This window comes from Macaca mulatta, chromosome 16 (genome assembly GCF_049350105.2).
Source record: "Macaca mulatta isolate MMU2019108-1 chromosome 16, T2T-MMU8v2.0, whole genome shotgun sequence".
NCBI lineage: Eukaryota > Metazoa > Chordata > Mammalia > Primates > Cercopithecidae > Macaca > Macaca mulatta.
In genome coordinates this window covers 65668869-65739013 of record NC_133421.1, presented here as the reverse complement: position 1 = coordinate 65739013, position 70145 = coordinate 65668869, and the positions used below count along the sequence as shown (strand labels likewise).

General features: G+C 45.1%; 4 protein-coding genes across 5 annotated transcripts in view; all 4 read left to right on the top strand.

The window, feature by feature from the left end:
• The window catches only part of LOC706173 (keratin, type I cuticular Ha1), a 3830-nt gene extending 1944 nt beyond the window's left edge, over positions 1-1886 (top strand). The window contains exons 4-7 of one of the 2 annotated variants that reach the window (XM_001105558.4): positions 1-153; positions 247-372; positions 549-769; positions 1441-1886. The exon at positions 1-153 is cut by the window's left edge and continues 9 nt beyond it. In XM_001105558.4, the coding sequence (XP_001105558.3) occupies positions 1-153; positions 247-372; positions 549-769; positions 1441-1594 (654 nt within the window). In that variant the 3' untranslated portion in view covers positions 1595-1886. Of the gene's footprint in view, positions 154-246; positions 377-548; positions 770-1440 lie in introns of both variants that reach the window. The other variant, XM_015119645.3, reaches the window with a different exon arrangement.
• An 11683-nt stretch (positions 1887-13569) lies between these two features.
• Positions 13570-17752, top strand: LOC706063 (keratin, type I cuticular Ha4). The gene is made up of 7 exons (XM_001105340.5): positions 13570-13978; positions 14082-14164; positions 14657-14813; positions 15691-15852; positions 15944-16069; positions 16246-16466; positions 17277-17752. Exons 1-7 carry the CDS (start codon positions 13631-13633, stop codon positions 17362-17364), a joined length of 1185 nt encoding a protein of 394 aa, XP_001105340.4. The 5' UTR covers positions 13570-13630; the 3' UTR covers positions 17365-17752.
• Positions 17753-25512: 7760 nt separating this feature from the next.
• On the top strand, positions 25513-31921 carry LOC705939 (keratin, type I cuticular Ha3-II). The gene is made up of 7 exons (XM_001105203.4): positions 25513-25982; positions 27415-27497; positions 28795-28951; positions 29864-30025; positions 30119-30244; positions 30421-30641; positions 31466-31921. The coding sequence occupies exons 1-7, from the start codon at positions 25635-25637 to the stop codon at positions 31581-31583; spliced, it is 1215 nt and encodes a 404-aa protein (XP_001105203.2). The 5' UTR covers positions 25513-25634; the 3' UTR covers positions 31584-31921.
• A 13472-nt stretch (positions 31922-45393) lies between these two features.
• KRT33A (keratin 33A) lies at positions 45394-50696 on the top strand. The gene is made up of 7 exons (XM_001105133.4): positions 45394-45947; positions 46956-47038; positions 47756-47912; positions 49166-49327; positions 49418-49543; positions 49722-49942; positions 50153-50696. The coding sequence occupies exons 1-7, from the start codon at positions 45600-45602 to the stop codon at positions 50268-50270; spliced, it is 1215 nt and encodes a 404-aa protein (XP_001105133.4). The 5' UTR covers positions 45394-45599; the 3' UTR covers positions 50271-50696.
• Positions 50697-70145: the final 19449 nt, after the last annotated feature.

Below are 70145 nucleotides of genomic sequence, written 5' to 3'. Positions count from 1 at the left end.
ACCCTGCGCTGCCAGCTTGGAGACCGTCTCAACGTGGAGGTAGATGCTGCCCCCACTGTGGACCTGAACCGGGTGCTAAATGAGACCAGGAGTCAGTATGAGGCCCTGGTGGAAACCAACCGCAGGGAAGTGGAGCAATGGTTCACCACGCAGGTGGGCATCTAAGCACGTGGCCACTCAGGACCCAAGGCCCACCCTATGGCCCCAGAGGCAGGGTCTGATCCTTTCTCCCCTTGGGTGTTTCAGACCGAGGAGCTGAACAAGCAGGTGGTATCCAGCTCGGAGCAGCTGCAGTCCTACCAGGCAGAGATCATCGAGCTGAGACGAACGGTCAATGCCCTGGAGATTGAGCTGCAGGCCCAGCATAACCTGGTGTGTATTGTTCTGACCTGCTGGTGAGCAATGGGAAATTGGGAGGCAGAGTCCTGGGGATGCCCTTGGGGCCACACACTCTCCTTAGCTCTTGGAGCTTGTGACTTCCTTGGAATCCTATGAAGAAACCCTTTGAAGGAGCAGCTCTCTGACATTCTGGATCTTCCCCACCACAGCGAGACTCTCTTGAAAACACACTGACGGAGAGCGAGGCCCGCTACAGCTCCCAGCTGTCCCAGGTGCAGAGCCTGATCACCAATGTGGAGTCGCAGCTGGCGGAGATCCGCTGTGACCTGGAGCGGCAGAACCAGGAGTACCAGGTGCTGCTGGATGTGCGTGCCCGGCTAGAGTGTGAGATCAACACGTACCGGAGCCTCCTGGAGAGCGAGGACTGCAAGTGAGTACATGGGCAGATGTATTTGATGAAGCGGTGCACGTGTGAGTGTAATACTCAGACACAATGCAAAGATTGCATACCTTGGAAAGGAAATTATGCCTTCACACTAGACATGCTCAAACAGAACTCAGACAATATAATATGGCCATCATTTAAAACATAAATGGTTTGGTAGCAAGAGTTGTTTGATGTACAAACTGAAATTGCACTGCCAAGTCTTTGCATTCTACTGTGATAATATGCATGACTGCATGATATGTGATCAATGCCTTACTTTTTACAATACCGTATTGTCTAGTGGGTACATTTCCATAGACTACCTGATTTGATCTTATAATTACCACCAGGTGGGCTGGATCAGTATTTCCTCCAATCTATAGGAAAGTAAACTGGGGCTTGGAGAAGGTAAATGACTCAACCCCATGTCATCAGTTTGGCATGAACGGATTTGAGAGTAGACATCAGAGTTTCAGAGTTTCTGTCTACCTTGGTGCTCTATGGCAGGGAGACCATGAACAATGTGAGCTATCTTTGTAGCAGGGGAGCCTGTGCCTTCTCTGTTCTAGGCTAGGCCAAGTCCTGACAGGCATTCTTACCCTTGGGGATATCTCTGGCATATGATTTTAAAATTTTCCTTAACTCACCTTTCCACATCATTCTTTTGTCTCCAGTCTGCCCAGCAATCCCTGTGCCACGACCAACGCGTGCAGCAAGTCCATCGGACCCTGTGTCTCCAATCCCTGCACACCTTGCGTTCCTCCTGCCCCCTGCACACCCTGTGCCCCACGCCCCCGCTGTGGGCCCTGCAATTCCTTCGTGCGCTAGAACCTAGGAAATGCCGGAGGAGCAAGGATGCAGGGCCCAGGACTGCAGAGCTGTGACCTGGCTCTGGTTTAACAAAAGGGGCCTGAAAACATCATTTGCATGGCTGGAGTGGCCCCCGTAAGGCAGCCAAGAAACTTACCCAAAGCCTGCAGCCTCCCCAACTACTCTAGACTGTCCTGCTCACCCTTTCCTTCCTGGGGGTCTGTTCCTTCCTATGCTCACCCAGAGAACTCTCTGATGTCCCCGTGGCCCTCCCTTTTAACCTCCTAATAAATATCATTTCCTTGGCAAAGCAGATGCCTTTTTCATTTGTATTCATTTGTTTCAACGTGCTCATCACCTGAGTAAGCTGTAAAAAGCCACTTGAAAGACAGGCCATATAATGGCCTGACTCTTGGATCCCAGAGCAGTTTCATGCCTCGGGGGCAGATGGCGAATCTGGTGCCCTGGACCCAGGAGCGAGGCAGGCAGGCCTGTGGGAAGGAGGGTGGAGGGGCTGAGTGCTGCAGTCCCTATCTCCCCCTGGTCGTTCTTGGATTTTTCCTTCTGACTTGGACATCTCCCAGAGCTGCTTGTATCCAAATCTGAATGGAGGAGGCATGAGCTGTGGGCTGGAAAGAAGCTCTGGAAAACTCATCTTCTTCCAGTGGGAGTTTCGGGTTCAGTGCTGTATTATTCTGGGTTATTGGTGGTCCAGGAATTTCCCAGTGAAGAGACCCTCTGACCTGCCCTCCTGTGCCCAAGAATTCCTCCTTTCCCTTGTGTGGGTCAATCATTATCAGCCTGGGCTTCCAGCTCCTCTCTTCCCTCCTCGACTCCAGGTCTTAGAGACCCCATCAACTCTTTATTTGATCCTTTGGCCTTTCTCAATTCAATCCAACCAGTATCTGTTGAATAGCTACTCTGTGCAGACGCTGGGTGGTGGATTGGGGAGAGACACATGAAGAAAGACGCAGTTCCTGACCGCAACTTATTTATAATTTTTTAAAAGGGATAAAACTAGTCCCCGAGTGGTGCTATTGTAAGGCCCAGTTCCCTGGCACTGTGAACAGCTGGTGGGTGCTACAAGGAACTCTGAGTACTGAAAGGGACAATGCTGGCGCCCGATGGCATCAGTGTATATCAAGAAAGGGCATCTTTCTTTGACTCTCATGAAGACCCATGAAAGTGCTTAACTATAGACTTCCTGAAACCTCAGAGGGCCATTATGATCTGAAGGGATCAGAGGTCTCTGACTTTTCCCAGCACACCAGGCTTTCCTAGCAGGAATCAGACTCCACTTGGGTGAAACATAGTCCTGTGTCCTAAAATGATCAAGTGAATTGAAATTGTATATATATTTGATAAAGCAATGATTCTCTCCACCATAATTTCTCCCTTGATTCTTCTTTTTAAAACTCAAGTTCCAGGATGGATTTGGATTCGTGCTTTGCTGCGTGGCTTGTGAGAAGCCTCTGACCTGGAATTCTGTCTCTACTATGATTCACCCAGTGTCTGTGATTTCCTCCAAACCCAAGGTCAAGCTCAGTCCAGACGGTCTCTCTCATGTTGCTTGTTTCCTTTTTCCACATCCTGCTTAAGTATATTATTTTACAATAATACAAAAGTACTGCTAATAGCTCCTGTGGTAGACAGAATAATTGTCCCCTCCATCTCTCACCAAAATGTTCATGTTCTAATTCCTGAAACCTGGGAATATGTTAGATTACCTATAAAAGGAAATCGAAGTTGCAGAGGGAATTAAAAGTTGCTAATCAACTGACTTTATGATAGGGAGATTATCTCGGATTATCAGGTGGACTCAGGGCTCTTAAAAGTGGAAGAGGGAGGCAGAAGAGAGTGAGAGGGAGAGGAAACTATGGACATAGGTCAGAGTGACGCGATGTGAGAAGAACTTGCCTTGTCCTTGCGATTTGAAGATGGAGGAAGTGCGTCATGAGCCAAAGAATGTAGGTCGTCTCTAGACCCTGGAAAGAGCAAGGATTCTCCTCGGGATCCTTTAGAGAGGAACACAACCCTGCCAGCCCTCTGATTTTTTCTTATTATGGTAAAATATGCACAACATAAAATTTACCATTTTAGCAATTTTTAAGGTACAATTCAGGGGCATTAAGTACATCCACATTGTTGTACCCTATGCACAGATTCCCACTAATTTTTGGCAAGTCTCTTCAGGAACTGCCTTTAGATTCAATTATGTGTCACAATCCTATGAAGGTGGTTTTAAAAATGATCCAACTTGATTGTCTACATCACTCACAAGGTTTCTCTTTGGACAGCTTTAAAAAAGTCAAACCTATCCTCAAAGACCAAAGGTTTGCTATCAGCAAACTGGATATTAAAAGGATACGGACATTAACAAAACAGAAATTTCTAAACATGCTTTGACTAGAGACGGCATCCTGGAATAAAGGAAAATTCTGGCCGGAGGCAACATTTATAGGATCTGTAAATTCTGCCATGTTTTTTAAACCATAAAAATCTCAATTGTTGTAGCTATACCTCCCCTTAAACATTTCCAGGTGGCTTTCAAATTATTTCCAGGTGCTCTGTCATCATCATCAGACACATGGCAGGACGGTGGTTCTCAGCCTTGGCTGTGTTTGAAGTCACCCAGGGAACTTAAAAAATTGTTGAGGCTTGAATCTGCCCTCAGGGAGTCTGATTTAATTGGTCTGGGATTCAACCCTGCCACTGGGAGTTTTAGAAGCTCTACAGGTGATGAGCCTCCAAAAGCCAGGTTGAGACTCACTTACCAAAACCTGGATTCTAGTTCTGACATTGACACCCTTAATAGCTCTGTGTCTTCGGATAAGACATGTGGCTTCTCCTAGCTGTAGTTTCCCCAAAGGCAAAGTGGAGGTAACCATGTCTTCTCTACTTACTTTATAAACTTGCCAAAGGAAGCATGGAAAACTGTCTATGGAAACACTTTGTAGACCACATATTTTTATTAGGATTATTGACAATTTTTATTATTGCTGGTATAGCTAAACTTCTTAAGAGTAAAAAAAGTATCATCGTTTTCTTTTTCTTTTTGGCTTTAGGTTCAACAGCAGGATTTGCTTATTGTCCTATTGTCTTTCACACCATAAATTCTTTCTTCTTTAAACCCAGCTCTGCACCAGGAGTGTATGGTCAGCTCAGCATTATTTGATTCCTTTTGGCCCTAGGCCCTTCTTGTGATGGGTGGGAGGGCAGCTCCTTTTTCAGTTGTCTGGGCTATTTGGCATGTCTGATGCTCTTTGGTGACCTGTTTTATTGCCTCCTGAACTATCTTGGTCTAAACTCTTAGCTGGCAGGATATACCACTCTCCGACCTTTGACTTTTCCCTATGCTTATCGCCTGGATATTTTTGCTGTTTCTTTTCCTTTCTGTTTCCCTGCAAATTTTATGTTTACTTTGGGATAGAGCTAAGGCACTTTTTTTTTTTTTCATCCTTACATCTGGAGTTAAAGCCATCATATGAGTTTTTTGAGGCCTAAGGCTGCTGTTAGCATCTGCAGGCAGAACAGCAGGCTATCCAGGAGTGCTCAGCATTTTCCTCTATGCAAGCACATCCCATTACTTCCAGGAGCCAAGCCATGCCATGATAAGTTTGTGGGATTTATTACTCTTTTTTTTTTTTTTTTTTTTTTGAGATGGAGTCTCACTCTGTCATCAGGTTGGAGTGCAATGGTGCAATCTCGGCTCACTACAACCTCTGCCTCCCAGGTTCAAGCAATTCTCTTGCTTCAGCCTCCCGAATAGCTGGGACTACAGGCGCCTGCCGCTACACCCAGCTAATTTTTGTATTTTAGTAGAGACGGGGTTTCACCATGTTGGCCAGGATGATCTCCATCTCTTGACCTCGTGATCTGCCTGCCTCGACCTCCCAAAGTGATGGGATTACAGGCGTGAGCCACTGTGTCCAGATGGGATTTGTTACTTTTTAAACTCCCAGTTTGCTGAGGAGTAAAGCGATGAGTAGGAAGCCTAGGTGTGTCTTGTCTGTGTGCTCATAGCTGGTATTGGAATCTATGATCTCTCTTCTGCATTTTCTCCCAGCTGTTATGTTTTGTCACAGCCTGGCCTAGGTCAGTGTCTCGTGTCTGTAACTCACAATAAATGTGACGGGTCAGGCCGACTGGAGCCTGCTTACTTGTGTCATTTTGAATGAGTTAAATTTCCTCCCAACATTTCAGATTCTTCATCTCTGCTACATGGTGACAAAAATGGAATCTGAACACTCAGGTTCTGGGGTGAGGATGAAATACTATATGCAAAGGTACCTAGTAGACTATCTGACTAGAAAGTGATAGATTGATATTCATTTCCTTACTACCTTATTGTCTGGGCACTAGTTTTCTCCTCCATAAATTCAGGTCCTTCTAGCTTTAGAATTATTTGATTCTAGGAAACTGAATTTACTTCTGAGATGAACTTTTACAGGGTTAAAAGCTCATGGTTAGAAGGGTAGTCTTTCTTCCAAGTTCTAAATCACTTAGGTCATGTGATTGTGCATTTTCATTTGCTTAGATGTTCAGAAAAGACAATCTAGTTTCCAGATTGGATCAATTATGCAAAAGGATGATTATTTCCCTGTGGAGAAAAGTAAATGAGTAAGACTTGGCCTTAGTTCAGGGAAGTACCATAGAGATTAGCTGGGTGTCCAAAGGCTTGGGCAGAGAAGCCTTTGGAGGAATGATGGAGTATGAAGGAGTGGGGAACAGGGCCCTAGAGGGGACCAGAAAGAAAAACTACAAAGTAAGGGGTGATGGGAAGCAATGAATATTTCCCTCACAAATCAGAGAAACCTCTGTGCCAAATATAAAGGTTTTGTATTATGTTTAGGTGTTCATGATCAGGAGTCATAGACCTGAATTGTTCAAATCTCTGCTCCACCATTTATTGCCTGTATCTAGGGCAAATTTGGAGCCTTTCCCCATTTGTTTCTTTATCTGTAACAATGGGAATAATAGGCCAACCTTATACAGTTGTTGGGAGAATCAAATGAGACATGTGCCAAAGTGCTTAGTGCCTTGTTTGGCATCTAATAAGCCTTGATGAAATGGCAGAATCATCATCAACAACAACACTGCCATTATTATCCTTATTACAAATGCTTGCACAGAGCTATAAGGCTGGAAGATTCCAAGAGGATAACTAGAGCCCATTTCAATTCCAGTACCAGAAGAGAGGCTTCGGTGGTATTACAGTTTCATGTGGAGAACTTATCCGCCTCAAGAACTACCCCAAATAAGATAACCAAACCCACAAGATCAGGAACCTAGTAGAGAAGATAGAGGTAATGGTTATCTGCCAAATTCCTATTTCAGCCACTAAGTTAAGGTTAACATTTGCATTTTGATGGTTAATTTATGAATAGAGTTCTGTGCCCCTAGTACTTACAAGGTAAGTGGGTGAAGTTTGAGCACCACCGGGTTGTGATGGGCAATGGGCAATTTGTCTGTTTAACAAAGTAGAATTTTCACAAAATTCTTCATCTGAGCCACTTAGGTCAACAATAGGAACAATAAAGTTTATGGAAATAAACATCATCACTCCCTCCCCCAAACATATTCACACACAATACCTTACCTTTTGAAAAACAAAACAAAACAATAACTATGAGGTAGGCAGCATTATTATTATTTCAATTCAAGAGATGAGATAAACAAGACTCAAAAAAGGGAACGAACTTTTCTGAGCTCATATCATATGTAAGGATGTAAATCCCGGTCATTTAATTTCAAATTTGTGTTTTTTGGAGAGTGACATCAGCAAGATGAGGGAATAAGCAGCCCTGGACCCTCCTCACCATCATGGACACACTGATTCAACAATAATACTCAGATAAATTTTATCTGTGAGAATTTTTTTTTTTTTTTTTGAGACGGAGTCTCGCTCTGTCACCCAGGCTGGAGTGCAGTGGCCGGATCTCAGCTCACTGCAAGCTCCACCTCCCAGGTTTACACCATTCTCCTGCCTCAGCCTCCCGAGTAGCTGGGACTACAGGCGCCCGCCACGTCGCCCGGCTAGTTTTTTGTATTTTTTTTAGTAGAGACGGGGTTTCACCGTGTTAGCCAGGATGGTCTCGATCTCCTGACCTCGTGATCCACCCGTCTCGGCCTCCCAAAGTGCTGGGATTACAGGCTTGAGCCACCGCGCCCGGCCATCTGTGAGAAATTTAGTAAGAATTTGAGAGGCTTTTGCATCCTGGATGAATGTAAAACCAGTCAAATCAAAGTTGGTAGAAAGATGTTAAGATACTCTATCACAAGAATCCCTGTTTTCTCAGCATAGTGTCATATGGTTAGGAAGAAAGCCTCAGCTCCCAACTTCTTTGCAGGGAGAGAAGGAAATAACTGGACCATACATCGAGCATTCAGATTTTTCTGAGGGCTGCCAATGCACTAGCTTCTGTCTTGACTGTCTTAGAATGCAGATGGAATCCAGCATACTCCAGACATCTAGGAGCCATCGAGAACAAAGAGGGCAATTTGAACTAGCACATGAATATTCACCACAGCCCTCTCCCTTGGCCAAGTTCAGAGCGAGTCAGTGAAAAACCCTGGGTCCCAGGCTCTCCCTGGAGAGAGAAAGAGTTAGACCTTGTGTCCAATATTCTGACTTTTCTGTGGACAATATCAGGGTTGGGCTTCTGTCTCACCTGTGCTAGAGTGCTGATGGAAACTAGCCATACTCAACATACCTGGAGGCTGCAAAGATGGTGGTTTGGACTAGCACAAAAATTTGAGAGGTCCCCAGAATCTCTGGCTGGGCTGATTGGTGAAGGTCTTCTCCATACAAGACCAGTCCATGAAGATTGGGAGCAGTGGCTGTTTTATCTAATGAACAGACACCAGCACAAAGATCCAAGGATAATGAAGAAACAGGGACACATGTCCTAAACAAAGGTACAAGATAGACCTCCTGAAGTTGACCCCAATGAAAGAGATACACAATTCACCTGAAAGAGAATTTGAAATAAACATATATTCAAAATAGAGAATTCAAAATAACCATATAATCATAGGCTGGGCATAGTGGCTCAAGCTTGTAATGCCAGCACTTTGGGAGGCCAAGGTGGGTAGATCACTTGAGGTCAGGAGTTTAAGACCAGCCTGGCCAACATGGCAAAACCCCATCTCTTCTAAAAATACAAAAGTTAGCTGGGTGCAGTGGTGCGCAACTGTAATCCCGGCTTCTCAGGAGGCTGAGGCATGATAAATGCTTGAACCCAGGAGGTGGAGGTTGCAGTGAGCCAAAATCATGCCACTGCACTCCAGCCTGGGAAACGCAGCGAGACTCTGTCTCAACAAAACAAAACAAAACAAAAACAAAATAACCATAATAAAGATGCTCTGCAAGGCCAGGAGAACAATACACAAAGTGGGAATTTTCAACAAAAAGGCAGAAAATACAAAAAGTACCAAACAGAAATCATGCTGCTGAAAAATACAATAACTGAATTGAAAAATTCAATAGAGGAATTCAATAACACATTAAATCAAGCAGGAGATAGGAGCAGTGAACTCAAAGACAGGCCATTGGAAATTATCCAGAGGAGCAAAAAGAAAAAAGAATAAAAAAGAGTGAAGATGAGATGTATGGGACATCATCAAGCAGACCAACATTCACATTAGGAAGATCCAGAAGGAGAAGAGAGAGAGAAAGTTTAGAAAACTTATTAAAAGAAATCATGGCTCAAAACTCCTGAAACCAGAGAAAGAACATTGTCAGCCAAATCCAGGAAGCCCAGGGTATCCCAAATAAGATGCCCAAAGAAATCAAAGTGATACACATTATAACTGAATTGTCAGAAGTCAAAGACAAAGAGGGAATTTTGAAAGCAGCAAGAGAAAAGTGACATCATGTACAAGGGAACCTCCATAAGGCAATTGTAAATTTCTTAGCAGAAACTTTGCAGGCCAGAAGGACATGGGATAATATATTTAAAATGCTGAAAACCAACCAACCAACCAACCAACCAACCAACCAACCAACTGCCAACCAAGAATATCATTCCCAGCGCAATTATCCTTCAAAACTGAAGGAGAGATAAAGACTTTTATAGATAAACAAAAGCTGAGGTCGTTCATCATCACTGAACCTGCCTTACAAAAAATGTTAAAGGAAGTTGTTTAATTTTTACACAAAAGGATGTTAAACAGTAATATAAATGCATGTGAAAGTATAAAACTTGCTGGTAAACGTAAATATATTGATAAATATAGAATACTATAATACTATAATGGTGGTAGGTAAATCACTCTTTTAATTCTACTATAAAATTTATTTATTTATTTATTTATTTATTTATTTATTTATTTATTGAGACAGAGTTTCACTCTTGTTACCCAGGCTGGTATGCAGTGGTGTGATCTCGGCTCACTGCAACCTCTGCCTCCCAGGTTCAAGCCATTCCCCTGTCTCAGCCTCCTGAGTAGCTGGGATTATAGGCACCTGCCACCACGCCCAGCTAATATTTGTATTTTTAGTACAGACGGGGTTTCTCCATGTTGGCCAGGCTGGTCTCAAACTCCTGATCTCAGGTGATCTGCCCTCCTTGGCCTTCCAAAGTGCTGGGATTACAGGCATGAGCCACCACACTTGGCCCTCTACTATAAAATTTAGAAGATAAAAGTATTAAAAATAACTATAACTATAAAAATAGGTTAATGGATACACAATATAACAAGATGTAAATCATGACACCAATACATAAAATATGTGTGTGGGAGAAGCAAAAGAGTAGTTTTTGTATGCAGTGAAAGTTATCAGCTAAAAATAGACAGTTATAACTATAAGTTGTTTCATATAAGCCCTATGATGACCACAAAAAAAAAACCTACAGTAGATACACAAAAGAAAAAAAAAAGAATAAAAACATAGAATACAAGAATCCATGAAACACAAAGGAAGTCAGCAAGAGAGGAAAAGGAGACAAAAGAACTCTGAGAAAGACAAAAGAATTAACAAAATGGCAATGTTAGGTCTTTCCCTATCAATACTTTATTGAAATGTAATGAATAAAGCTCTCCAATCCAAAGACATGGAGTAGCTGAATGGATTTTCAAAAAACCGACAAGCTCTATCTACATGCTATCTAGAAGAGACTGACTTTAGATTTAAAGACAATGTATAGGCAGAAAAGTGAAGGAATGGGGAAAAAAATATTCCATACAAATGGTGACCAAAAGACAGCAGGATGGCTGTACCTCTATATTAGACAAAATAGTCCTTAAGGCAAAAACTGTCACAAAAGGCAAAGAAGAACATTACATAATAATGAAAAAATTCACCAGGAAGACATAACAATATATGAACCCAACATCAGAGCACCTAACATATATAAAGCAAACACTGACAGAACCAAAGGGAGAAATAGACAATGCAATAATAGAAGAATTTAGTAACTCACTTTTGATAATGAATGGAACATTCAGATAGAAAATCAACAAGGAAACAACAGACTTGAACAATACTATAGAACAAATGGACCTAACAAACAAAATGTTCTATCCAGTGGTAGCAGAATACATAATCTCCAGTGCACACAGAACATTCTCCAGGATAGAGAATGTTCTCACATGTTGGGTCACAAAACAAATCTTAACGAATTTAAGAGGATTGAAATCATACTAAGTGTCTTTTCCTACAACAATGGAATGAAACTAGAAAACTAGAATGGAAATAAGAAAAAACTGAAAAATACACAAATATGTAGAAATTAAAAAACACATTTAAATAATCAATGAGTCAAAGAAAAAATCAAAAAAGAAATTAGAAAATATCTTGAGACAATTGAAAATGAGAACACAGCACATCAAAATTTATGGGATGCAGCAAAAGCAGTACTAAGAGGAAAGTTTTTATATAATATATATGTATATAAACTTATATGTAAACATACACACACGCCTACTATGTACCTACAAAACTTAAAATTTAAAAAATTAAAAAAGATAAAGAACAAACTAAGCTCAAAGTTAGCAGCAAGAAGGATATAATAACACTTTTTGCTCTAAGTGTTATTATGATACTTATGATAAAACTTAGAGCATAAATAAATAAAAATAGAGACTAGAAAAACAATAGCAAAAAATCAATGAAACTAAGAGATTTTTTGAAAGATAAAGAAAATTTACAAACCTCTAGATAGACTAAAAGAGGAAACAAATACATAAAATCAAAGATGTACTTTTCTGCTCCTCTCATGCTGCCTTTGAAATTCAGATGCATTCTTCTTTAAATGATTTGTATTGTGTTCCACAAATAATCTTTTGGGACTTCTTTCTGAAACATGACTTTGTTTCCATGCAGAACAAAGGAAAGGTAGAGTGACAGGGAAAAGAAGTGAGGTAGGGAAGGCTATTCTGTTAAGAGTGATTACTGGGCAATAGAGAGGCTCCCTACGTTATGGAAGAGTCAAAGGGTAACTGGATCCCAGAGGTGATAGAGAGAAGCACACTTATCAGAGACAGTGTCTACTTGTAGGGACAACAGAGTAAAGCTGCATTCTCATGGGCACTGTGGTTTGTCCTGGAAGCATCTTAGGCTGGCAGAGTCATACCTCTAGGAGAGTTAATACTCTAGAAAGAGGAGCAAGTCTAGAAATAAGATGATAGAAATTTCCAGAGAACTTGAGAAAAAGCCACTATGGATACAAAGATATCTCTGAGCACCTTGTTCCAATTTTCATTTCCTGGTGAGTCTGCGGTATTATGCTTCCTATTCATGCTTCAGTGCTGCCATCTGAACTCTCACTGTTCCAGACTGTTTCCAGCATATTTTTTCTTCTAGATATTTCTACTCTTGCTCATCTTTAGAGAGGCTGTTGCTTCAGTACAAGTTGGCAAACTTTTTAATTTTAGGGCTTTGTGGACCCTATAGTCTGTCACAACTACACAACTCTGCCACTGTAGCACAAAAGCAGCCCACATACAATAGCTAAACAAATGGGCATGGCTGTGTTCCATTAAAACTGTATTTACTGCTGAGCGGGGTGGCTCACGCCTGTAATCCCAGCACTTTAGGAGGCCGAGGTGGGTGGATCATGAAGTCAGGAGTTCAAGACCAGCCTGGCCAACATGGTGAAATCCCGTTTCTACTAATTCAAAAATTAGCCAGGCGTGGTGGTGGGCGCCTGTAATCCCAGCTACTCAGGGAGCTGAGGCAGATAATTGCTTGAACCCGGGAGGTGGAGGTTGCAGTGAGCTGAGATTGTGCCACTGCACTCTAGCCTGGGCAACAGAGTGAGACTCTGTCTCAAAAAAACAGAAAACAAACAAAAACTTTATTTACAAAAATGCAGCAGGGTAAACTTGACCTGTGGGCTGCCGTTTGCAGATGCCCCCTTTTAGGTATATTTCCATCCATTCAGTTGGTTTCCATTTTACTTTCTCATTTCTCAACCATGAACATGCCGTTGTTTTCAGTCTCTCCATGTGCTGGCAAGTTCCCTAAACCCCAACCAATAGTAAGGCTCAGGATCCTTTCAGCGAACACAGGTTGAGTTTCTGCTATAAAAACAAATTGAATGCTGAAACATGATGAATGTGGGAGGAAAGAGTTACCTGGAAGAGTAACTCTCAAAGCTCTCTCTCAGAGCTCTCTCTCTGGGGAGAAAGAACAGTGGCGGAACCTCCTGGGTGAGGAATCCCTGATTCCCAAACAACTCCACCCCATGTCCCTGGATGTCCTCCCCTCTGAGTAATGCGGACAGCCTTTTGGGGCTGTGATGATTCTATCTCCTATGAAGCCATCTGATGAAACTCTGATTTCACCAACCACTAGCACCCAGGAAGAGCCTGGTGTGACATAAGCTGAATGGAATAATTTTATGGGTTGAGGGGGGACTCTTTAGAAGCATCTAACTAGCATATTTTGGAGAAAAATTAACTGAAGCATTAGGAAAGGAAACTATGCCGTATGCCAAGCCCCCACCCACCGTTAATAGTATAAAAGGACCGCAGAGGAAGGAGAGACTCAAACCTGCCCACATCCACCTCCAGCAGCTTACCTGCTTTTCCATTACCTGTCCCAGCACCATGTCTTACAGTTGTTGCCTGCCCAGCCTGGGCTGCCGCACCAGCTGCTCCTCCCGGCCCTGTGTGCCCCCCAGCTGCCACAGCCACACGCTGCCTGGGGCCTGCAACATCCCTGCCAATGTGGGCAACTGCAACTGGTTCTGCGAGGGCTCCTTCAATGGCAGTGAGAAGGAGACCATGCAGTTCCTGAACGACCGCCTGGCCAGCTACCTGGAGAAGGTGCGTCAGCTGGAGCGGGACAACGCGGAGCTGGAGAACCTCATCCGGGAGCGGTCCCAGCAGCAGGAGCCCTTGCTGTGCCCCAGCTACCAGTCCTACTTCACGATCATCGAGGAGCTCCAGCAGAAGGTGAGGGGGTTGGCCACGTGGGGGGCCAGCAGCAGCTGGCTCTCTTTGAACAGTAAGACATTCTCAAGTTCAAGTGTACCTCATGAGATAAATTTCTTTTCAGATTCTGTGTGCCAAGGCTGAGAATGCCAGGCTGGTGGTGAACATTGACAATGCCAAGCTGGCCTCTGATGACTTCAGAAGCAAGTATGTTGAACTTCAAGGTCCCTATGGTTCTTTCATGGCCCTAGGGACCTACTATTGCCTGGAAGAGAGGAGAAAGCCATTTCTCCTCCTAGGGCTGGTTATGTAAAATCAGTTTCAAACAGAGACCTAGACTCATGAGCTGCCTGCTCTTTGGTCTATACTGGTCTTTTTGGAAGTGTTTCTTAAACCACAAAATTCAGAGATTGAAATGAATTGTTCTTTGGGAATTGATTTGATGGTATATTAGCTAACAAAACTGAGAGCACAGTGAGACACTTCATCTCATGCGTGCCTGTGGGCTCCTCGTGGTGTTAGGGTGAGTCAGGGAACCTCTCCAGCCTCTCCATGGACAGCTTGACTGAAACATATGGAAGAGAAGAGGCAGAAAGCTGTGTAAGTTCAAGAAGATTCAGGCCAATTCTACCCAAACAACACATGAGAGGGGAAGGTGGTTTTCTTTTCTGACTTATCCTCCCACTCTGATGCATGCAGGTACCAGACAGAGCAGTCCCTGAGGCGGCTGGTGGAGTCGGACATCAATAGCATACGCAGGATCCTGGATGAGCTGACCCTCTGCAAGTCCGACCTGGAGTCCCAGGTGGAGTCCCTGAGGGAGGAGCTGATCTGCCTGAAGAAGAACCATGAGGAGGTATGAAACAAATTCACAAAAGCAGGCCTCAGAGCTAAGCTACTAGCACTGGGAATCAGGAGATGATTACTGTCTGGATCCCTGTTCTGGGACCCTTCTCTGAGGAACTCAAGGTATTCTCAGAGAGTGATGGTGCTACATCCATATCAAGGAGTGGAGTGAGCTGCTCATTCTCCAGTGGCTGGGTGAGGGTTAGGCAGGTGTTGGAATTACTGAGGGGGGGCATCATTCATTGAGCCCTGCTCTCTGCTCATCACTTCTAGGTCCTGAATTTGGTGGTGGAGATGGAGGGACAAAAAAGAAATAAGACATGGCCCTTTTCTTCAAAGAGCTCACAGTCTAGTATAGAAAGACAGTCATATAAACACAGTGATGTAAACAAGACAGAGTGAAACAAGTACCATTTGAGATGTACAAGCAGTATCCTCTAGAAATAATCCAGGCTGCCCAAGAGGAGATAGGGAACTCTTCTCAGATGCAAAGAGGAGGATTTCAGTACTTGGGTGTTTCAGTCTGAGGGAAGAGGTTGAACAAAGACACAGAAGTGGCAGGGCAGGGTGTATCTGGGTATGGCTGGGCATGCAGTACCTCCAAGGGTGTGGTGAAAGTGAAGACGTGACGGGAAGCGAGGAAGGACTTGCATATGCCAAGGAGTTTAGACTTAGTCTTGTAGAAGGTGTAAGGTTTCAGTTTCTATGGGACAACAATTGATGTGATCCCTGTTGGTGTTTATTGCTATAAAATGTGTGTGTCACTCTTTGGAAATGATCAGAATATTCCTTTCAGTGCTTTTTGGGCAGTATTGTGCTCAGTTTCCTGGAGCAGGAAAATGGCAGATCCATTGCCGTAGGTTCATTGTTTCCCTTTTCTCTATCAGGAGGTCAACACCCTGCGCTCCCAGCTTGGAGACCGCCTCAACGTGGAGGTGGACGCTGCCCCTGCTGTGGACCTGAACCAGGTCCTGAATGAGACCAGGAGTCAGTATGAGGCCCTGGTGGAAACCAACCGCAGGGAAGTGGAGCAATGGTTCGCCACGCAGGTGGGCATCTAAGCACATGGCCACTCAGGACCCGAGGTGCCCCAAGGCCCCGGAGGCAGGGTCTGATCCTTTCCCCACTTGGGTGTTTCAGACCGAGGAGCTGAACAAGCAGGTGGTATCCAGCGCAGAGCAGCTGCAGTCCTACCAGGCAGAGATCATCGAGCTGAGACGCACGGTCAACGCCCTGGAGATTGAGCTGCAGGCCCAGCACAACCTGGTGTGTATTGTTCAGCCCTGCTGGTGAGCGATGAGAAGTTGGGAGACAGAGTCCCAGGGATGTGTTTGGGGCCACACACTTTCCTTAGCTCTTGGAGCTTGTGACTTCCTTGGAATCCTATGAAGAAACCCTTTGAAGGAGCAGCTCTCTGACATTCCTGATCTTCCCCACCACAGCGAGACTCTCTTGAAAACACACTGACGGAGAGCGAGGCCCGCTACAGCTCCCAGCTGTCCCAGGTGCAGAGCCTGATCACCAACGTGGAGTCGCAGCTGGCGGAGATCCGCTGTGACCTGGAGCGGCAGAACCAGGAGTACCAGGTGCTGCTGGACGTGCGTGCCCGGCTAGAGTGTGAGATCAACACGTACCGGAGCCTCCTGGAGAGCGAGGACTGCAAGTGAGTATGGGGCAAAGAATGTCTGGGAAGAATGTGTACAGTGGGATATGGTAGGCACACAAATGGTGGCCATATTTTCAACTAGTCAGACAACACACATTAACTGTGTAGTGTGTGTCCAGTGATCTGTGATAGCTAAGCAAAGGGAGGCCAAAGGGAAGAGAAGAGCCCCTGCCTCAGGGGGCTAACAATGGAGGAGTGGTGGTAGGAGCTGGCCAGTCTTAGGAATAACATTTGTGGAAGGCACATTAAGTTCCAGGAGACCTCAAGTGTATGAGATAATATATTTGAAAAGGACAGTTTTTCCACCTCTGCACATGGCATTCTGGGAGAGAGAGAAGCATTTGGTAGTAATCAGAACTTGATTCTGGCCGGGTGCAATGGCTCATGCCTATAATCCCATCACTTTGGGAGGTTGAGGCGGGTGGATCGCTTGAGGTCAGGAGTTCAAGACCATCCTGGCCAACATGGTGAAACCCCATCTCTATCAAAAATACAAAACATTAGCTAGGCATGGTGACGCATGCCTGTGATCCTAACTGCTTGGGAGGCTGAGGCAAGAGAATCACTTGACACTGGGAGGTGAAGTGAGCCTTGGCTCCCACTTGCAGTGAGCCAAGATTGCGCCACTGCACTCCAGCTGTCTCAGAGCAAGACCCTGTCTCAAAAACAAAACAAAACAAAACAAAAAGAACTTGATTCCAACTAACTCCAACCACTGAGAATTCATACGTTGTGTCATTAAGCCCAAGGTAGTATGTACATTAAAACTTCCTCCTAAAGCCATTCTAAACCTCCTTGTCCTTCTAGGCTCCCCTGCAACCCATGCGCCACCACCAATGCTAGTGGCAACTCCTGTGGACCCTGTGGCACCTCTCAAAAGTGTTGCTGTAATTGAAAAGCTTGTATCCTCTTTGAAGGCATCTACAGAGCCATTTAGATCAACCACAGGAAAGATCTTCAAGTCCTGACTTTTCTGGAGCTCAGCTGACATCAAGAAACCTCATCTTGCCTACTATGTTATTTCTAGAATGCTGAAAAGCTTTCCCCACCCAAGCAAAGACACACATCATCAACTTCCAATGTCTGGACAACTCCTTCCTGTTGAGGGTCGAGCCTCTTTGTTTCTAAAGACGTTCAACTCCCTGTAATCTGAGCTCCAGTTACTACTTTAGGGTGTTTCCTGAACGTACTGCATTTCCTGTTTTCCTTTCTTCTTTGGCATTCTCTGGAATGCAAGGAGAAGACTTCATTTACTTCCCAATAAACTTCATTTCTGTGGCATAGTAAATGTTTCTCATTCATATTCATGCATTGTAAATTACTCATCATGGCTGTTTCATAAAAATACCCCTTCATTAGGAGAATAGAATGAATTAGATGACTGAGCCAAGCCTTTATGCTTCACCAGAAACACTGATGTAGACAGGGAAGGACATTCTTTTGGGAGACTCCCACCCAGGGTAGGCCATGCAGGAAACCTGGCCTTCAATACCCATGCTTGCCTTGCCTTGACTACAGGGCCCTTGGCAATTTTGCAAATCCTCCCCAAACTTCACTGCTATCTCTGGCTCTCACCCTCATCAGAACAGAATGTTCTGCTTCTCTTTCTCCTAAATTGCCTGAAGAACCTACAGAAACTGCTTCTACAGAAACTGTTCAAAGAGCAGTGATTCTCTCCTCTCAACCTCTCTGCTACTCCTGCCTTGCTAATATAGATACCGGCTCCTCCCTTGAAACGCACCTTCATTGATTTCCACAACCCTGCACACTCTGGGTCTTCTTGAAATATCGCTAATTACCTGTTCTCTGTTGTCTTGTTAGCTGTCTTCCCCTTTTTGTCCCAAATGAAGGAAACACCTATATTCTCAGCCCTCCGTCTTGCTCTTTCTATGTCCCTGTTCATGTAGAACTAGCCCCTCTATGCTGATGACTCCCACATCTCTCTCTCTTCTCAGCTTGGTTTCCAGGTTTTCTGTTGCACATACGACAGTTTCACTTGGTATCAGGTCATTACATCATGTTTAATTGGACTAAAACGTATTTTTCCCAAACTGGTTCATCTTGCCGCCCACTTGTTATACCTGACATGTTGTCCTCCAAATAGGCCCTTTAAATGCAGTCCTTATCTTTCCCCTCTTCAAGTTTATTCTTTCCCCTAGATCTTTGCTCTTATCCATAATGTTCTTCCATAGCCTCTTTATCATTTCATTTTCTGTAATTCCAAGAAAGGCCAATGTTCATTAAGTATCTCCCCCAAAACATTAATCTTACTCCACACCCCACTTGCCTCATCTCTGAATTTTTAAAGCTTTCAATTTTATAGGCCACCATCTCAATTATCCATTTAATTTAATCCTATCTGATTGAGGCAACTACAATCAGTCATCTACTGTTTGTGCTGGATACTGTGGGCGGTACTGAGAAACACAAATAAGTGAATCCCAGTCTCGGCCCACAGCATGTCTTACAGTTTAGAGTGCATGAGACAAAGCTACAGTCATCATAGACAAATATCAGTGTGGCTCAAGAAACGAATAGATAAAGAATTATGAATTTCAGAGGTGTGAGAGAATGTCTTGTTGACTGCAGGCCCTTCAGAAGAGGCAATATCGTCACCTAATTAAAGCCTATGTAAACCATGGAATACTGTAAGTGGAATAAATAAGGAAGAGTAAAACTAATGAAAATTCACGAGGTTATTAAAACTTTATATACTTCCCATAGTTTCAACTTCAATCAACGATTACTGTATGATATTAGCATAATTCTGAAATAAAGTTTGCTGGGAAATGCCTGGTCAGATGGGTGTGTGTAGGCCATAGAAGAGGGAAAGTTTTGGCCAGGCACAGTGGCTCACACCTGTAATCCCAGCACTTTGGGAGGCTGAGGCGGGTGGATCACGAGGTCAGGAGATCAAGACCATCCTGGCTAACACGGTGAAACCCCATCTCTAGTAAAAATACAAAAAAAAAGAAAAAAAAAAAATTAGCCAGGCGTGGTGGCACGCACCTGTAGTCCCAGCTACTCAGGAGGTTGAGGCAGGGGAATTGCTTGAACCCAGGAGGCAGAGGTTGCAGTGAGCCAAGATCGCGCCACTACACTCCAGCCTGGGTGATAGAGTGAGACTCCATCTTAAAAAACAACAACAACAACAACAACAACAACAACAACAAAACGGAGAAGAGGAAACTTCCTGAGCATGAACTTTGCCTGGAGGAGTTATAAGGTTTGTTTAGAAACTGACAACCCAATTCCCAGCCTAGAACAGAGGGTAAGTGTGGTAATAGGAGATGAAACTGCAAGGTAATCAGGTAGGAGCATGTTTGGCAGTGCTCTGAATGATTATGCATGAGATTTTCTTGTAAGGGAGTTTGCCATATGATGTGTCTGGCTGCTGTGTACGGGTTGGGTTGTGAGGAGTCCTAGAAGCTGGATGAAATAGAAGGAAGATCAATTAGTAGGTGAGAGACAATAAAGACTGAGATAAGTGGAGGTGAGTGAGGCAGAAGAGGGGTAGATTTTAGAGGCATGGCTTAAATATGGAAGCTGAGTAGAGGTAGAGGAACAATGGAAAGAGAAGGAAGGAAACTAGTACTGATCACACACTGTATTAGTCAGGGTTGTCCAGAGAAATAGAAACAGTAGGCTATATATAGATACACAGAAAAAGATTTATTATGAGGAATTAGCTCATGTGATTATGGAGGCTGAGAAGTCCCACAATCTGCTGTCTTCAAGGTGGAGGCCCAGGAAAGCCAGTGGTATAGTTCCAATCCAAACCCAAAGGACTGAGAATCAGGAAGGCTGATGGTGTGAGTCCTGGTTTGAGACTGAAGCCTCAAGAACTGGGAGCATTGATGTTAGAGGGCAGGAGAAGATGGATGTCCCAGCTCAGCTCCATTCTCATTGGGAGTGCAGGACTGAGTGTAAGAGAAACAATGACGGCTCTGGAGAGGGTTTGTGGAACTAGCCCCTGAGTTCCATTTTGAGGTGCCTGTATCTGTTTTTTCTCAGCATAGCTTACTACTGACCTGGCCTATTCTCCAGACCCTCTCCTGCTTCTCCCTTAAGGGTCAATAAGAGATAAATAATTTGCCTTTCTTTTGCCTTTTAGTTCTATTTGACTACCCACATTAGAGGACACCTGCCCACATTGGTGAGGGTGATCTTTACTCACTCTTCTGATTCAAATGCTGATCTCTTTTAGAAACAGCTTCACAGACATAACCAGAAATAATGTTTTACCAGCTATCTGGGCATCCCTTGGCCCAGTCAAGTTGATACATTAAATTAACCATCACAAACACCTACTATGGGTCTGAAGATTTTCAGCCTGAGAAAATGAAACAACAATGAGTCTCCATTGGAGAGACCTGGAGAAGAATGACTAGATATGAGGGAGATGTCAGAGAGCTGGGTAAATAAAGATGATAATTAGAGCTATATCAATTGTTAAGACTGTCCAATGGAGGCTAGCAGGGCATAGAAGAACCTTGAGGACCAGTGATAGAAACCGTAGAGTTGACCTGGGGCTCTCCAAAGTCCTTGATGTGAGGTTCAGCCTTGCTTTTGCCAGATCTTGAGGACAGAGATGACATCTGTTTATAAGCAGTTTGAGAGAGAAGTGGAGAAGCACCTTAAATGACACAGAAGTCAAAAGAATTTGGAGCTTTAATGAAAGAGTTATCAGTAGCATCCAGGACAAGGACGGTGAGAATAAGACAAACCTACTGTTAAAGCAGCGGGGAGACTCCTGGTGACTAAAAAGAGAACAGGGTCTATGGGATGCTGAGAGAAGAAGCTATATTTCCATGTTTTTTCATGTCTGTCTCAAATCACCAACGTGGTAGTGAGCGTAATGCAAAAGTTCAACACAACACATTTGTATTCAGCTGACTTTGCTTTATCTTCTGTGTACTGTCAAAAGGTCTTAGCATCTGCCCTCTCCCCTGATCTGCAGAGCAGGATACATATATAGGTTTTCATTCCGTCTCTGAGTGGGCCCTGGATCTAACTTTCTCAGGAAGACTAGCACCATTAAATTACATCGTCCTGGATTGTGTCATGCTCTTGTCTATTCTAGACTGAGTTGATAGTCTAGAGTAGTCAAAAACATAGCACAGATCTTGTGGGAGCTGAATTATGAGAACACATGGACACAGAGAGGGGAACAACACACACTGGGGCCTTTTGAAGGGCAGAAGGTGGGAGGAGGGAGAGGATAAGGAAAAATAACTAACGGATACTAGGCTTAATACCTGGGTAATGAAGTAATCTGTAGAACAAACTCTCATGACACAAGTTTATCTATGTAACAAACCTGCACTTGTATCCCTGAACTTAAAATAAAAGTTAAAAAAACACATAGCATCGATGAACTTTACATTTTTCTGACTTGGCTTGGTCCCTGAAGACTGCAAGATTCCATTCCCATTGGGAGTCCAGGACTGAGTGTAAGAGAAACAACAGTGGCTCTGGAGAGGGTTTGTAGAACTAGCTCCTGAGTTCCATTTTGAGGTGTTTGTATCTGTTTTTGATCAGCCTAACTTACTGCTGACCTGGCTCATTCTTCAGCCCCTCTCCTGCTTGTCTCTTATTAGAAGCCCCGTTGAACAGGGCCAAACCTGTTGGCTTAGCTCCTGAATTACCCCTTCAATTTCTCCTCTCAGTGTCCTGAGGCTGGAGGATTGATAAATTGGCAACAGTTGCCTTTATGGAACAGGTTGTGGAAGCCCTATCTTCTGCTCTTCTAGGAAACTCTAACGGACTGGCCCAAAACCATGGGCTGGGGTTGGTATTGGACAGTGTTTCTGTTTTTCTAATTCCCCTCTGGGATCCCTCTTTGGCAAGAAGTCCGTCTTCTTGCTCTGTGTGCATGCAGTGATACAGCTCCTGGCCTTTCCTTCTCATTTGTACACATTAAAACATAATTAATTTTCAAGTAGCCCAGCGTTACTTTGTATTTCTAAAATAATGCATTTTACATTTCTCATGGTGAGAATTTCAAGCACCAGAGCCTGGACATTGGAGAAGATAGCTTTGGGAAGAAGGAGGGAGGCCTCCTAATGCCTTTGAAGTTCCACAACAAGGAAGGTGGCCTCAGCAGAAGACCTGTCCTATGTCCACTCCATGGTTAAGCATCGCTGGTAGGTTTACATGTACTCTCTTCTATGGAAATAGCCTGGGCTTCCATAATAAATAGCATCCTTAAACCTCAACTGCAATTTGCTCATATCTTAAGACCAGAAGCCTCAACCACATCATCTGCCGCAATTACGTGGGCATAAAACCTTTCGGTTTGTTAGGATTTGATTTGCTCATCATGTTTAATGAAGGGCCATTGAACAGAGACAATTGCATCACCCACGTAAAGGTAAGAATTCGCAGTACACAGCAAGTGGAGTAAGTAAAAAGCAATTGCCTTCCAGACTTTGTGAGAAGCTAATTGAAACTTGGCTGTTTTCTCAAAAGACCCAAGTTCTTCCAACTATTAGTATACAATGGCCAAGTAGCTGTGCAGAAATCATAGTTACTTTTACTTAAGATGTGGGAATAGTTGTGTTTTCCAAACTCTAACCTCCACTTTTAAAGACACAAGGATACTTATCTCTGGATTATTCCACTGTGACTGAGGTAGAAGCTATAGCAATGGTTATAGGGATCCCCATGGACACATTTACTAGTCTGTGACACACTATTCCTTTCCTTTTCTTTAAAAAGTGCCGTTGTCAGATTTTTCTCTTTTGAAGCTTGGGGCATAGAAGAAGGAGAGAAGAACACAAGGTAATTAGAGAAAAGCTAATGAATTCAGCTGTTTGCTTTATGTTATTTGATCTCATCCAATAGGACTTTAATCGGCTTGGTACTGATTTTAAACGAATATGCCCATGCCACATCTCACTGATGGTGGAATCATTTTAAAGGTAGAGATTCAGACAAGGCACGGTGGCTCACTCCTGTAATCCCAACACTTTGGGGGGCCGAGGCGGATGGATCACCTGAGATCAGGAGATTGAGACCAGCCTGGGCAACATTGGGAAACCTGTCTCTACTAAAAATACAAAAATTAGCCAGGCACATTACAGGTGGTACGCACCTGTAATCCCAGCTATTAGGGAGGGTGAGACAGGAGAATCGCTTGAACCTGGGAGGTGGAGATTGCAGTGAGCCGAGATTGCACAACTGCACTGTAGCCTGGGCAATAGAGCAGCAGAGCGAGACTCCGTCTCCAAAAAAAAAAAAAAAAAAAAAAAAAAGAAATAAAATAAAAATAAAAATAAAAAAGTAGAGATTCAGGCAGGAGGGGCAGAAAGTTGTGGATTGTGATTGTAGAGGAAGATATCAGTACCTTCAATGCATTCACCCTGGAAGACCACATGTTTGCCCCAAAGCTGCTGTCCTAAGCATGTTTGAAGCTTCTCCTTGGAAATGACTTCCAGAGTCACCCAAGAAAATGCACATTATTATTTTGCAGTCACAACGTGTTTCTGACCCATTAAAGATGCTATGCAGCTTGGTTATTCACCCTACGCACTAGGTGTGGTTTCAAATGACATCTGGCTGGTTCCAAAAATAAACACACCCTTAGAAGATGAAGACTGGCCTTCAATGAGGATAACCAAAAGAATGTGTCCCAGGCTGTGAGGGCAAGTTTGAAGGAAGGGTGATCTGAGAAATGGCAGATCTCCTGTAGGAAAAGAATTCTTGTATGGCAAGACTTAATATGTAGCTTCCAAAAGGAACAACTTGGAGTAGTATCTTCCAGAATTTGAGCACTGATAGATTAAACATAAAATCCTCATATTTCCTACCTCCATCTGGAACGCATGAGAGCAGAGCATCTGCTTGCCAAAATGTGCCAATGGTCATAAAATGCCACTTCACACACATGACATAGTGGTGGCTTTGCAGGGCCATATACTTTGGAGAATTAGGCTTGGATATTTCTCCATCAGATTAACCAAGGGTTTCCTTTTTTTTTTTTTTTCAAGCTTCTAGTGGGTACAATGCATTTTCACTTAGTAAACTTCCTTCTATCAGCATAGAAGTGACTTTTGGTTCTTTAATAAGTAAAAAACAGGCTTGTTATTTTGTGGCCCATTCTAATTTAGGATATTGTCAGCACTGATTGAATTCAGTGGAGCTCAATCTGTATTTCTGCATTATTGCATCTCAGTACTGAAAAGATTGGAAGAGAGAGACACGTAATATGAAAGAGTGTGGACATTAGAATTACAGACATCTGTTTTGAATCCGGGCTCCATCACGTAGGAGCTCTGTGACCTTGGGAGACCTCTCAGAGGCTTGGTGTCCTTATCTACAAACCCTTGCAGCATTTTGAGAGGACTGAAGGAGCTGGTGCATATGAGGTGTCTGGCACAGTGCCTGGTGCACAGTGGAGACTCAGCAAGCAGGACCAATCACCAGTGACAGAGTCACACTGTGCACGGGCATGCAGCACAGTGCTTCATGCAGAGTAGGTGCTCCCAAAATTTTAGTTTTCTTAATGTTCTTGTGAACACTGAATACTAGTAGAAACAGAGGTGGGTGGCTTCCTGCAGCCCCATAAGAAGAGGGTAGAGTTGCCTCCATCTGCCTGGATGGAACTGCAAAGGGATCCTGAGCCAATGGCCTTATAAGTCCTTTCTGAGGTCGGCTTCCAGGATTCCCTATCACATAGTCTAGTTTCTAGATGGGTTTCCTCACATGGCGTTTCTCACAGAGTCTTAATTGAGTACGAACTGGATGAGACACAAGCCTTTCCTCATTTAGGAGAAAGAGGCACTGACGTGCCCCCTACTCTGGGGACAGGGCCCAGCTGTCACTCTAGCTCAACGTCCCATGGATGAGCGCTGCTGTGGGCAAGGTTGGTCACTTTGAAGCCAAACCATGAAGCTCTTACTTAACCAATCAGCATGTTTTGTGAGGAGTCCTGACTTAGCAAGAAGCCAGAGTAAAACATTTTATGAGGTATAGGACTCAGGTGAATTGGCTAAATAACAAATGGAAAAATCAGCAAAGGAGGTAAAAAGGGGGAATGCTTGACACGGTTGCCACACCCACTGCTGACAGAATATAAAGCCCTGGAGAGGACCAGGGCTTATCCCAGGGAAAAGGAATCAGGTTTTGAAACTGACTTCCAGAGCTCCACTTCCTCCCTGCACCATGCCCTACAACTTCTGCCTGCCCAGCCTGAGCTGCCGCACCAGCTGCTCCTCCCGGCCCTGCGTGCCCCCCAGCTGCCATGGACGCACCCTACCCGGGGCCTGCAACATCCCTGCCAATGTGAGCAACTGCAACTGGTTCTGCGAGGGCTCCTTCAATGGCAGCGAGAAGGAGACCATGCAGTTCCTGAACGACCGTCTGGCCAGCTACCTGGAGAAGGTGCGTCAGCTGGAGCGGGACAACGCGGAGCTGGAGAACCTCATCCGGGAGCGGTCCCAGCAGCAGGAGCCCTTGCTGTGCCCCAGCTACCAGTCCTACTTCAAGACCATTGAGGAGCTTCAGCAGAAGGTGAGGAGGTGGGCCCCACACTGCCAGCTTAATGAACTACTTATCTATATTTAACATACTAACCTGTGAATGGATCTAAGTCTGTTCACAGTAATGCTGAGAATGGTAAAGACATGGATTCACTGGCTTAGGTATGACATCAAGTAGTCTTAGAAAATCTGTTGTAGAACCACAAGGGAAGGATGCAGGCTGGTGTTAGAGTGAAGCATTAGACCAAAATCAGTCATAACAATCTTATATGACTTCTTACTCCAAACTGGAATATCTGATTTTTTGGTTTGATTATGATATCCTGGTTTTGTTTTCAGAGCATTATAGCATTTTTAAAAAGTATGCACCTGATTTATTTTCTATGCTAAGAATTTCCTAAGTAAATCTCCAAATATTTAAAGCCTTTCAAAGCTTCAGCAAAAGATAGCATTTATGGCAACACAAGAGAGTCGTTGACTCCAGCAGTATCTACAGACATATGGACCATCCTCTAGAGCAGCCATGTATACAGATGACAATATGGGTCCATCCATTCTGGAGGAGAAGTGGATATAAGTAAAGAGTCCACAGAGAATTGGGACTGGATACCTGGTGTAGGTTAGGGAGGGATCCCAGAAGAGGCAATATCTGAGTAGGGTTTGAAGGATGAGTGGGAGTTTATATCCAATTGTACAAGCCCTTGATTCTTGGAGGGAATTGACTGTCCACTGTTCTGTAGATCTGGAAAAGCAGATGCCAGGAAAGGGTTGTGCTATTTGAATATCATTCATTTATTTACCCAGAGTTGGAGAGTATTAGGCACAGTGCTGGGATGGGGGATAATATACTGAGTAAAATGGTCTCTTTCCTTCAGGAGCTCACAGTCTAACAGGGCAGATAGATGTGGAAACAAAATGATCACACAAAGGTCATAAGAAGTGTTATCGATTAAGTATGTGGGTTACACAAGGGGTCCTGCTAGTGGGTGAGGGCATTCTGGGTAGAGCAAGAAGCTTTTTGCCAACGCATGAACAAGGGCAATATGAGGGGAGAGTGGAGAGAAGTCAGCAGGTGGAACAAAGTTGGTATGTGTGTGGGATAACCAACTTGTTCTGGCTTGCCTGGGACTTTTCCCATTTTAGCATCCCAGGAAACCCTCAGTCCTGAGTAAACTGGGATGATTGGTCACCCAACCCTTGGGTGACCCTTGGATGCCCAGTAACCTCAATTATTGCAGGAAGTCAGAAGCAGATAAGAATAGAATTCATGATGAATTCACATTGGTTGTCCTGGTTTTGAAATGGTCAGTTTTATGATCAAATCCTCCTTTTATCCCAGAGCTGAAAATCTGGAAGGACTCAAAGCTATTTGGGAGGAATGTGGCTGAAAGAAAATAGCATTTCACTTTAAGGCACAAGGCATTTCTTGGTATAACCCATTTCATGATTAATCCTATCCCCAGATCCTGTGCAGCAAGTCTGAGAATGCCAGGCTGGTGGTGCAGATCGACAATGCCAAGCTGGCTGCAGATGACTTCAGAACCAAGTAAGATTTTCCTAACCATCACAGTGGTCTCATAATGGACAGGCTGAATTGCAAAGTGATGAGCTCCCTATCCTGGAAGGGTGGAAGAAGAAATTTCTGGATGATATTGGGAGGATTCTTGTATTGGGTTAGGATTAGGTTAAATGTCAAAGCCTCTTCAATAGGTGCTCAGATTCTGTGTTTTAAGGTTTTTTTTTTTTTTTTTTTTTGAGATGGAGTCTTCCTTTCTCATCCAGGCTGGAGTGCAGTGATGCGATCTTGGCTCACTGCAACCTCCGCATCCCGGGTTCAAGTGATTCTCCTGCCTCAGCCTTCCTAGTAGCTGGGATTACAGGCATGTGCCACCAGGCCCCGCCAATTTTTGTATTTTTAGTGGAGACGGGGTTTTACCATGTTAGCCAGGCTGGTCTTGAACTCCTGACCTCAAGTGATCCACCCACCTCAGCATCCCAAAGTGCTGGGATTACAGGCATGAGCCACTGTGCGCAGCCCTGTGCTTTAAGTTTGATTGTAAGACAACATCCGTTCTTCTTCCTTTTCAACCCAATGTCTGGACTAAGTTTAAAAGTGATTTTCACATTGATCTCTTTGTATACGTTAGTCACTGTCAACCCACCAAAAAGAAGTTATTAAACCACAAAAACAGAAGGCAAAATCCATTTCCTTTCAGAGAATCAATCAATACTTTTAGGTATGACCATTATTACAATCATGAGAATCCTTTGCATTTTCCTGGAATCTTACAGTTTACAATATAATTTTACCTATATCATCTTCAGTCCAACCCTGTGAGGTGTTAGTTTTGTCTTCATTTTACAGTTGAGGAAATCAAGGCTCAGAGAGATTAAAGTATCTATCTACAGTCATTCAATGACAAGACTGGCTCTAACTGACTCTGAATTCAGTGTTTCTTCCACAACACTAAATTGTTTCTTGGCAAGGCTGGAAAGGATGGCAGGACAACCTGGAGCAGGCTTACGAAGGGCGCTGATTCACTTGAGATGGCAAAAACAGCAGGGCTTAGTTGACAGCAACTTGTAAACAAGATTTTTAGAACAAATGCAGTTCATGTTAGACTAAACTATCCACAGGCATCCCACCAATACCTTTTATGTGTGTCTCAGTGACAAAATAGGCCTTCTCACTCAGTACAGGAGTATTTTCTCCCTTAATATTTTTAAAATTCAAAATATTTCAAAATATAATAAAATTGACTAAGTCAGCCAAGTAAAGCCTAGGAAACAAAGACTTTTTTTTTTTTTTTTTGACCTCTTTTGACCTCTGGCTGTGTGTGCAGGTACCAGACGGAGCTGTCCCTGAGGCAGCTGGTGGAGTCTGACATCAACAGTCTGCGCAGGATTCTGGATGAGCTGACCCTGTGCAGGTCTGACCTGGAGGCCCAGGTGGAGTCCCTGAAGGAGGAACTGCTGTCCCTCAAGCAGAACCATGAGCAGGTAAGAGTCCTAGCCCCCAATATCCCAATACTGAGAGCTCTGTGATCCCCCTGAATAGGATAAGGTAGGTCTTGATTTGCTAAGCACCCTAGACCTAACAACATTTTGCTGGTTGCTCAAAACGTACTTTGGGACTTGTTGGGGAATGAGTGACAGCTTCCCTTTTTTACATAAAGGAGTGTGGTAAGCTGACCTATTTCCCCTTGGGACCCAGACATGTAAGGCTGAAAGATCACACAAATATCTTTAAACTACTGTCTACTGTTTGATGCTATCTATTAGCTTCTGAAGAAGTGCCGTGTTAAAGACCGAGACTGGAAGGAGATAGAAAATATTCTTATACTCTGTTTCATCTAGATAACTAGAACTCAAGCTGGATGAATGGATGGATGGATGAATGGATGGATGGATGAACTGAGCGATGGGAAAAACAGAAGAAATGAAATAACTCAAATAATGGTTGACTCAGATCTCATGGCTGAATGCAATACAGGAAATCAGATGCATGTCTCAAACATTAGATGTTTTCATGATGAAAACATGTGTCATACTCTAGTAGTATCCCATGAAATAAATAGGAGGAACGAAACCTGGTTTCTCTATATTTAAGTAGCAACAATTGTAAGCCAATTATCATGCCAGGCTCATCACTGAGCAAAGGGGAAATAAAAAAGAAATGATAGAATCTTAGATTGGGTAGAAATACTAGCAATCATTTAATGAAGCAGCCTCATCATACAGATGAGGGAAGGGATTCAGAGAAGAGGCCAGAATCTCCAGAGGTGGCAGCTGGGCTTCAACTCATGTTTCCTAAGTTGCAATGCAATCCTCTTCCCATTATATTGAACTGCCTCAAAGAGGTTATTGATAGACTTCTTTCTGTGGGTTTATTTCTTCCCTTTTCTCCATTAGGAGGTCAACACCTTGCGCTGCCAGCTTGGAGACCGCCTCAATGTGGAGGTGGATGCTGCCCCTGCTGTGGACCTGAACCAGGTCCTGAACGAGACCAGGAGTCAGTATGAGGCCCTGGTGGAAACCAACCGCAGGGAAGTGGAGCAATGGTTCGCCACGCAGGTGGGCATCTAAGCACATGGCCACTCAGGAACTGAGGCCCACCCTACCGCCCTGGAGGCAGGGTCTGATCCTTTCTCCCCTTGGGTGTTTCAGACCGAGGAGCTGAACAAGCAGGTGGTATCCAGCGCAGAGCAGCTGCAGTCCTACCAGGCGGAGATCATTGAACTGAGACGCACGGTCAACGCCCTGGAGATTGAGCTGCAGGCCCAGCACAACCTGGTGTGTATTGTTCAGCCCTGCTGGTGAATGATGGGAAGTTGGGAGGCAGAGTCCTGGGGACATCCTTGGGGCCACACACTCTCCTTAGCTCCTTGGAACTTGTGAGTTTTTTGGAACTCCATGGAGGAACCCTACAAGGAGCAGCTCTCTGACATTCCTGATCTTCCCCACCACAGCGAAACTCTCTGGAAAACACGCTGACGGAGAGCGAGGCCCGCTACAGCTCCCAGCTGTCCCAGGTGCAGAGCCTGATCACCAACGTGGAGTCGCAGCTGGCGGAGATCCGCTGTGACCTGGAGCGGCAGAACCAGGAGTACCAGGTGCTGCTGGACGTGCGTGCCCGGCTAGAGTGTGAGATCAACACGTACCGGAGCCTCCTGGAGAGCGAGGACTGCAAGTGAGTACCTGGTGGGCGGCACCCCTGCAAGGCACAGTCACTATTCTACTGTAGGATAAAACAGGGACTTTGAAGATAAAGTTTCAGATGCCAACCTGTCTGTAGAGGCCAGAGTTTTATATTACAGCTGTGGGAAGTATTGGATATTTATTGCTAACATTACCCGGGCTAAATATATTTTCTTTTACAAAAGATAGACATGGGACTTGACTGCTTCCTCCAGCAGAGATTTTTTGGATGCTGATGGGCAAATAAATCTTTCTATCTTCAAGACTGTCTTGTCACCACAAAAAGGAAAACAAAACTGTAACAATGATCACTTTTTCTGATTTAAATGGAACTTTCAAATCCTCCATTTCATTAATTCTTGTTAGAATCATCTGAGGCAGCAGAATGGGACTCATTATCACCATCTTATAGATGAGCATTTGAGTGTCAATAGGGATGATGATCAATCACTATCAATACGGCAATTGCCAGCGAACATAATATTTTTACGAACACAATCTTGTGGAATTTTCATAATCCTGTGTGGTTGGTACTACCAGTCCTACCTTACAGGTGGGAAAGCTGAGGCTTAGAAGGAGGAAGTGACTTTCTTGTGTGTCCAGGGTCATAGAAGGAAGGCTGGCATTCCACCTTACATGTTCTTTGCTCATTTCTGCCATTGTATCAGAACTCTGTAGAAGAAGTGATCCAAACAAGGCATGGCTTCCTAGGACATCAGAGAACGATTTCTGCTTGTTTCTATGTTTCTTTGGGTTGAGCCTCCCTTGTTTGAATCACCCTTCTCATGCTGACAGTATAATGCTTCTGCATCCCAGGTTGCCCTCCAACCCCTGCGCCACCACCAATGCATATGAAAAGTCCATTGGATCCTGTGTCACCAATGCTTGTGGTCCTCGTTCCCGCTGTGGGCCCTGCAACACCTTTGGGTGCTAGATACTCTGGGGCCAGCAGGAGTATAGCATGAAGACAGAACTACCATCGATGGGCCAGTTCCACATCTCCGACAACCATCAGCCACCAGACCCCACCCCAAGGCATCACCACAAATTATGGTCTGGAAGGAGAACAAATGCTCAGCGTTTGGGTCTGACTCTGAACCTAGGCCCACTTGATCCTCCTCACCCCAAGCCCTTCTCCTGTACTCAGTTTGGGTTCTGATGGTCAGAGGTTGGAGCTGTGACAGTGGCATACGAGGTGTTTTGTTCTCTCTGCTGCTTCTACCTTTATTGCAGTTCCCCAAATCGCCTAATAAACTTTCCTCTTGCAAAGCAGACATGATTCTCATTTGTATTCATTATTTTCAAAGTGTTGACTCTCTGTGTGCTTCTTATAAAGCCACTTGAAAGCAGAAGGTGGACTTTATAGGTTAATCATCTCCTAAAAGGTCTTCATCACCTTCATTAACATTCATTAAGCACAGTGAGTCCCAGCATCCACTTAGGCCAGCATAAAACAAGTGGGATCACTAGGACAAGAGGCCTCATCTGAATATGATAAACATATTTCTCATGGGACCTTACTCAGTAAAATGCAACGGATAGCATCTCTAGACAGTTCCACTCTTTCTTTTAAGTCCCTACCAGAGGATGACAGAAGTTAATATTTATTGAACACCTACCAAATACCAGGAATTGTGCTACTAATTTTTTCTCTTCCTCACAGTGAGGAAGGATCAATGGCAGGACTGAACCCAGAGTTCACTCTCTGCTTGTCAGTTACACGTAAGGTGTGACTATGAGAGGATAAAACTGATTTCAAACAAGCACCCAGAGTTTATACATCCTCCTGGGGAGACACAATGCTATTAGTGCTCAAAGCATCTTTGAAACTCTCCTTTGTGAAATACTGAATAACTCAATACTAAAAAGCACCACCTTGCCATCTTCCATATTTGAGCAATACCCAACCTATTTTGAAAGTGTTTCTTTTCTCACTTGAATTGTTTAACCATGGGAACTACATATGAATTTTGGGACCCTCCCCCTCAAAGTTATTTAGAGTCAAATTAGGATATTACAAGTCAGGTGTCTGCAAATGCTAACAGTGACCACTTTACTGATGCCTGGCTCCTACTGGTGCCTAACTGATGTCTAACCAAGGTTAATGGTTCCCATCACTGTGCATGTTGTGGTTTGTGCCAAGGCCACTCCCCCAGTCTGCAGATTGTCCCCAGATTAAACAATCTGCTAGTTATGTCTTCTTTCCTTGAGATGAAGCTTATACTATCTCCCCTGCTGTGATGATGCTGGTTCCATCATCACATGTCAGTCTTAAATTCTTAAAATTTTTTTTTTTTTGAGACAGAGTCTCACTTTGTCACCCCAGCTGGAGTGCAGTGGCATGATCACGGCTCACTGCAACCTTGAACTCCCCGGGCTCAGGCTATCCTCCCACCTCAGCCTCTTGAGTACATGGGACTACAGGCATGCGCCACCACGCATGGCCAATTTTTGTATTATTTGTAGAGACAAGCTGGGTTATCCACGCTGGTCTTGAACTCCTGGGCTGAAGCGATCTGCCTACCTCGGCCTCCCAAATTGCTGGGATTACAAGTGTGAGCCACTGTGCCTGGCCAGTCTTACATTCTTGCGCTCTCATATTCTAGTTCATTTAATATCTACTCCTTTGTTGTTGATGTTGCTGCGGCTTAGGCAGGAGACCTTGGAAGATCATCTGAGTGATACTCCATGCTCTGCTCAGAATGTCTTAGACCCAGTTTGTGGACTCTAGCCTCTCTTTCCTCAGGGAGAGTTCATTCCCCGGAGCCGCCTCCAGGCCTCATGCAAATCGCCCTTGTTCACTTTATCCCGGCAGTTCTCCACACATTCTGGGATTACTGTCCACTGATAGTTACCGCTCAGCTGCCTTCACAGGGAACAGTGCCTCCCAAACACCCTGTTGCATGTTTTGTGAGTGAGAGGTCAAAGTTCTCAACACAGTAAATACACCTTGTTCTTAGTGTTCAGTGTATAAAATATTAAGCAAAACTTGTCTCTATGTTTGATGGAGTTGTGTCAGTGGGAAACGTGGGTCTAGGGAAAACAGTCCTTAGTTCTTATCTCTGCCATCGTGCTTTCCTTGGAGGATAAGAGAAAGGAGTGTCAGGGAGATCACTTTTTCTCAGGACAAAGCCAAACTGCTCTTCTGAAGTATCTGGGAAGGGTCAGTGTTACTACTGAGAAATAAAACTAAAATCCTAAGTCCCCCAACTGACTGAACAGACTCTGTCTTGGCCGAGGGTACCAAAGAGAAACCTTAAAAACAGAGTCACATGTATGTTTATTGCAGCACTGTTCACAATAGCAAAGACTTGGAATCAACCCAAATGCCCAAAAATGATAGACTGGATAAAGAAAATGTGGCACAGATACACCATGGAATACCATCAGCCATAAAGGATGCATTCGTGTCTTTGCAGGGACATGGATGAAGCTGGTCATTCTCAGCCAACTAACACAGGAAAAGAAAACCAACACTGCATGTTCTCACTCGCAAGTGGGAGTTGAACAATGAGAACACATGGACACAGGGAGGGGAACATCACACACTGGGGCCTGTTGGGGGGTGGGGGGTTAGGGGAGGGATAGCATTAGGAGAAATAATGTAGATGATGGGCTGATGGGTGGAGCAAACCACCATGGCACATGTATACCTATGTAACAAACCTGCACGTTCTGCACATATATTCCAGAACTTAAAGTATAATAAGAAAAAAAAAAAAAGGAAAAAGAAGGAAAGAAAGAAAAAAACAGAGTCCCTGACCATGACAGGATGGGAGATCAGACATGCCTCAGTATGCCCCTTCCTTATTAACCTTTAACCTGAATCCTTTCCTAAGGAGTAAGCAGAAACCAGCTCTGGAAAATAAGAAACAGATGAATCATTCCTTTATCACCTTTAGCCCATCATCTGAAGCTGTGACTGGATTCCTTCCTCCTCCCTTTTGCGGTTTCAACACAGCAACCGACCAGCATTCCTTCCTGATAAGAGACCACCAACCATGGAGTGGTCTGGCCAGTCTACAAAGGATGTGCAGTGGGGGTTTTCACATCCTCTGCCTCACCTTTCAACATCAGAGGGTCAAAAACTCCATCCTTGGATCATGCTAATGCCACCATTTGTGAACATGCGACCCATGAAGAGGCATGAAGCTAAATTGCACATGCCTACATTTGTCTTTTCATAAATATTCATGACTCCTCCTGTAGCTTATTAAATAGTATATTTGGCCACCTCACTCAGCATACATTCCTTTCTCACATTTCCCTCCCTCAAAATGCTTACTCTTGGCTTCTGCCAGAGGCTATGCTTCCCAACTTGCAGGATGGCCAGCCTGGGGGCTGCAGCCTTTTATGAGAAATAAAGGTCTCCTTTCCAACTTTATGAATCTTGTGATTTTTCAGTTGGCACTACTCAGCTTACTGACTTGGCAAGATACACTGGCTGAAAAATTCACCATGACATGATGATGACCTGCGATTGGCCATCTAGTGTGACAAGGCAATGCTGCCGATGAAATGTGGGTACAATGCTAGCTTGTCTCACTTTGTAATTTTAAAATTTCTAGTGAAATTAAACATTTAAAAATATTTTTGTTGGTCATTCATGTGTCTTCTCTATAAATTTAATTCAATTCAACATATAATCCATCATTGAATGCTTATGATGGTGCCTGTTGGGCAGAGCAGTGAACAAAGCAAAGACCTGCTCTAAGAAGCTTATTTTCAAGTGGAAGAAGACAGACAATAAAAAGAGGCAAACAAGCATGACCATGTCAAGCAATAAGTGCTGAGAGGAAAAATAGGAAAGGGACTAGGAGATGGAAATTTTGGATAAGGTGGTCAGGGCACTCTATGTCTGATGTGGAGAAATAGGATTTACTCTATTTACATGTAATTTTATTACTGACTTCTTGGACTTATTTTTAAAATCTTACTTTGTCTTTTCCATTAAGCATGATTTTTTTTCTTTGCTTATTGTTTCCTCACTTCCTGACACCTGTGGATTGATCTCGTTTTCTTTGTTCCCCCTTTTAATAAGTGTTCTTAATTTTTAAATGTGCACACTTGATTTAACACTATCTAATTTAATCTCTTCCTTCTTGCATAAAAACAAGGTCCATGGAAGTTTTTTTTTTTTTTTTTTTTTTTTTTTTTTTTTTTTTAAGAGACAGGGTCTGACTCTGTTACCCAGGCTGGAGTGCAGTGGTGTAATCATAGCTGATACAGTTTGGATGTTGTCCTTGCCCAAGTCTCATGTTGAATTGTAATTCCGAATGTTGGAGGTGGGGCCTGGTGGGAGGTGATTGAATCATGGGGGCAGTTTCTCATAAATGATTTAATACCATCCCCCTCGGTACTGTCGTCACAATGGTGAGTGAGTTCTCGAAAGATCTGGTTGTTTAAAGGTGTGTAGCACCTACCCCGCTCCCCTGCTTCTTTTCCCACCATGTGAGACAACTTGCTGCACCTTTGCCTTCCACCATGATTGGAAGCTTCCTGAGGCCTCCCTAGAAGCCGAAGCCTCTATGTTTCCTATACAGCCTGCAGAACTGTGAGGTAATTAAACTTCTTTTCTTCGTAAATTACCTAGTCTCAAGTATTTCTTTATAGCAGTGTGAGAATGGACTAATACAATGACCCACTACAGCCTTAACCTCCCAGGCTCAAGTGATCCTCCTGCCTCAGCCTCCAAAGCAGCTGGGACCACATGTGCATGCCACCATGTCTGGCTAATTTTTTACTTTTTTTTTTGTAGAGACAAAGTCTCCCTATGTTGCTTAGGCTGATCTTGAACTCCTGGGTTCAAGGGATTCTCTGTGTTGGCCTCCCAAACTGTAGGGATTACAGGTGTGAGCCACTGTGCCCTGTCAGAAATTTTTATTTATGTTCTTTATTTTACTTTTTATACCTCGGTTTATTTTATTTTTTATTTTTATTTTATTTTTTATTTTAGTTTTTATTTTGATAGGATCTTGATCTGTTGCCCAGGCTGGAGTGCAGTGGCATGACCATAGCTCACTGCAGCTTTAACTTCCTGGGCTCAACCTATCTGCCTGTCACAGTCTTCCAAGGAATGGAACTATAGGCACATGCCACCATGCATAGCTAATTAATTTTTTTTTTTTTTTTTAAGAGATGAGGGTCTTTCTATGATGCTCAGACTGGTCTTGAACTCCTAGGCTCAAGCGATTCTCTCATCTTGGCCTCTGAAAGTGCTAGGATTATAGATGTGAGTCACCACATTCAATCTTACCTTATTTTTATGCTCCAAAATTTGGTCATTATTATTATTATTTAGAATTATCTACATGGTTACCAGTTTATTTGTTTGCAGTGTTTCTTGGACTTTATTCCTCCTTTCTGGTTTTAACTTTCTATTTTCTGAAATACATTCTTTGATAGTTTTTATAGCATTTGCTATGGTTTGAATGACCCCTCCAAAACTTGTGTTCAAATTTAATTGCCATTGTGTTGGTATTAAGACGTGAGACCATTAAGTGGTGATTAGGCCATGAGAACCCTGCCTTCATCAATGGATTAATGTCATTTTATCATGGGAGGGGGGTAGTTATCATGAGAGTGGGCTTGTTATAAAAGGAGTTTGGCCTCCTTTTGCTCTCTGGCTGTCGTGCTGTCTTGCATTTATATCTTCTGCCATGGGACAATGCAGCATGAAGGCCCCCATCAGATGCCAGCATCTTGATATTGGTCTTCCCAGTCTCTAGAACTGTGAGAAATCAGTTTATTTTCTTTATAAATTACCCAGTGTGTGGAATTCTGTTGTAGCAACACACAGCAGACTAAGAATCTGTAAGTGATAACCTCTCTGTTATTCTCTGAAAATATCTTTTCTTAGTGGTCACTCTTACGTGATGGTTTAGTTTGTATAAAATTCTAGGTTGGCAGCTATTTTCCTTCAGCATGTTGGAAATATTATACCATTATCTTCTGGATTATGTTGTTGATGCTGAAAAGCCTGTTGCTAATCTGTATTTCCACTGTTGGTAATTCTTCTATTTTTTCTCTCTTTGACTGTTTCTAAGATCATCTCTTTGCCTTTAGTGTTGTGTAGTTTCACTACGTTATTTCTGGGGATGGCTTTAGTTTAGTTTTCCTGCTTAGGACTTATGTGTTTCTTGATTGATTCATGTATTTCAATACCTGTGGAAAATTCTCAGCCATTACATTTTTTGAATATTACTTATATTTTATACTCCATTTTCTCCTTCTGAATTCCTTTTTTTAAAAAATAGCTTCGCTGAAATATAATTAATATATCATATATATAATTCATATACTATAAAATTTATAGATCTAAAGTATAAAACCAAATGGTTTTTAGTATAATGAGAGTTATAACTACTACTACCATTTTAAAACATTTTATTACCTCTAATAGAAACCTTGTACCCATTAGTAGTCACTCTCTGTTCCCTGCAACCATTCAGGCCCAGGAAATCACTGCTGTCTCTATAGATTTGCCTATTCTGGACATTTTATATGAATGAAGTCATACAATATGTGTTTTTTTGTCTGACTTCATTTACATAGCATGTTTCAAGTTTCATCCATGTTGTAACATATAACATGTATTATGGAGGAATAAGTGCATGATCCTAACCTAGGATCATGAAGATTTATTTCTACATTTTTTTCCTAAGTTTTCTAATTTTAGTTGTTACATTTAGGCTGTGATCCATTTTCAGTCATTTTTTTTTTGTCTGTGGTATAAGAAAGGGATCAAACATTTTATTCTTTTGCATGTGGATGTCTAGTTGTCCCAGCATTATTTACTGAAAAGACTTTTTCCTCATTAATTATATTGGGACCTATGTTGAGAATTAATGGACCATAAATGTGAGGGTTTTATTTCTGGACTCTCAATTTTATTCTGTTGGTCTATATGTCTATCTTTATGCCAATAGAATACTGTCTGGGTTATTGTAGCTTTGTAGTAAGTTTTGAAATCATGAAATATTAATCCCCCTACTTTGTTCTTCTTTTTCAAGATTGTTTTGGCTATTCTGGGTCTTTTGTATTTCTACATGAAGAAAAGGAACAACACATCAAGTTCTATGAAACAGCTCGCTGGGATTTTGGTAGGTGTTGTTGAAAGTTTAGATCAACTTGGGTGATACTGCCATCTTAACTGTGGAGCCCAATGGAACATCTCTCTTGTAACCAGAGGGGTGTAGGAAAGAAGGACTGTATTCTTCAAGCTGCCCTGCCTGGATTAGAAATGGGTAAGTTATGAAAAATGGGATCTGCTGATGTGTATTGGCTGCTGGGAGGATTGGGAACTGCCACTCAGCTGCCCAGCCCATGGTGCTTCTGGAAGGCAGAGCCATGAGAAATAATGGAGTCCCTCATTTAAACATTATAGCCCCCAGTGTTCTTACCAAGTTTCCATTTTTTTGTGGTTGTTGAGTAAATGCTTCTCGATTTGTTGTAAGGCCTTTAATCAATGTCTAGAGCCTTTGACTGATGTCTTTGCTAATTTTGAGTGGCTTAATTGATGTCTTTCTAGGAGAGAGACTTCCCCAAGCTCTTCATATCGCCATTTCTGTATTTCTTCAAACAGATTTTGGATCTTCACATTCTAGCTTGTCTGTCATCTCTTTCATAGTTTCAATCTCTAAATATTTCTGTGTTATATTCTGGTAAATTTCCTTATCTATCTTTTCCAGTTGACTTACTCTTTTTTCATCTTTGTCTAATTTAATGTTTAACCTATCAATCGAGTTTGAAAGTTTATTGTATTTTACTTTTGTAGAAAAGAAAGGCTCTTTTATTATTAATTTTTTAAGACTTGGCTTTAATAAATGCAATTCTAACAGAGATGACAATACTTTATTTGGCTTTGTAAGAAAGCAATATTTCAGTTATTAAAGCTAAGAACAATTTAATACATAAAAAGTGATTGAACACATAAAAGTAAAGGGAATAATGAGGCAGAAATGCATATTTTATATCTTAACATAAATGAATAAATGTGACATCCCATTTAAAAACTAACAAAATTACATCAATCCCCAGACAAAAAACTATTAGGAGTCAACTTGATTTTATAAAAATGGATTTGTCATTTAGTCAAAAAAGTAAAAGAAAAACAATTAAATGTGTTGACTCCTAGAACTCTGTTAAAATATTTCTGTGAAGCTCTGTGGGACAATTATTAATAAAAGTAAGCTGACAAAACAAATGCAACAATTAAACAATTGCTGTGACTTAATAGGAGAAGTATAAAATATCTAAAAGTGTCCAATAGAATTATGAGAGCTAAAACTTTGTCTTTAATTAAAATTTCATTAGTTCAGTAGGAGATGAGTGAAAACTTAGCACCCTGAATAATATGATTGATATCAAAAGAAAATTTTGACTTTTTGAAGCCACTAAAGATCTACTGATGAAATTTTACATTTAAAATTTGCACTTTAAATTATACTCTTCACTTTTAGAAGTTGTTTGACTTTTTTTAAACATGCCTATATTTTTTGCGTAGTAACTACCATTTTGTTTAGGGATTTGATTCCTTATTTTGTCCTATAAGCTCTTTAAATATATTTAATATTCTTGGCTTTAACCTTTTGTATCTTGTATCTTCTCCTTCTTGCTAATTGTGAGTTATTTCCTTGGGTGTTTTGTTAATTTACCAGCATGAAGGTTCTTGAATCATATGGGTTTAACAATTCCAAAGGAGATTTTTACTATTTACTGGTTTTTTTTTTTTTTTTTTTTTCTTTTTTTTTTTTTTACTATTTTACTATTTACTATTATAATTTTAAAATTAGAGCTAAGAGATAGTTTAGCTTTTCAAAGTTTTCCTTTAACAATAAGCATACTTTATTTTTCTAGTTCACATTTTTACTAAGGGTTTAGTGTTTAGAGAGACTTACCTCATTCAGTGGTCTCAGCCTGAACTCTCTCATAAAGACTAAAAGCCTTATCGTATTTCTCTAGTCTACTTTATCCTTTTTCAATTTAGACTGTTTCACAAGCTCTCTGCAAGTTTGGGCAAGTCACTTCCCCTTTTGGGTCAAAATTGTCCCATTTTTAAAATGAAAGAGTTGAGTGAAATGACCAGTTAGGTCCTTGGTAGCTCCAGCATGCTAAGCTTGTAGTCTTTATCTGATTTAGATAGTATTTCCAGAAAAGAAATTTAATTATTCTTTATATGTATGTGGGAGGTATAGTCTATGGGTGCGGGTCAAATGAGGTGGTTCTAACAGCTGATCTTGGACCATTCTAGTAGACAATGGCAGAATGTTTCTCCAAGGGTTGCTCTTCCTTGTCTTTTCCTTCACCCAAAGCTCAGACCTCATGCCAGTCAATTCATGAGCTATAGGTAGCTTGATTTCCCTTCATTCCTTCTTAGTAGTTCACCTTTGGAATGGGCAAAGTCAGCAGTTGTCACAAGGGCATGAGTGCCGATCACAACAAAGGCTTTATTTCTAGGACAACAGGCTCAAGTGTAATTTTTTTTTTTTTTTTTGAGATGGAGTCTCGTGTGGGGAAAAGAGAGATCAGCCTGTTACTGTGTCTATATAGAAAGAAGTAGACATAAGAGACTCCATTTTGTTCTGTATTTGAGATGCTGTTAATCTGTGACCCTACCCCCAACCTTGTCCTTGCAAAAGACATGTGCTGTGGTGACTCAAGGTTTAATGGATTTTGAGCTGTGCAGGATGTGTCTTTGTTAAACAAGTGCCTGAAGGCAGCTTGCTGGTTAAAAGTCATCACCATTCTCTTAATTTCAACTACCCAGGGACACGTACACGGCCAAAGGTCGCAGGGACCTCTGCCTAGGAAAGCTAGGTATTGTCCAAGGTTTCTCCCCATGTGATAGGCTGAAACAATGCTGCTAAAAGGTTTATGGAGATGTTTGCATATGCATCTCAAGGCACAGCATTTTCCTTTAAACTTATTCATGTCACACAGGTTTTTGTTCATATGTCTTACTGCCGATTCCCTCCCTACAATGATCCTATTGTCCTGCCACTCCCTTATCTTTAAGATGGTAAAGATAATTATCAATAAATACTAAGGGAACTCAGAGACCGGTGCCGGCGTGGGTCCTCTGTAAGCTGAGCGCCGGTCCCCTGGGCCCCGCTTTTCTTTCTCTATACTTTGTCTCTGTGTCTTATTTTTTTCTCAAGTCTCTCATTCCACCTAACGAGAAACACCTACAGGTGTGGAGGGGCAGGCCACCCCTTCAGTCTCGCTCTGTCCCCTAGGCTGGAGTGCAGTGGCGCGATCTTGGCTCACTGCAAGCTCTGTCTCCCGGGTTCACGCCATTCTCCTGCCTCAGCGTCCGGACTAGCTGGGACTACAGGTGCCCGCCACAGCGCCTGGCTAATTTTTTGTATGTTTAGTAGAGACGAGGTTTCACCGTGGTCTCGATCTCCTGACCTTGTGATCCGCCCGCAATTTAGTAACTATATTGGAACAGGAGCCTTGTAGGTTTTTTTTGTTTTTTTTTGTTTTTGTTTTTTTGTTTTTTAACAACTCATTGTTCCTCTAGAAGATTTGTAAGAATTTCCTTCTGAAATTTTAAATGTGAATTTAATTTTGTTTATTGTACAGAAGTAACACATGTATTTTCAAAGAATTTGGAGAGCTGAAAAACGCATTCATAATCCTGTTGTTTAACAGCATCCAGTGTCATTGTGGTGTGTTTTCTTTAATCTTTTAATTGTCCTCATTTTAATAACAATTTAATTTTGTTGTGACTATCTTTTGTGTACCTTACTCTGGATAAGCAGATTGCTGTCGAGTAGAGTCACCATTGTTTGACCAATTGTTCTAAGTTGCTCCAAACAGATGGGATATAATCTATATCTGATGGGATATAATTATGTTTCAATTACTCCAAATTTTTCATATATAATTGTATCATCAATTTAGAAATAACAATTGAAATCACAGAGTAACAAGAAACTGTACTATTGCTGAATTCTATCTTTATTTACACGTTGACTCATAATTCTTCTTCAACACAGCATATCTATGGATAACAAGATGTCTTTCTCACTGCCCTTGATTTCTGCCCTTATGTAATAGCAGATCAGTTCTTCAACTGATTCTTCAACATTTCTTCAACATTTCAGTAGGATGGTGATGGGGATGATAATGCAGTGGGAATCAGAAGATCTGGGTCCTAGCTAGATGATAGTTTCTCCATTCTCCATTCCGAGCCTCAGTTTCCCCTTTGTAAAATGAAGGGGTTGGATGAGTTGACCATTAGGATCCCCAATATCTCTCTTGTTCCAGGGTTTTCCCTCTCTCTTTTAACCATTTTCATATTTAGGATCTATGTTAGGAGGTGAGAGGGAGGAAGAGAAGAGCCAAATGCGAAGCCATCTGGTTTTTGGTCTGTCGCTGTAGCTGGGAGGCTTGGAAGCTGCTTGGATTGGTAGCTGTAGCTGGGAGGCTTGGAATCTCTGTCATCTGCTTCATCCTCTGCTAGCAAGGACATAGGGAGCCCCTCCTCTTTCTGGCCAATGTATGCCTCCTCAGGCACATACTTGAATTTTTTCCTCATTGCCTCTTAAGGATATCAAATAAGGCTTGTCTAATGTCTTGTGACAAAACAGAAGTGGTGTCATATGCATGGGCAGTAATTGTTCCTAAATAATAAACTACTGTGAATCATCAAGTTCAAACAAGTCTGGCATCTGCTTAAAGCACACTCCAATTATTATATGAAAGTCTGTATCAAAGCTCCAAGCTTTATAATCAGATATATAAATGTATTGCAGCAGAACTTCTCTTAGTAATGAACATCTCAATTCTGTGTGTTTGAAGTCTTGGCTTACCAAAGTTCACTGTGGACATTACTTTAAGAATGTGCACAGGCGCTGCATACAGCAGACACAACTGTGTGACCCTGGAAGGGTCCTGGTAACTTTCTGGTCAAGGTAGCCAATACCCTTTCCATGGTCCTGATCATGTGCGGCCCCTTTGCTGCACTTGGCACTTCTGACGTCACCTCCTCTTGGAAGCACCCTCCTTCCTGTCCTTCTGGGATGCCACGAACTTGTTCTTATCATTTTTTTTCTCACCATTTCTCCATTTATCACGGATTCTTTTTCCTTCTCCTGATCTCTGATTGGGAAATTCTCCAAAGTTTGGTCCTCAGCTCCTTGTTGCTCTTCTCTTTGTCCTCTCCCTTGGCCCAGTGCTCTAACTCTTTCACTTGTACTAAACCTTATCTGTATCATCATCCCTGCCATAAATTCTAGTCTTACATGGACTGTTACAATAGCCTCTTTGCTGAACTCTTTGCCTCCAATCTTTCCTTCATTTTTCTAAAACAGATAAATATTTGCTAAAACATTTCCTAAAACGACTTTTATCACACCACACTTACGTTCAAAAGCTTATATTGGCTCTACAGCTTCTGGGGAAGTCTAAGCTGCTCCACTTCACCATTGAGACCCCTACCACAGGGTCCCCATACAATCCCCCATAAAGTTTTAATATCTACCACTTCCCTTCACAACTCTCCCCTTCCTGCTGCCTAGGCTTACCCTGGTCCTTCAACCACGCCCTGGGCTTTCCCACCCCATTCCTGTGTGCACATTATTCTCCTCACCTGCACTTCCTACTTTTCTCCCCTCTGCTTCTTAGAAGCCTCCCCATCCCAGCACAAATTCATTCTTGAGAGCCTCCAATCCTGGAGGCGCTCGCCCTCCCCAGTGTGTAAACTACTCACTTGCCACTTGTCAACTCCTTCCTCAGATTATTATTTCCTGTTCATCCTTTCATCCCTCTACACACACCCATTCAACAGTGCCTACCAGGTGCCTAGAGCTGGGAATTCAAAGACAAACTAGACCCTGCCCTTGCCTTCAGGGAACTCAAATAGAGAGAGAGACAAGCACATAAGTCATGACAGTGTCATGGTCAAGGTAAAAAGAGAGCTTGGAGAGGAGAAAGGGGCGACCTGTCTGAAGAAGGGAAGGAAGTAAGCCGTTTATACTTAAGCCGCATATGTGATGAAAAGAAAAGAGATCTGCTTTGGAATCCTAGCTCCACAACTTATTATCCCTTACCCTCTATGCCTTGGTGTGCTCATCTATAAAATGGGAATTATACAATTTATCTTGAAGAGTTGTGGTGAGGAGTAATGGACATCTCAGTTCTGCATGTTTGAAGATCATGTTTGTAAAAAGGATCTAGTTTGTGAAAAGTGTCCACACTACCTTGGGCTTGTGCAGGTTCTTAACAAGTAAGAACTTCTGACTATAGCATTGGTCCTATCTCCCACCCCTCCCAGTGTCTATTACATCACCCTGGATGAAATTGTCCTCGTGGATATCTATTATTTGGTTGATTGACGTCATCATGGATATGAAAAAGGCCCATCATATCAGGAAACGTGGCCATCAGGAACTGCCCCAGAAAGGATCTATTCCTCTTTCTGAGAACCATGAATTTGGAATTCAGTACTTGGAAATGTGACCCAGCAAAAGACACATGGGCAAGAGCTATGCTTTTCCATTTCACCATGGGGAGCCGGAGGCATGCCAAGGAGTTGGGGGCCTCAAGTCAGGAAGCAGAACAGCAATACTGTCTCTTGACCTGCTGCATCCCACTGATGAAGGCCAGGGCTTTCATGAGTCCAGGTCTTTGAAGTCACACCACGAAGCTCTTGCATCATGACACACAGCATGGAAGAGGAGTCCTGACTTAGCGAGAAGCCCAAGTAAAGTCTTTTATGAGGGAAGAGACTCTTCTGAAGAAACACAACAAATGTAGGGAAGGGCTTTTGACAATCACCAAATGAGCAAAAAAAAAAAAAAAAAAAAAAAAAGGTGGGGGTTGCCTTACGTGGCCACACCCTCCACGGACGAGGTATAAATGCTCCCTGGAGGAAGGAGACCCACTGCTCTACAACTTGGAGATTTTGGACTCTGTCTTCAGCTGGACACTCCCTCCCTTCACCATGTCTTACAGTTGTGGCCTGCCCAGCCTGAGCTGCCGCACCAGCTGCTCCTCCCGGCCCTGCGTGCCCCCCAGCTGCCACGGCTGCACCCTACCTGGGGCCTGCAACATCCCCGCCAATGTGGGCAACTGCAACTGGTTCTGCGAGGGCTCCTTCAATGGCAGCGAGAAGGAGACCATGCAGTTCCTGAACGACCGTCTGGCCAGCTACCTGGAGAAGGTGCGTCAGCTGGAGCGGGACAACGCGGAGCTGGAGAACCTCATCCGGGAGCGGTCCCAGCAGCAGGAGCCCTTGGTGTGCGCAAGCTACCAGTCCTACTTCAAGACCATCGAGGAGCTCCAGCAGAAGGTGAGGAGTGGGCAACACAGTGCCTCCAGTAGGAAGTTGTCGGGAGAGAATCCGAGCTGTGATTGAGAAGCCATGTGAGCTCTTGATGTGAATGGAAAGCTGAAAACTGGCCTTTCCATTTTGTTTTCTTGAGGACCCATCTCATCTTAGACTTGGGACTGTTAGGTCTAAATATTTGCATAGTGTTAGTCTATGTGGAGGTAGCAGTACTTTGCATAAATGAGCTGTAATTAAAAACTACTTCTGAATGCTTCCATGTGCTTGCCAAGCTCCAGAATTATTACCCTGAGGTGACAGAAAAGGACTGAGTCCAAAGGAAGCTGGGGAAACGGAATCTTTTATAAAGATTGGGCTGTTTCCTTTCTCCCTCATCTGAGCGTTTTGCCCCTTGGACTGCTGGCTGCCTCTCTCTTCTGGGTTCCTACTTACCCTGACTTCATTGTCCTCATCTTCATAACTCTGGGCTTCTCCTGGTGCACAGTGTCCAGTGAGACCCTAAAACGTTTGTCCAAAACTGGGAAGATTGGAAATTACCTAGGACAAAGTAGTCCCAGTTGTCTGGGACATCTGGGAGCATGTGGCTTCTTCCCTGATCCAGTCCTCTGCAACTGCTAGTTTACCTGCTTGTCTTTTCCGTTTGATTGAAAGTTTCTTGAGGGCAGGATCAAGCGCTTACCAATTTTTGTATCCTCAGCTCCTAGTATCATGCCAGAAACATAGTAGGTGTTTTTCATAAATGTCAACTATTATTATTGTCAGCTTCTCAGTATTGCTCATTAGGATAGAAAAAAAGATTATCTACTTATACTTTTTGCATATTTTGGTGTTCTGTTTTTTGAATATAATTTTGGAAATATTCATTGAGTACCTACTGTATATAGAAAGCATTTAATAAGATAGGCAGTGATTTCTCATCCTGATCCTTCCAAGGACGTGAATTAGGAAGGACTGCCATTGGCGAAAAATTACCAAGTCCTTGCTCATTCTTGAATGTTTTGGGCTTTCCAGATCCTGTGCAGCAAGTCTGAGAATGCCAGGCTTGTGGTGCAGATCGACAACGCCAAGCTGGCCTCAGACGACTTCAGGACCAAGTGAGTGGGCAAGCGGGGTGTTGCTGTTTGTTTTTCTTCTCTGGCTGCTCTCCTTCCCTTTAGCCTATTGTCAACACAAGTATAACAAGCACTGACTGAGCTATGTTCTAGATGCTTTGCCCAAGATTCACAGAGCCACTGCACACCGTAGTTCAGAGATCCTTTCTCCAGGCCTTAGACTTCCTTTCCTCCTGCTTCTCCTCTGTGAAGTGACATCCCTAGTCGTACTGTGGGTCAGTGTAGACATGTTGGCCCCTGATGTTCTCCTATGCACAGAATCCATTCATGAGAATGAAGAATGTGGAAGTATATTATTTTGGAAATCTTACAATTTATTGGCTTTTATCCTAAATCCACTGGCTTTCTTTTTTCTTTTTGTTTTTTTTTAGAGACAGGCCCTTGCTCTGTTACCCAGGCTGGAGGACAGTGGTGCGATCATAGCTCAGTGTAACCTCAGATCCTCAGATTCCTGGGCTCAAGCAATCCTCCCACCTTAGCATCCTGAGTAGCTAGGAATGTAGAAGTCTATTCACTGGATCTTTAAACATAAAATTACCAGTGCGTTTTCTTCCAGCTTGATGCTGAAAACCTAAACAAAAGAGATGGCTATAAAAACTATAAACCCTAATTCCTAGTTGCCTGACAAACCAAACCAAAGCAGAGTCAAGGCCAAGCCTATTCCTGCCCAGCCTGTCCCTGACCCTCCTATGATCACAGATATGAGACCGAGATGTCCCTGCGGCAGCTGGTGGAGTCGGACATCAATGGCCTGCGCAGGATCCTGGATGAGCTGACCCTGTGCAGGTCTGACCTGGAGGCCCAGGTGGAGTCCCTGAAGGAGGAGCTGCTGTGCCTCAAGCAGAACCATGAGCAGGTGAGTTCCCTGAAGAGTGATGGGCTCAGACTCGCCAGGGCCTGTTTGATAACTGCCACAGGGTCCAGGACAGGCTGTCAGTAGAGGCTCAATTAGCCGAGGAAGTAATTCTGCATACAAAAATGGATATGTAGAGAATGAGTAGTCTAACAACCTGTGATATGAGATTAGGATTTTTCTGCCAGAGGCAGGAATGAGAGTGAGGAAGTTGGCAAGCCCAGTAATGAGGAAAGTTGAGTAACAAGGCAGCAGCCACAGCCTCTCCTGCACCCTGGTTAGAGTGTACACAGCAGCAATCTTCTATTCCAATTCTCCATTTGTAGCTGGAGAAGCCAGGATGGCCTAGGCCCACCAGGCAGAGAGGGCTGAGCTGGAACAAAATGCAACTCTCATTCCTGTCCAGAGCTCTTTCTGCTGTTCAGTGTTGCTTGGAAACAGCCTTGAGCAAAATGCTCACTGTTACGGCTAAGTCAGTAGGACAAAAAAGAAGACATGTATTTTATGCAACCTGAAATCCAAGAACAATGTAAATGGTGACAGTTAGTATTAATCAGGTGCTTAGTATGTGCCGAACATTGTGCTAAGTGCTTTAACTCCGGAGGCAGTTCTCATTTTAAGATGAAGAAATTGAGGCTTCAAGAAGCTTCTAGAAGCAATGTATTAAGTGGTAGAGATTAGGTTGAATACAAATTTGTCTGAAATCCACCTAAGCCCAAGGACCAAGCTATGCTCAGCAGGGAAGTAAACAGATATTTATTGCTTTCAGCAAAATCTATGCTGGTGGAATCAACAAATCACCCTTTAAGTCTCTTCTATGCCAGGATGGCAGATTTTGAAGTAAGCATTCTGTATTTCCTCTTCAGCTAGACTCTGTTCTTTTCATTATCCATGCTTAAGAGTCAAACATATGAGGCTATATGGTATACTAGCAAAAACACTGAACTGGGCATTTGGGGACCAGAGTTTAAATAATGGCCTGCCATGTATCAGCTCTGAGCCCAAATCACTGAATATCTCTAAATGAGGAGTGGTGCATTTAATACAAAGGGCAGAGAGAAGTCATGAGCTTGAAAGTACTTTGTAAAAAGTGGAGTATACAGATTAGTCATTGAATATAGATCCTGGTTAATGAGAGGATCAGAGGGAACAAAGTTTCCTGAAAACTTAAGAATGATCAGAAGTTGAATTGCATTCTCTTAAGGAGAGCACCAAGATCCTTTGTGAAATTTAAACTTTTGCCCTTTCTCAATCAGGAGGTCAACACCCTGCGCTGCCAGCTTGGAGACCGCCTCAACGTGGAGGTGGACGCTGCCCCTGCTGTGGACCTGAACCAGGTCCTGAATGAGACCAGGAGTCAGTATGAGGCCCTGGTGGAAACCAACCGCAGGGAAGTGGAGCAATGGTTCGCCACGCAGGTGGGCATCTAAGCACATGGCCACTCAGGACCCGAGGTGCCCCAGGGCCCTGGAGGCAGGGTCTGATCCTTCCCTACTTGGGTGTTTCAGACCGAGGAGCTGAACAAGCAGGTGGTATCCAGCGCAGAGCAGCTGCAGTCCTACCAGGCGGAGATCATCGAGCTGAGACGCACGGTCAATGCCCTGGAGATCGAGCTGCAGGCCCAGCACAACCTGGTATTTTGTATTGTTCTGACCTGCTGGTGAGCGATGGGAAGTTGGGAGGCAGAGTCTCGGGGATGCCCTTGGGGCCACACACTCTCCTTAGCTCTTGGAGCTTGTGAGTTCTTTGGAACCCCATGGAGGAACCTTATTAGGAGCAGCTCTCTGACATTCCTGATCTTCCCCACCACAGCGAGACTCTCTGGAAAACACACTGACGGAGAGCGAGGCCCGCTACAGCTCCCAGCTGTCCCAGTTACAGAGCCTGATCACCAATGTGGAGTCGCAGCTGGCGGAGATCCGCTGTGACCTGGAGCGGCAGAACCAGGAGTACCAGGTGCTGCTGGACGTGCGTGCCCGGCTGGAGTGTGAGATCAACACGTACCGGAGCCTCCTGGAGAGCGAGGACTGCAAGTCAGTATGGGGGTAGTAATCTTTTCCTTGGGGCATGTGAGGTTGCTGTGGAGATGAATAGTCTTCTTGATGAAATGAATTTATAATTTCGAGCTTTTGTTTGGAGGCAGTCCAAAGGAGAACAATATTCTTATACAAAGCCCTTTTATTATTTTCCAGTCTCTTCAGCTCATTATACTCTAACTTGCTCCAATGATTTTCTGCCCACAGGCTCCCCTCCAACCCCTGTGCCACCACAAATGCATGTGACAAGTCCATTGGGCCCTGTATCTCTAATCCCTGTGGCCCACGTGCTCGGTGCGGGCCTTGCAACACTTTTGGGTGCTAGAGGCCCCATGACCAGGAGGAGAAGAAAGGCATCAGTCACACCTCAACTCTACTTCATCCCAACATCTCCAACAGTGAACACACTTTGGAAAGAGGCAGAAACCTTTCTATCAGCCCTGGCTTCCAGGGGTCAGCTCTAACCTCCCACTGTATTCCCTGGCTTGATTCTTCAGCATAAGGCTGCAAAATCTGTCTTCTGAGTCACATAGAGAGACCTACAGCAGGATCAAGATCAAGTAATATCTATCATCATAAAGACGCATTTGCATAACATGTTATACTTGAACAAAACTTATCTAAATGCAATTTAGGGAAAATTCAATTAATTGTGACAAAACTGATGGGCATGCTATGAAACAGAACATAATTGGAATAAATCTTCCTTGTCACTCTTGGTCTTTGGAGATGCAATAGAAATCCTTTGTTAACCTCCTAATAAACTCTTTTTCAAAAGTTATAATTGTCTGTTTCACTCATTAATTCCAAAATTGGTTGTCTTGTATAAATTTAAAAAATAACCAGTGTTTTTCCATCAGATGAAGGGGTTATTCGCCCCATATATGGTCTGTGATTTCCTTCAATGGAAAGTCTCCCTGAAAGACCATTAACCTGCATTTAGTGTTTGGGAAGAAGGTGGTGGGAAAGAGAACGGCAAATTCATATGAAGGTGTCTTTACAGATACAGGAACTATTTATTTTGAAACATTAAGTGGAGGGATCTGAAAACATTTGGAGTAAAAAAACCAAAAACTGTACTAAGGTAATATATATCACCTTAACATATGGTATGTAATCTCATATATACATATACATAACCACATATTATATAAGCATATGTACACCACACACACAGGCGTATGCATGTTTACACACACACACGCACACACACAACCACGCTGTGCTGAAATGTTTAGGTAGAAAGTAGGAAGGAGCAGCAAAGGGTAGAGGAATACAGTGGCCAGGAGGAGTGTGGGGTCTGCTAGGCTGGATGGTAGGGAGATGCCTTTGGTTCACCTTCCTTTCTTCGTCCCTGCCTTGGCACTCAAGGACTCCTTGCGACTTTCTGTATTTCTATGACGTGGGCCTGGAACTCTACGCTGGAGTTCTCTGCTAAGTTTCTCTGCTCAGTTGCCTGGGGTCCGCGTCAGATGATGGGGAACTGTGAGTGGGTTATTTGATGGAAAAGCCTCTTTTGTCCTAGTGAGCCTTGAGCTTTGGTCCCACCTGTTTTTATTTAAATGCAGTTGGGACCATCGTTTTGTCACATTACTGCCTTCAGTGGCAACCAGATTTACCAATGTTTAAAAAAACAAAAACAGCAGTCAAGTAAGGAAACCCAAGGCCCAGCCCACAAATGAGATTGAGTCTCGTTTTTCACTTCTCTACTCCTACTTTTCTAAATCAATGATTGAAATGAAGAGATTGAGAATGGGAACTTTTAATAGAGATGAGAATATCCTCAACCTATGAGAACAGGTACAGAGGGGCAGGAGGTAGAGTGGGGGTTGGAAATTCTCTCCAAAACTTGCAGACCATATACTTAGGTGTGGTAGAGATGTCCAGGGAAAAATACCCCAAACCCTCCATTCAGGGCTGCGGATACCAGAGGGCAGCTAAGGAGACCAGCCCTCAACACTTGCTTGTGGCCACCTTCTCGCCTTAAGTGTGGACCAGTCCTCTCTCTTGCGTTAGGGTTAACATGGAGAGAATGCTGAGTCTCAAAGATTGATCACTCACTCCTCCATCGGTCTTCAGCAGCACAATCCTATAGAATAGAGAATAGAGGATCTGAGAGTCTGGGCTCCTTTTTAGTGGAAGATCATGTATACAAAACATTTCTTTATTTGAGTTTGGAAGAGAAGAATCAGTAGAAAAGGTCTTTATCAACTTTAAAAATAAATAACCTGGATAGGATACAGAATTCAATTAAATCAATGTAGAAAGTCACCTCATCGTTAATCATGAATGTCTGCTGCCTGCTTGGAAGGGGGAGATAAATAATGGGTTCAGAACGCTCTCTTTCTCTCTTGTATATTTCAGCAACAAAGCAGAGGCAGGAAAAAAAAAAAAAGCAAGAATTCTTAAAGGCGAGGTTCTGTTATTCAACCCTGGACTTTCCCAGGTGCAAGTTTAGTTTCTCTTTCCAACAGGTTCCCAGGTCTGCAGTCTCTGAGGTCATTAGCTAGAGCCAGGCCTTCTCAGAAAACACTGCTCTGAGGGGAGAGGCCCATAACAAGGAAGCAAGGAAACCAGAACCCAGGAAATGTCTCCTAATCCCTGCCCTGCCCCTTCCTGTGAAATAAACCATGATGGTGCCGGGCTATGAGTCTTACCCACTAGGAGATGGTGTAGGATGCTGTGATGAGAAGAATTATGGCTTGTTTTGGAGGCAGCATTTTTGGGTCCTGGTTTTGAATATATATTGTTGGCTGCCCTGACCATCAGAGCCCTCTTTTCGAGAGACCTGGCAGCCTCGTGGAGTTGTGAAGATCCCCTGTGTATGCGAGTACTTTATAAATGGTGCAGCACGGTACCTATGTAAGGCTCAGTATTCTTGTCATTGACACTTTGACCTTGAATATGAATTCCTGGGCTCTTGGGGTCTAAGTTTGATATTGTCTAGTCCCAGTAAAACATTCTACTCAGTCTCCTACAAAGTCTGTTTGCTCCTATTTTTGATAGACATGAACTGAGCTCCTATTGTCTCAGTTTGGAGAGCTTGCCTGAGAGGTGACATTTGCATTGAGACCTGAAAACAGAGAAGAAACAGAGCAGAGGGAAAGAGCTTTCCAGAGAGGGGGACAGCAAGTCAAGGAAAGGAGTGAGGCGGATGCCTCTGAAGGAGGGAGCAAGGCCAGGGCATCTAGAGTGATGAGTAGGGGAGGAGCAATCGGCCTGTAAGTATTGGCAGTGGCCAGGGTACATGGGGGCTCGCCAGCTCTGCGGGGGATCCGATTTCATTTCAAGGGAAGAGGAAAGCCTTGGGAGAGTTAAAAGGGTTAATTTGATTGACACTTTTGTTAAAAGGAACGTGTTGGCAGCTGAATGGAAAATAGGTTTACTGAACACTAATGTTTAAAGTTTCGTGATAGTGGATGACAGTTACAATTCAGGTATGTCTTTTTTTATGTTTCAAAGAAGAATCACCGACATCTAACGACTGCTCACCTTTCTCATCAAAAACAGGGGAGTCTGGAAGCAGGCACCAAAAGTCACAAGAATGGCTCCAACTCTAAAAGGATATGAGGATGACACGGCCTGTCCCTTGTTATTGCAAAATGCACACCAACAACTTGATGAAGTTACGCACCAGGCAGGTGGGCCCCGGCCCCGCCGGGCTCCTGGCTGAGCCTGCTGCAGGTGTGCAGAGGTAGCGTTCCCTCACCCTCACTTTTTTTTTTTTTTTTTAAACATGTAGGGACAAGCACAGGACTGAAATGTAAAGCCTAGGGAAGATGTACAGCCTCCCCAGTCAAAGACATATTTACAAAAAAACTCAAAACACGTGCTCAGCTGCGGCCTGGATGTGATGGTATCTACACAAGGTGACTTCCTGCAGCGTCATGACCCCTGCCAGCTAAGGCTTGGGTGTGGCACATGGGAGTGAGTGTGTTTAAAGTTTTAAAAGCGGTTAAAAGGCGCAAAAAGAAAGGCTAGAAACCAAACCCCAGAAAAATCATGCATTTGAAAGTGACTGTTTTAGTTTTCAATCTGGTTTCAGTCTTATAACTTCTATCTGTATCTCAGCCTGAAGTGTGTTACTAGGCTTTTTAAGCCAAGGTTTCTTTTTTTTTTTTTTTTTTTTTTTTTTTTTTTTTTTTTTTGAGACGGAGTCTCGCTCTGCCGCCCAGGCTGGAGTGCAGTGGCCGGATCTCAGCTCACTGCAGGCTCCGCCTCCCGGGTTCACGCAATTCTCCTGCCTCAGCCTCCCCAGTAGCTGGGACTACAGGCGCCCGCCACCTCGCCCGGCTAGTTTTTTTTTTTTGTATTTTTTAGTAGAGACGGGGTTTCACCGTGTTAGCCAGGATGGTCTCGATCTCCTGACCTCGTGATCCGCCCGCCTCGGCCTCCCAAAGTGCTGGGATTACATAAGCCAAGGTTTCTTAAACTGAAAATGGGAGACTAATAACTACCTCATTTTCTTTTAAATAAGGGTAGAATGAGATTATGTTGCAAAGATGCGCAACCCAACTAGATACATTGTAGGTGTCCAGTAAACGGAGTTCCTATTCACTTCCTTAGCAGCCCTGCATTCTGACCCCTTTTCCTATTGCTCAGGACACAGACTCCACAGCCATGAGAATCAAAGGTTTCCCTCATTCGAGCCCTTCAGTACCCAGGTGAGAATCTAGTTTCAGGTCCTCTCAAACTGAGGGTTGTAGAAGACAGGCCAGACGGGGCAAGAAACTGAAGAATCTGAGCTTGAGGGCTGAGAATCAGAGAGAAAAGAATTCGGATGTGCCTGCATGCATCTGCGTGGGTCTGTGCACCTATGCTTGTGTGTGTGAGTGCAGGTGTGTGTGCGTGCTGTGTTAGGAGGAAGATGGCTAATTATGATTATGAAACTGGTGGCATTTTCGCTGATTATAACAATCAGAATTTTCAAATGGAAAGATTAAAGCACAGAGCTGGTGGTGTCAAAGTCATAGGAATTTCAGTCACTTTATGGGAACTGATTTCCACTTATGCCTATTTTCTTTTTTCTTTCTTTCTTTTTTTTTTTTTTTTTTTTTTTTTGAGACAGAGTCTCGCTTTGTAACCCAGGCTGGCGATATTGGCTTATGGTAAGCTCTGCCTCCAGATTCACGCCGTTCTCCTGCCTCGGCCTCCGGAGTAGCTGGAACTACAGGTGCCTGCCACCACGCCCGGCTAATTTTTTGTATTTTTAGTAGAGACGGGGTTTCACTGTGTCAGCCAGGATGGTCTCGATCTCCTGACCTTGTGATCCACCCACCTCAGCCTCCCAAAGTGCTGGGATTACAGGCGTGAGCCACCGCACCCAGCCACTTATGCCTATTTTCTACACAGGAAAGCAACAATTAAGTACATCATTAAAAGCCTGGGTAAAATTTAACCTATTTGTATTTCATTTTAATAATTATTTCAGACCTGCACTGCTGACTTTGTCTTGGTTGGTCGTGGAGACTGGCTGACTGCTGGCCACTGTGAAACATGAGGGTTACCAAGACCCTGAGAGCAGACACCGTGTGGTCCATTGTCAAAGAGCCAGGGGGACATGGGGGAGGGTGACCATGGGAAGTGACCACAGGCCATGCATGGTAATGCACAGGTATGACCGTCACAGAGGGACGTGCCTCTAAGAACGGTGCATTCTGGGGGCAGGGAAAGGACATAGATGAGAGAGTTTCAACCCGTTCTTGATAAATGCTTAATTAGATTGGTTCCCCAAGGCAGCATTTCATGAATGGAAGTGCATAGACATTTCAGCGGGCTATGAGAGGGAAAATATTCCATGGGTGAGAGATGGAGAGAGGAGCATGTGGAATTGTGCAGCTGAGCTTTGGTGAGCTCTGTTTCACATGTGGATGTCAAGGATTTTAGAAAAGCCAGTGTCTGCCTCACTGCTGTCCGTTTAACTGAAGGTTTACACTTGTGCTCTAAGATTGTTACTAAAACAGAGAGAGAAAGGAGACAAAGAGGAGCACGAGGAGGAAGGAGGGAGAATGAGTGAGGAAGGAAGAAAGGCAGGGAGGAAGAAAGGAGGAGGAGAAAAAAACAAACTGTTCTATTGCAGTTGTCTTAGGCGTTTAGTAAATTGTCAGTTTTTTTACTTGGTCGTTGTTTGCCGCCCTGTTTCTGTCACTACCTTGCCTTTGTCTCCATTTCTAGCCCCATGTTCACCCCTTGGATTTAATGGTAGATCCAGCTTTTCTGGTTCTGGCCTTGGGTGCCTCCAGGGCATTATTGGCCCCTATTCTCTCTAACTTTTCCTGGTTCTGGCCTTTGGTGCCTCCTGATATCTGCCCCCCATTCTCTCTAGCTTTTTCTGCTCTTGACCTCTTAACCAGGTCTGCAGTAACCGCTGTGCACCATTAATGGTTTAGAGAAAGGCTCGCTCTCTGGGTGGATGCAGCCTGTGCACCATTAATGGTTCAGAGAAAGGCTCGCTGTCTGGGTGGATGCAGCCTGCAGGTGCCTGGTTTGGCAAGCAGCACATAAGCTGGTCTCCATCCCACCCTGCGGCTGGGTGCTCTTGTGCCTGGCACAGCTCATACCTGCGTATTGCTGCCTTGGAACAATCCATGCAGCTGGCTCAAAACCTCGTCCCTGGACTCCATCCGGCCATTGTCCCTGCTAGATTAGCACGTGAGTCAGACAGTTTAAATAATTTTGAAGAATGTTCACATTTTTAAACTGATCCTTGTGGTACTTTTATAGCAGACACAAAGTAGGCACACAACAGGTGCTCAACAAATAATTAATAATCTGCCTGCCTGAAATGCGTAACCTATTTAGGGCAGAGAAGGAGATGAGGCATAGAGGTGTTGCTTGAGCAATGTCATGCAGCAAAACAAGTTTTTGTTTATCAACAGAAGATGCACTTAGGCAACTGAGAAGAGCAGTAAACGTGTGTACAGGATTGTCTTCTTTCTAACGAGAAGGGAGTAATTCTTCCTTCTCTCAACCTTGACGCTGTTTTTTGAAGGCAGTATGTTATTCTTAGATTAACAATCATGACACTCATAGGATTAGATGTGAAACTTCATGGTGAAATAACTTTAGTGGCAAGAACAGGGGTACAGAATGCAACATTTGAACCAAGCCCAACAGTAAACAGAAACTAGGAACTAAACGAGTTTGCCCACACAAAGATTGAATTTGTGCCAAGGGTTTTTCCAGTTTTCAGAGGTGCTTAAGCATAAACCCAGAAAGTTGCCTGACATACTCACATCCCTGTGGCTCCGTGATATGCTGAGACTGCAAAGTTTTGGTCTGGTCTGCCGCCCTCTTTTCCATAGAGCTCTGGCCATCTCTTGCTAGACATAAAGCTCAGGGGCTGTTGAATCAAAGGTGGTCAAATGTAACCATGTGAGGCATCCATTCTAGAAAGTTTTGGATTATAATTGAGAGAGTCAGGATGTGTCTAAATTTTTTCTTTTTTTCCCCTTTAGTGATCATTAGGTTAAGCCATGACTGATCACAAGTAAAGACCTGGTGAAAAAGTGAACTGCTTGTATGGACCAACAAGTTCTCTCAAATTCACACTAATTGTACATCCAATTAGAGGAGTTGATTGAAAAATACCAGTTCATTGTTTATGTTAATATTTTTAAAGAACCTAGACTTGTGTATACATTTACAAAACCATAAAATGCTAGAAGGACATACATATCAAATGTATAATTGTGTTTGTCTCTGGGAAGAAGAGATTGGAATGAAAATGGATGTGAAAGTCAAGGAAGTTCTCAATGCTGTATTTCTTGATTTTAAACCCACTTAGAGCAAATATGAAAAAATATTAACAGCCACAGATTCTGGGTAGGAAAGCACAAGTTTTAAAATATATTTTCTCTGTTCTTTATTTTTTTGACTAGCTGTTTGTTTTAAAGTATTTTATTGCTATTAAAAGAAAACAAAATGCAAGAGAATTGGATGGAAAAGCAAAGGCTAATCTCTTTGTTTCAGCCATTAATAATTGTGGTAATCCTGGGTGTTAAACCTTGAAGTCTTCATAGCATTGCTGTTTATCTGGTGGAAACTTATGATGCTTAGAATAGGCTGAGTAACTTGTAACGTCTTGTGTTTGGCCCAGGACACCATAGTCCCAGGCACAAAGCGGTTATTTTTTTCTTTTTTCCCTTTAGTGAACATTAGGTTAAGCTGTGACTGATTACAAGCGAAGACCTGCTAAAACAGTGAACTTCTTTGGTTGGACCAATGAGTTCTATCAAACTCACACAAATGGCATATCCAATTAAAGAAGTTGATTGAAAAATGTCAGTTCATGTTTATGTTTGTATTTAAAAAAAAGTAGACTTGCATATACATTTACAAAACCATAAAATGCTAGAAGGACATACATATGAAATTTATGCATTAATGTATATTAAATGTATGTCCTTCTAGCATTTTATGGTTTTGCAAATGTATATACAACTCTAAGTGATGGCAAATGACATTTGTCCAGATCCCTCCAATAAGGTATTTGTGTGAAGGTATTGTGATTTTCATACTTACTATGATAAGGATAAGGTCAGGTGAGTCAAACGTCACTTTATAAAAAGCTAACTGCTTTGTTACAATAATTTAAGGCTCTCCTGGAAGCACTATACAAGGTTTAAACAATGAGTATTTCCCCCTCTCTGATGGACTGGGATGCACTATGTCTCAAGGGGAGTATGGCGATGCTATTAACCATAGAAGCATCAATAAAATACGTGTGTGTTACCAATGGGGACCACATTTGGGTCGGTTCATTTCTCTTTAAGATATCTGTCTAGCGGATTCATTGTCTTAGGATATTTTGCTGTCCAGGATGGAGTTTCCTTTTTCAAATACACATCCTTGATTTTTATTGAGAATATCTTCCAATGATATTTTCTTTGTCAGAAATTTTGCAAATAAAAGTAGAAAGAGAAAAGGGATTTGTGGAGAGAGAGTTCCAAGATGGCAGGTGATGGAGTTTATGGTGGCATGTGTACCCCAAACAAAACGCAGGCCTGGGAAGGGCCTGGATAGCTTTTCCTGGAAATAGGAGACTGGGAATGGGAGGGAGTGTGGATTCAACATGGATCATCTTTTCCAGTCCTTACACCACTCCGATGTTAGTAACTCTAAAGTATTCATACGTTTGCCTTCAGGGCTAGCCGACAGGGCTTCTTTCCTCTCTCCTTCAAGTAAGGAGACAGGGAAGAGGGCCTCTTGCTTTTCTCCTCCTAGCTTCTTGCTGATGGGAAACTTGAGAGTTTCCCATGAGAATCTCATACCTGATGATCTGTCACTGTCTCCCATCACCCCCAGATGGGATCATGTAGATGCAGGAAAACAAGCTCAAGGCTCCCACCGATCCTACATTATGGTGAGTTGTATAATTTTTTTCATTGTATATTACAATGTATTAATAGTAGAAATGAAGTGCACAATAAATGTAATGGGCTTGAATCAGCCCCAAATCATCCCCTCCCCTCTCCTTGGCCCGTGGGAAAGTTGTTTTCCACGAAACTGGTCTCTGGTGCCAAAAAGGTTGGGGACTGCTGGTGTAAATGCTTCTAAGAATAGATAAGTAACTTAAGGTTTACATGGTACCAAAAATATGGGTTTAAATGCTAATAAATCTGGATGCACATGAAAACATCTCTTGCTGTGGTCCAGGGAATCTTGACCATTCTATCACAGAGACTTGCAGCTTTGAGTTGGAGCTGTCCCCTGGACCTGCTGTCCACAGCACACCCCTGCAACACACACACACACGTGAACACACACACATGCACATACATACCTGTTCAGATACCTGCACACATATACATACATGCTGTGCTTCATGCCCTCACTAAGATGGCATGGGAGGGAATGAGTGTTTTTAAGAGAAATGAAGACAACTCAGGCTTCTTGTTCTCCTGGTGTTTACACAAGTACCTTCTCTGCAGACCATGCTTCAATCTCTTTTTTAACTTTCCCTCTTAATGAAAGAGAGAAGCAGAGCCCCAGCATGTATCCGACTGCTTAGGGTCCAACCCAAGTTCATAAGCTTCCTGGGGAGCCTAGTGAGATGAAGGCACTGCAGAGCCTCCCGAAAAGAGGCATCAGCTTTTGGTGGAACCTTGAGCCCAGGAAGGTGGGACATCATGGTTCATCAAAGACACAACCAAAACCGAGTGAGGAATGGCAGTCATCAAAAGTTTTACTCTTCAAGAGAAGGGGTTCTCAGGGGCTGTGGGCAGCAGGCACAGAGCTCTTCAGTGCACGTGTGGGCAGGTGACGGTGACCTGCAGTTTGCACTGGGAACTAAGATCAAGAGTGACCTGACCTCTGCTTATGCCCATCTCTCCCTGTCTCTGTACCTTTTATGTCTCTCTCCTTATCTCTCTCCCCATGCTACCTCTCAGCCTCCTCTGTCTCTCTCCCCATCTCTCTTCCTTTCTCTAACTCCTTTCTCCCCATGTCTCTTTCTGTCTCCTTCTTTTGCACGTCTCTCTCCCTTCTCCTCTCCCTCGCTGCCACTGTTCAGGCTCCTGTCCCACCTCCCGGCGCAGAGAGGTGCACGCAGGACTCCTAGGCTACTTTCCAGGGCACACGCACAGGGCTGCAAGGCATTGGTCCCAGCACAGCGCCCCCACCTCCCAGTGCCCTCAAGGTCAGGGGTGTGGAGTGTGCTTGTGCTCTCCTGGGTGGGCACCGCACGCTCCAGGAAGCAGAAGCTGTAGGTCACTGCTGGCTTGAGTGGCACGCCTATTGGACTGCTGGCTTCCATCCTGTGATCTGCTGAGGCCAAAGCAGAGGGCACCTGCCAAGGCCCTACCCTGCACCAGGGTTGGGGTAGAGGTAGGGGTAGTGGTGGGGATGGGAGCAGTCACTGCAATCTGGTCCTTGCCCGGCATCCTGCCGCGAACTCTGCCATGCAAGGCCTTCTCTGCCACCCTTTCCCTGCCCCTCACCATCTCTACCCCTAGAAAGCCCCAGGCACAGGCTCCAGAAATCTCCTTGGATCCAGGAACTAAGAGCAACCACTGGGCCCCACAGCCCCTAGGCCAGGTTTCAGCCACACCCACTGCATGCTGACAGATCTTGGCTCTCACTTATGCCCCACCCCAAGCCAGCCACACTCTGCCCCCACACCCCCCAGCATAACCACCTCTTCCTGACTTTAGCCCTGACTGACAGCGCTGCCTCCTGGTAACCTTTCTCCCTCGCCACAAGGTCCAGGCAAGCCCAAATGCCAGCACCCGCCACCCCCCTTCCCAGGAGCCACTCTATTGTCTGCTTGTCTAGATGTCTCAACCTCATTTTACCAAGATAGAACAAACAACAGGACGAGCCCCCGGCCTCTCCCAGGAAGATCTGGCAAAACGCTCTCCATTTAGAAGCAGGAGCAGTGACAGGACCTAGGGATGACCCGAGGCTTGTCACCCAAGCAGCCAGAAGGGCAGGGAGCCCAGTTTTATGCCCTCACCTTGGGAGGACATGGCCAGGGCTCCACAAGGCCCTGAGGGGGGCTGGCAGGAGAACAGATCCACCCTCCTTTTGAGGAAGCAGGCCCCACCCCCAGGAAGCAGCAGAAGGGGGTGCACAGGCAGAGCCCCCACAAGCTGTAGAGCAGGGTCAGCAGTTCTGCACTCAGCTTCAGCCCCTGGGGAGCTGCAAGACAGAGTGAGACCCTGATAGGTTTGGCTCTGTGTCCCCACCCAAATCTCATCTTGAGCTGTAATCCCCATGTGTCAAGGGAGGAACCTCGTGGGAGGTGATTGGATTATAGGGGGCCGGGTTCCCCCATGTTGTTCCCCTGATAGTGAGTCAGTTCTCAGAAGAGCAGATGGTTTCAAAGCATGGCACTTCCTCGTTTTCTCACTCACTCCCTCCTGCTGCCTTGTGAAGAAGGTGCCTGCTTCCCCTTTGCCTTCCACCATGATTGTAAGTTTCCTGAACTGTGAGTCAATTCAACCTCTTTCTTTGATAAATTACCCAGTCTCCGGTATTTCTTTATAGCAGCGTGAAAACAAACTAAGACAGACCCCTTCTCTGAGGTGCCTTCTCCTTAGGTCACCAGCTGCCCCCATGCTCCTCCTCTGCCCCGTGGTCTTTCCTTTCCCCTCATGAGGCCCAAGTGATCCGCATGGCCAGCCCCAGCCCAAGCCCCATCCTACTGCAGGCCTGTCTAGCTGGTGGAGAGGCCGAGCTCCTTTCCTGACTCCGAGGCTGGCTGATATGCTCTCTGGATCCTGGAGGAAACTGATTCTCTCTCCTCATACTGGTAGCAACTGCTTCCAAGATCACAAAGCTGGAAAACTGGTCTTTTTGTTGTCTCCACTTGCTAGGGCTGTAGTTGGGACAGTACTAGAGACGGGCCAATGGATGAATGGATGGATGAATGGACAGTAGTCCAGGGAGGATGTCCCCGTCTGTTCAGTTTGCACTGGTTCCTGTGCAGTCACATAGCTCCCTGCTAGCTGAGTTGAAATTAAAACCCATTCAGTCTGGCTCATGGGGCCTGTGGACTGGACTCTCCTTTTCCCTCCACACCCATCCCCATTCAGTCCATGAGTAAATCATACAGGTGACACCTTCACAATGATCCTGAGGTGACACTACTCATCGCCTGCCTTCTCCCACCTAGTTTGAGCACCCTTCATTACTTACCTGGACCAGCCAGCTGGCCCCCATCTCCTCCCCGCTGGTGTGGTGTGGCCTGTTAACACCAGAGCCACAGCTGAGCCTGCTTCTGGCCAGGATCCTCTGCTGGCTCCCCAGCTGCTCTGAGTAACAGCTAGAGCCTTGCAACAGCCTCAGCCATTGAACCTGGGACTTCTCTCCCTGAGCTGTCTGCTGCTCGCCTCTGCTCACACCAGGTCAGATGCAGACCTCCCCTCTGGGCCTCAGGCATGCCGGTCATGCTCCTGCCTCAGGGCCTTTGCATGAGCCATTCCCACTGCCTGGAATGCTCTCTGCCAAGATATCTGCTTGGATGACCCGTCACCTCCTGCAAACCTTATTTGAACCTTTCCTCATCAATGAGACCTACAACCCTGGCCATGCATCTGAAGGCATCCAGCACATGCATCTCAATACACAGACGAAGCAGGACAATACATGAGACAGCTGTCCCTCTCCCAGGACCCTGGGAAATGCTGGGGATGGGGAAGATGTTCAGATGTCAAGAGGAATAGGGCCCAGCATCTGGGTTCTCATTCCAGTGCTCTTCCTGTTCACAGGAGTGGCAGGGCTGCACATTTGGAGCAAAACTGAGATGAGTTTCAAGGCCCACTGAGCATCCTCCCTACCCACAGCCTTTCCTAGTGTCCTGGGAGATGCACGGCTGTCTCCTGTATTGTCCTGGATCCCTGGAGGATGGGCCAGGTTTGGAAGTAGAGGAAGAGCTCAGTGGGGAGGGGGTTGAGAAGGGGCTGCCCAGAGGTGACACATCTGGAGTCTCCAAATCTGCACCAGGGCAGATGAGTAGAGCTGCACTCTCCCACCCTGCTCATGTTGGCCTTTTGTGATCTTTGGTTTTGCCCCCGTCTGCGTTGCCCTTAGGTATTCATTGCTACCTGTTACACTGGAATAAAAATGACCATCAGCATTCTGCCCTTCCTCCACCGCCCTCTTGTCCATCCCTTCCTTCTTCATCTGTGTATTGAGCACATACCCTGTGCTGGACGCCTTCTAGATGCATGGCCAGGCTTGTCCTCATTGACGAAGCAAGGTTTGAGCAAGGTTTGTAGGAGGTGATGGGTGAGCCAAGCAATTTTCTAGGCAGAGAGCATTCTCTGTGCAAAGGCCCTGAGGCAGGAGCATGACCGGCATGCCTGAGGCCCAGAGGGGAAGCCTGCATCTGGCCTGGTGAGAGCTAGGGGAGATCGGGAGACCGCTCAGGGAGAGAAGGCCCAGGTTCAATGACCTGAGGCCATTGCAAGGCTTTAGCTCTCACTCAAAGCAGCTGGGGAGCCATTGAGAGAGCTGGGGAGCCAGTGCGAGAGCCAAACTGAATGGGTTCCAATTTCAGCTCAGCTAGCAGGAAGCTATGTGACTGCACCAGGGCCAGGCAAACCCACCTGTGCATGAGTGACAGCACCCTACGGGTTCCAGAGCTCACATGTCTATGGGTCCAGCTCAGTGCCTGGCCTACCGAGAATACTTGGGAAATGCCAACTAAGGACTCTCACCTCAGGAGGGTCTCTTCTCATTTCCAAAGCTGTCTTCTGCTTTGGAATGCATGCAGACACTGGGCGAGTACCTATGGAGTTTCTAATCTCTCCCTGACACCAGAGACACATTCACAGGCTGACCAAGTTCCCTGCCCTTGTGCTGCACTCTCCTTGAGGAGACAGATGATGGTGACATGTAAGGAGCTCAGATGTCCTGAGCTGTGAAGGAGGCAAGCAGGGGCTGAGGGATGGAGGTGGCAGGGTGGGGGCAGGTGGGGATGGCCGGGATGTCTGGAGCCCAGGGCCAAGGCAGGTTCCTGCACTGCTCTGCTTAGGGACCTAGCTGGGCTCTGAGTCATGAGGGCAGACAGTGGCCAGGGTGAAGGTGGCACAGTGTAGCCCCTTCCCCACTGCTGAAGATGCCGCCTTCGTAGGGTGGGCGCACAGGCTTTGGGGAGTTGAGAGCCACCCTGATCCCAGAGGTGGTTATTTCAGGAAGCAAAAATCCAGGGTTTATGCTCCTGGGACAGGGGATCCCTGCAGCCTCGCATCCTCCCCATAACCTTCGCATTGGGTAGTGAAGGCCTCTTCCTGTTGAGTCTGAGGAAGGGAGAAGTGGTGTCAGTTGGGGTGTCAGCTTTCATCTCACTTAGTCCTCACAGGGGACCTGCGAGGTAAGGGCCACTATTGGCCCAATTTACAGATGAGGACGCTGAGGTTCAGAGAAGTTACATGATTTACCCAAAGTGACACAGCTACTAAGTGGCTGAATGGGATTGAACCCAGGTCTTTCTGAGACAGCCCAAGCTGTTGATGGAGCCCTCTGGCTCATGGATGAGCAGGTAAAGTGCTCGTAAAGTGAAACCAACACTTTAGAAAGCTTACCTGGGAGTGAGGGGGCAGGCAACTGAGCCTTCTGTGGGGTCTGAAATGTTTACAGTTGTCCCTCGGCCTATGTGGGGGGTCAGTTTCACCACTTCCCACAAATACCAAAATCCACGGATGCTCCAGTCCTGATATAAAATGGTACAGTATTTGCATATAACCTAAGTACATCTTCCCATGTGCTTTAAATCATCTCTAGATTACTTACCTATGCAATCATGTGTCAGACAGTGACATTTCAGTCCCTGCCAGAATGCATATAGAATGGTGGTCCCATAAGGTTATATGCCCTATAACCTTGGACCTGCCATATACAGGTGTACCATCTCTAAAATATGATATCTAAAAAGAGATGGGGTCTTTTTATGCTGCCCAGACTAGTGTAGAACTTCTGGGCTCAGGTGATCCTCCCAGCACGGTCTCCCAAAGTGCTGGGATTATAGGCATGAACCACCACACCTGGCCAGATGTACCATTAAAAAAATCATTTATACTGTATTTTTATGATCCTTTTCTGTGTTTAGATACACAAATAGCCACCATTGTGTTACCATTGCCTGTGGTACTCTGTACGGTAACATGCTGCAGAGGTTTGGAGCCCAGGAGCAATGAGCTGTACCATTCAGCCAAGGTGTGTGTTTGGTTGTAGCCTCTGGAGGAAGCTAAGGAGGAATGACCTAAAGGCAGAAGGTGAGTCCGAGGTGGGATCCTGGGACAGGTACTAGAAGTTAAGCAAAAACAGGTGAAATCTGAATGAATTTCACCATATTAATATAATGACGGCATTAATAACCTTAAATAATAGTTAACATTATTATTCAGTTAACAGGATTGCACCCATGTTAAATTCCTTAATTTTTTTAAGAGATGAAGTCTCACTCTGTCACCCAGGCTGGAATGCAGTGGTGCGATCATAGCTCACTGCTTCCTGGATCTTTTGGGCTCAAGCGATCCTCCTGCCTCAGCCTCCTGACTTGGTGGGACTATAGGCACACGCTACCTTGCCTGGCTACTTTTTTTTTTAAACTTTTATCCAGAGATAGGATCTACCTATGTTGCCCAGGCTGGTCTCAAACTCCTGGACTCAAATGAACCTGAACCTCCTGCCTCGGCCTCTCAAATTGCTGGGATTACAGGTGTGAGCCACCACACCTGGCCTAAATTTCTTAATTTGGACAAATGTGCCATGGTAATGCAAAATGTCATTATTAGGTGCAGCTGGATGGAAGTTGTCGGAGTACACTGTAGTGCCTTTTCAGTTTTTCTGTATATCTAAAATCATTTCAAAAGTAAACATTTATTTTAAAAGATGAAGGTGGTTATCCTTCCATGAGTGTAAAGTTCAAAAGGTAGGCTCATGGTGTCGTCAGAAGTCAGAAGGCTGGGTGCAGGGCTGGGGGCTCTGGGACAGGCTGGGCTGGCTTTGTGATCTGGGGGCTGATGTGTTCCATCTGTTAATGTCTTCAGAGCTGTGCACTTTCTTCATAAATGTTCAAAAGTTTAACCAAAAAGGAAAACGAGGATGGGAAGCTTGTTTGGGATGTGGGCCTCAGGTGCTTATCCAGCTATGAGCCCTGGCCCAGATGCTTCTAGAAGCCTGGAGGGAACTGAGAACATTCCAAGTAGAGATGGCAGAGCCAAGTCCCTGAGGTGGGAGCACACTGCTGCTTGTCCTTAGCTGTGAATGGGATACCCTGGTCGGAAGCAGTGCTGTGTGCACTGCAGGGCCCACAAGTCCATGTCCACATGGTGGCTCAGTGCAGTGAAAGCCAATCTCAGCCCCTTCTGCAGTGTGGTCAGCCTGCCAGTAGGTGGCCACCTGGTCCTCCTGGTGCCATCCATTTGGCAAGGCTTCGGGATCCCTTCCCGGTTCTGTGAGGTGAATTGTGACAGTGCAGAGCTCTGCAGTGCCAGGGTCGCCTGCATGGTCATGCTGACTGCAACTGGGAGCCCACCACAGCCCTGCTACCCCTCTCTTCCCAGGGCTGGGGTCTAGGCCAGACCCCTCTTGGCCTGGGAATTGTGCCCCAGGTCTATGCTGCTGGCTGTCCGGGGCTGCAGGGATGCCATGCTCACCTCTTTCTCTCTCGTGGCCTTGATGGGACCAGCTTTCCCATTGAATGGGATCTTCCAAGGTGTCGGGCTGCGGGGAAGCTGGCAGGTGCCACCCTGGCTCCTTCCAGATACAGGTGTCCATGTTGCAGTGGGGGTATCTCCTGACCTCCCTCTTAGTCCTGAAGGGCCTGGGCAGGGTCCGGTGTTGGGGTCCCCGTGGGCTTCCTGGGTTAGGCCTGTCCCATGGTCCTGGGCTGTCCAGGACACATTCGGAGGGGACATGGGCCCAGCAGCCCTGTTGGAAATCATAATAGGGGAACCAAGGGCTCCCCACATCCGAGTCTGTCAGGAGCTGAGGCAGGGAGTTCCACTGCAGGTACCTCCAGGAAACCCGAGGTCCTCCCTGAGCTGGGGCCAGGCTGGGCACACCCTGGGATAGCCCCACCAGGACAGGACAGGGTGTGAAAGGAGGAGGCACTCATGGCGGGGAAGCTGACCAGATGTGCTGCTGGAACCGCGCTAGTGGGCCTGGAGGGGCCTGCCCACCCCACTTGCAGAGGGTCTTCCTGCCACACGGTGAAGCTGGCTCAGGCCTGGGTGCCGAGGACCCTTGCTTAGGTTTGGCTGAAAGGAAAACAGGCGTGGTCAGCATCTCCAGTGAGCCCATGCAGTTCTTTCTGATCAGGCCCCACCTTTCTGGGTCTCTAGAGTCCTCGAGGTCTCTGTGTGGCCCCCGTGGCCTGACAGGACACGCCTGTAGGCTGCTGATCCCAGAGGGAGGGAGTGTGTGCCGCCTGGGGTGGGGAAGCTGTCGGGGCATGGCAGGTGGCTCCTGGGACTACCTCCCAGGGTTCAGGCTGGCTGGGGGCTTCCTGCCTTACCACCCTCATCCCAGGGCTGTTGGACCTGGGATACAGTCCCTAGTCAGAACTCAGGTGGGAGGGGCCTGGGCTGTCACTCAGCCCCCTTGCCACCTCACATGGGGACCTGTCTCCACAGTGGGTGAGAGGACCTGGACACGGGGCCCTTTCTGCCCTCCTGAGCTGCCCAGTCCCTGCCAGGACTGACTGTTCCCACATCTGGCTAAACTCTTGGCACTGGCTCTGGGCCAGGGGTCCCACCCATGCCCTCTCCCTGAATGCTCTGGAGGTCAAGGACACCAATTCCCTTGTCTCCCTGGCTCAAGGCTTGTTTTCCTGGCACCCTTGGAAGGGTGTGCAGGAGTGAGGGGCCTCTGCTGCTCTCTGAGGCTGTCACTGCTTGCAGGGAGGGGCGGGGGCTCCCCCAAATAGGTCTGGCTCCTCCAGTGCCCTTGAGGGCCATTTGAGGGGCAGGGCGGGACAATGTGAAAAGTGGGAGGGGGCTTGTTGGAGGGTCTTGCCCACATCCCCCTCCTGTGTGCACAGCACTGAGTACCAGTACACATGCACTGAGCGCCTGCCCTGAGGACCGGTGGGCCTCCTGCACTTACTTAGAGTCCAGGAGGAAGAGGAGGAAGAAAAGATGTAAGAGGAAGGCCCAGGTTTGGGGTCCTGGGCACTCCCCCACTATTGACTGCCCCAGAAGGTGACTCGGTGAGAGGACTGGGTACTGGAGCCTACCCTGGGGTGGCAGGTCCCCATGCTTTCTGGTAGTTTCCTCACAGAGGCCCAAAGGTGCATAAGAACTGCATCACCATCCAGGGCCCAGGTTTGGGGGAACTGGTCCTGAAAACGTGCCCCCAGGCCAGACCTGGAAAACTTCATGAGGTGCTCTAGGGACAGGGTGGGAATCAGGCCGGGAAAGTTCCCTGGGAGGGGTCAGAGCCCATACCCCATTGCCACCTCTGTCATCTCCCACTGGGTGGTGCTGGACCCTTTTGTGGCCACCCCAGGGGTCCAGATGTGCACAGGAGGCTGTGGTTTGGGGGAGGCCTGGGTGGGGAATTGCTTGCCACACTTCCGACTTTCATCTGGGTCACGTGTGGGATGGGCTCAGTGTCACTGTGCCCTGACCTGCCCACCAGGCCAGACCTCCTTCTGGGCTGGAGCAGAGGAACATGGGGACAGTGTGAGTAAGCTGCCCTTGGGCCAGTCGGAGTCTGATCCCAGAGCTTCCCAGGCCCCACTGGGCACACGTGGACTTACTCCTCTGAACCTTCAAGTCAGTGCATGTCATCGGCATCAACACCTGTTCCCCTCTACCAAATACATGCCCCACAGGCTTAGGGTGAGCCCGAGAGAGATCTGTGGGGACAACAGGCATGGGAGGCCCTGGCGCTTCCAGGCTGAAGGCTAGAGACTGGATCTGGTCCCACTGGGGCTTCAGTCCCCCAGAGTCAGTGACCCTCCCCATGAGGGTCATCTGATCCCTCCAGGAGGCTGGGTCTAGCTTCCTGGAGCCCTCCCAAGTCAGGTCCTGGGCCAGTCTGTCCACGAGGCTGGGCCTGAGCCCTGGCCTCTGCTGGGGGATAACCCCTCCTGGGCAGAGGGCTTTGCTTGTGTGTCCTACAGGGACCTTCCTGCGCCTTCTGTGGGCTGGGGGTGAGCCAGACCCCTGGGCTGGGGGAGCAGGACACTGCAGGGCAAGGAGGGTCCCTGAGCCAGGTCTCCCTGTGCCTCCTTACCCCATCAATCACCCTCTGGAGAAGCCAAGCTAGTGAGGAACCTTGAGTGCAGAGCCCTTCCGTGTCCCAACGGGAGGAACAGAGGTGCTCAGGGCCCCCTGGGTTGCCCTAAAAACCTCCCTTTTCTAGGGCCTTCTGAAGACCCTTCCCCAAGTGCAGAACACTAGGCGGTGTCCAGGGCTCCCCACAGCACCTTCCCCCTTCCTGCACTCCCGGTGGACACAACGCCCTTAGCCCTGCTCTGCGGGAGCTGGGCTCCAGTCCCTGTGCCTCTGTCTCCTCCAGGGCAGGAAAGGAAACTCAACTGCCAGCCCATGGAGAACCCCACGTCCCAGGTCAGGCCCTGGCTGGGACTCAGCCTGTCACCAGCCCCACGAGGGGCTCCAGCACCCCTGACTCCTCTGGCCCCACGGGACGCAGGGCCTCTAGGGAAGAGTGGAGGGGACCATAAACCCTCATGGTCTTGGGGTGTGACGCGGGTACCACATGCTCCTGGTGGTCTTGGAGTCCC

Coding starts and splice junctions, on each gene's coding strand:
- LOC706063 (XM_001105340.5), top strand. CDS start 13,631: ATGTCTTACAGTTGTTGCCTGCCCAGCCTGGGCTGCCGCACCAGCTGC. Junction 15,853..15,943: donor AGCAATGGTTCGCCACGCAG/GTGGGCATCTAA, acceptor TGGGTGTTTCAG/ACCGAGGAGCTGAACAAGCA. Junction 16,070..16,245: donor TGCAGGCCCAGCACAACCTG/GTGTGTATTGTT, acceptor TCCCCACCACAG/CGAGACTCTCTTGAAAACAC.
- KRT33A (XM_001105133.4), top strand. CDS start 45,600: ATGTCTTACAGTTGTGGCCTGCCCAGCCTGAGCTGCCGCACCAGCTGC. Junction 47,913..49,165: donor TCAAGCAGAACCATGAGCAG/GTGAGTTCCCTG, acceptor TTTCTCAATCAG/GAGGTCAACACCCTGCGCTG. Junction 49,328..49,417: donor AGCAATGGTTCGCCACGCAG/GTGGGCATCTAA, acceptor TGGGTGTTTCAG/ACCGAGGAGCTGAACAAGCA.
- LOC705939 (XM_001105203.4), top strand. CDS start 25,635: ATGCCCTACAACTTCTGCCTGCCCAGCCTGAGCTGCCGCACCAGCTGC. Junction 25,983..27,414: donor TTGAGGAGCTTCAGCAGAAG/GTGAGGAGGTGG, acceptor TCCTATCCCCAG/ATCCTGTGCAGCAAGTCTGA. Junction 30,026..30,118: donor AGCAATGGTTCGCCACGCAG/GTGGGCATCTAA, acceptor TGGGTGTTTCAG/ACCGAGGAGCTGAACAAGCA.